The following is a 72,089-nucleotide window of genomic DNA, read 5'->3' as shown; positions in this document are numbered from 1 at the left end:
TTTATAATTTATTTTTTAAAACTCCAATCTAATGATTTTTTATATTGTTTGTTTTTAAAGGATCCCAAGAAATTTCGTCAACGTTCACACCCTATGGCTTATCCAGACCCATGGTGCATACCTTACATAGAGCGTGCGGGGTTCGGTCATGTTATGCATGTGGTAAATGCCACAATTGATGTGAAATTTATTCTTGCTTTATGTGAATGTTGGAGACCAGAGACACACACTTTTCACCTACCAACTGGTGAATGTATTGTCACACTAGAGGACGTGTACATGCTTTTGGGTCTTCGAATAGATGGTAAGCCTGTGACTGGAAATGTTCAATAGCCCAACGAACTATGTGTTCAAATGTTGGGCGTAGATCTAGTTGAGGGTGAGGGATCTGCGAAAGCAAGGGGTCAGGGTATTAAACTATCGAGCCTCCAATTCTATCACGACGCTATAATTTTGACTGAGGATTCGTCCGAACAAGAAAAAATAATAAAAACAAGGTTTTACATTATGTTATTATTTGGGAACTTGCTATTTCCCGAAGGCACAGGAAATAGCATAAACTTTATGTACTTGAGTTTGCTCGAGGACATAGATAGAATAAGCACGTATAGTTGGGGTTCTGCTGTATTAGCTTTCCTATATAGCTCTTTGTGTAAAAATGCATAAAATGACCACTGTACATTTTCTGGATGTGCTTTTTTGCTCCAAACATGGGGGTGGTGGAGATTGCCGAGGCTAGCCCCCGAAAATCCTAACGTCTACTCCTTCCCCTACGCAACTAAGTAAATTTATGATGTTATTTCATTTTATGTATTTATTCTATAAATATTTGTAAATAATATTATTTATCTTTTTTTGTTTAGGTTCATTGCAACTGGACTAGATTATAGTCTTCCCCCGAAAAATAAAATAATATTTTATCGTCAACTCTTGGATCGTCTCCGAGCACAAGATGTATTACCACTAAATCATTCATCTTCTAACTAATTTATTAATATCAAGCATTCTCAATAAATAACATATTTATTTTTTTCTTTGCAGTTTATTTGGAGACCATATTTGGGATTGGAACATCAACCCAACCCCGAAGATGCAGCTGTTTGGACAGCAAAAACGGCTATCATGCAGTTCACCACTGTGGAGATGCACCAAAGTGACCGTGTCAAACTACAATTCGGAATGCATCAAGAAATCCCAGGCCCCCCAATGTCTTTGGAACCTTGGCATCTTAAAAAAGTCAGCCACCAGTGGTATGCCCAAAATTGGAAGGCATTTACAAAGGAGTTCCGTAAAATGTGGAAAGAGCGTGCCCACTATGTTCTACAATTTCCGGTGGCGCCCAACGAAATGAAGCCGACAAGGGAATATGTGGATTGGTATAGAGCAAATACAAATCCAGAAATGATTGTGTCTGACCCGTTCTATTTGGACGATCCCCGAATGCAACAACAATATTTCCAACAACAACAACCACCACAATATTCCCAACAACAACAACCACCACTATATTACCAAAAACAACAACCACCACCATATTACCAACAACAACCACCACCACCGTATTACCAATAACAACCACCACCACCGTATTTCCAACAACAACAACCACCACAACACATGTCCACCCCCCAACCAAATCAACACTACATACCACAAACTCAACCTCAATATCATGAAGATTACCAACACCAACCTCAACATTCCCACCACCATCAACAGTCCTAACACCTACCACAAACTCAATCCCCCCACCAACACCAATCCCAACACTTCCATCACGACGATGTCCCGGGCTCTTCCAGTCCTCCACTTAGCCCCGACACAGGTATACAAGAGGATTACCAACAAGACTACTACACACCACAGCAGACATTGTTCTTTAGCCAACCCGATTCAACCCTCAACTACCAAAGGCCACATTTTGAGGGCGCACCCAACAGGAGTCAGTTTGTCCCACTGAGACAAAGCTTTGAGGGCGCAGAGAGCACCCGCCTTTCCTACAGCATTGAAGGGACTTCGACCCAACCACAACGGCAAAGGGCAAGGGGACGCGTTACGACTAGGGGTGGAAATAGGGAAGCACCACCACCACGTGAGCCGTCTAGACGAGTAGTCAGACCTCCCCCGTGCGGATCGTACCAGGGACCACATAATATGTAAAAAATCCCAAATTAATAATGCATTTTAATTAAACTTTATAATATTTGTCTTGTGTATTATTTTAATATAAATATATTGTGTTTATTAATATAAATTAATATATATATAAATTAATATATATTTATATATGTATATATCTTGTGTATTTTACAAATATATACATAATATTATTTATTTACATGTATATAAATTAATATATATATATATATATATATATATATATATATATATATATATATATATATATATATATATATATATGTATTAATATAAATTAATATAATTTATAATAAATATAAATTAATAAATTTAAAATAAGTTAAAAAAGATTTTAAAAAATTAAAAAAATAAATAAAATATATTAAAAAAAATTTTTAAAAAAAGCAAAAAAATAAAATTAAAAAAATTAAAGATTGGGAGTAGGTGTCACTCCTAATGGCGACTTGCCCTCCATTTAAGGGTAGGCGCCATCTAGGGTGGCGCACATGTGTAAATTAGGACAAAAATTGCCCATTTTTGTATTTTTTTTTAAATTAAGGATATTTTTGATTTTTTTTTTTAAAATATGATTATTTAAAAAAAAATCTTCCTCGTTTTGATTCCTCCTAAAAAATTCTAGAATCCAATTTAATTATCGAGAAATAAAAAGACTATATTTAATCTCTTATAAATTTTAACTGGGTCATATTAGTGCATGTGCTAATATATTTTTTAAATCAATTTTCTTTTTAATTTTTAAATAGTGATTGGACTATCATGTGTAAGCATTTTTTATTTTTCATTTAAAAAATAAAAAATTAATTTTTACTTTAAATTATTTAATTGATTATTATTTAGTTTGAATTAATTCAAATTAAGAAAATATTTATTTGTGTGTTATTTGTTATAATTAAATAAGTAAATAAGAAAATGCTTAATATTACTACAAATTATTGGAATTATTTGACACCAATGTAGGTTGGCCTAATGGTAAAGACATAGGATGTTGTTTAAAGGTATTTGAGTTTGATTCTTTCTAAGAAATATTTAGGTTTTTTTTTTAAAACTACCAAATCTAAATTATTTAAAAATAAAGTAGAAAATAAAAAAAAATTAATTTAATATTAAAAAATAAAAAATAAAAAATAAAATCTAATGTGGTTAGCCACATTATTATTAAAAAGGTATAATTAGTCCCAGGTCCCATAAGTTAATTTTAAGTTCCGTTTTAGTCCCTTAATAAAAAGTCGTTTTAGTTTGGTCCCGTAATAATAGTTTCGTTAGCAACGTTGATCCCTTCTGTTAGTTTAGCTGAGAAAGTGTTAGTATTTGTCAATGTGGCGTGCCAACTGTATAATGACTCATCAAAATGATAAAAAAAAAATTATTTAAGGGCATCCCATGTATCACTCATGGCTATTATTTCTTTCTAGATATTCAAATGTCATTCTAGAATGTGATTCCAAAAAGTGATTCAAGATGTATTGTTATGCTTACTTTCTTCCTCAATCCTATCGTGTATAATAGAAATTGTCTTTATTATTTGAAAATGCTATATTATGTTAACAGACATGGCCGTCAGGGACCTTTCGTCCACATATATTGAGTAATAATTTTATAGGAATATTAATGTCTATTCCCAAAATATCACCTTTAATTGATGTGCAAAGACACGCATGGGCTTCAACATCAATAAGACCAACGATGAGGGAGCAACATGATTTGCATTGTGGAACGCCAATTATAATGGACACTAAATCTTTTAACACATTGACACAAACACGCAAATCAGGACATTGCTTCAATTTTGAAGTAACTGTTACTGACACACAAGCATAGCTAAGACTAGTAGAGAAGATGGTGTTAACAAAAAAAGATGACGATGATAATGGATGCAACATCTTTGAACCCATGTTATAATTAGATGTTTTTATATGCTTTATGAATTCTTTTGAATTGTTGAATTTTATTTGTGATTTGAATCAAGATTCAAGGATATTATTTATAAGAAAATAAAAGGGATTTTATAATTCTTTTAAAATCAAGTTTTTCTATTAGTTATTTTATTACTTTTTCTTTAGCTTCTAAGCTTATTATACATTGTATATAAAATATTGTATTTTATAGCTATATATTATATAATTTTTTTAATAATATAATAAATCAATAAGAAATATTAAAATCTATACTTTAGTTAATATTAAAAGAGTATTATGATGCATGGCTTGTCTAGAAACGTTTCTCCTACTCTTTTTCTATATCTTTTAATTTAACTAGACAAATATCCGTGTTTTTTGCACGGGTTTGTTATAAGTGATAATATCAAAGAATTGCTACTAAAATATATAATAAAATTAAGAAAATAATTTTAAAAGTGATAGAATTATTATTAAATAATAAAAGGGGTAAATGATATACTTTTATTGAATAATCTAAACACTTTTACCATAGTTGAATAAAATTGTAACCGTTATTGTGATTTAATTTTTAATACATGTCCTAAATTATCATGATTATTTTTATACAATTAGTGTAAGATTCATTTTAGAGTTGAAATATTGTCTCATATTTTATTTATATTTATTAATGATGAATTTTTGTCATGTTTTATTACATAAATCAATAAAAACATATGTGTCTATAATTTTTTACATATTAATAAAAGATACGCGTCTCATATTTTTCTATATGTTTTCTTAGATTTTTTAAGTATATTTGATTTGTCCCATTTTTTTTTATAATGATAAATAAATAATTGACTCATAATTTTTTATTTACCAATGATAAACATGTGTCTTGTGGTAACTTGTTCATTGCATAAATTGTACACTACAACACATTTTTAACAGACTTATTTTTAATAATTTTAATAGATTTGAATAAAGTTGAAGTTTTAAAATAATTATATCTATTGTATTATAATTGTTCTTATTTTAAATTTTTTTAATAAATATTATTTATTCTAATAAACTCAATTGAATATTTTATAATTATTTTTAGATAAAAAATATAATTTTGTATAATTTTTTAGTCAAAATACTACTCTTTGTTGCATCTCATCGTTTGGAACATTAAGAATTTATTTTTTCGAAGTATAAAATAAACCTTTGTTATATTTAATTTTAACTTGAAGATTGAATTTATAACTTTTGATTTAAACATGATTAATACACTAAAATTATTGATCAAGTCACTTTTACATAAACATATTTTAATTTATTTTTTTACATTCAACTAACTTATAAGTAATATTAACTTTATAAATAAAATACATCCAGAAATAATTTTTATCACAATTGAATTTAACTTGATTAAAATTAAATAATTGATTAATTGATTAATAAATAATAATTGTTTTATGTATATGAACTATATGTATCAATGACTTTTTAAATGATTATTTTTTTATAATAACCAAAAATTATAATTTCTATAGTATAATTGTTCTAATTTTTATGCCGATGATATTAACAAAATAATTAAATTTAACGACTTATTGAATAAGAAATACTTCTTTTCTATATTAAATTTTTAATAAACTTAAATTAATAATTTTTAATAAACTCAAAGTATTAAGTTATAATTATTTTATTCTTGTAATTAAAAATATCAAAAAAATCTTATACAAATATTTGTCATATCTATAGATCGTAAGAAAATTATAATTAGTATATTAGAATTTTTTCTCAATTATATATAAACATTATTAGAAAACATTAGTTTTAGAGGAAAACCTCGTTTTGATTCCTCGTAAAAATTATAGAATCCAATTTAATTATCGAGAAATAAAAAGACTCTATTTAATATCTTACAAATTTTAATTGGGCCATATAAGTTCATGTGTTAATATTTTTTTCAATTTTTTTTTTTTAATTTTTAAATCGTGATTGGACTGTCATGTGTGGATTTTTTTACCAATATACCCCACTTTTTCAAATAAATTCCCTAAATAACCCAGGTTTCAAAAAATTTCCCAATATAACCCACTTTTAGGAGGAGTCGCCAATTGGATTGGCGACCCCTCTTAAAAACTACAAGGAGGCGCCAATCCAATTGACGACTCCCTTAAAAAAGCCTCAAATGAAAAAACCTTCAACATGAAAGTTGTAGATCTTTTCAAGACAATGAATTTGGATATAAATTTTGCATCATTTGGATTTTTTATGAGAAAGTTATGGGCAGTTGAAGTTGGACTTCTGAGTTTTTCAACTGTAATCTGACCTATAATGTCTTGCATTATTTCATGTGTTTCTTTTAGAGTTATGAAATTTTTTCCAACATAACATTTGAAGTAGACATCTTAAATTTTCCATTGCACTTGGTCCCACCTCAAAATAATAAAAAATGACTGAGTTAGGTCCCTGCGAACTTGACCTAAAATTAGGGTTTCAACTGTAATCTGACCTATAATGTCTTGCATTATTTGATGTGTTTCTTTTAGAGTTATGAAATTTTGTCCAACATAACATTTGAAGTAGACATCTTAAATTTTCTAATGCACTTGGTCCCACCTAAAAATAATTAAAAATGAGTGAGTTAGGTCCATGCGAAGTTGACCTAAAATTAGGGTTTCTGTCAAAATGATCTATAATGTTTTGAAATGAATGATGAGCTTCCAAGTTTCAAATGGATTTTTGATGAACATGAAAGTTGTTCATATGGCGACTGTTGTTAAAACTTGAATGGAGGCGCCAATTGGATTGGCTAGGGCAGGTGCCCTAGGCTAGGGCAGGTGCGCTAGGCTAGGGTAGGTGCCCTAGCCAATCCAATTGGCGCCTATGTGTATGTTTTAAAAGGAGGCGCCAACTCAATTGGCGAGTCCCTCATGAAATGCCTTTTTTGTCTTATAAATAGATGCGTTGTGTGACCTATTGTTCCACAACTCATATAATCATTTGGCTATTATGTTTGGTGTTCGTCGCCGATACGGTAAGGTGATTTATGCGAGAGACAAACCTCAATTGTTGATGCTGTTTTGGAACATCACCACGTTAGATCAACTGAAGAGGGAGCTGGTTCGATGGTTAGACGGGAAAATACCAGAAGGGGAAAAAATCAGAAGTATTGAGAGACTTGACAGTATCTTTGGTTGGGTGCGAATGAAGACTGATAAGGATGCTAGGGAAATGATGTTTGGTCGAGACGACATTAATTTGATTGTTGTAATCAGTTAGAATTATTTATGTTTTCAGATGTTTTGTACTGATGTTGGTTATGAAACTCGTTGTAACAAGAACTTAATGATATATATTGATTGATTGTTACAGAAATACAATGTTACAAAAAGCATAAGATCAAGATAAAATGTTACAAAAAGCTTAAGGTCTAGATAAAATGTTACAAAAATCTTAAGATCTAGATGATGCTCCTTGATTGGGACAGTTATTTTGTTGTGTCCTGGTTGACGACAGATACTACATAATCTTATCATTTTATCTGTGGAATCCATCTCTGTTCTGATACGTGTGCTGTTTGGCCTTCCTTTCTTCTTTCTACGCATCTCTTCATTGTGCCAAACAATATCTCCTTCATATGGAGGCCAGTAATCCTCCATTGGTAGTACTGAAAAGCTTTGACTATATACATTCATGATGGTGTTTGCCTTGTACACATCAGATAAATGGGTGTAAGCGTCTTGACGAGTATAAGCGCATGCTGCAATGACATGGGAGCAAGGTATGCGGAAGGCCTGAAATTTTCCACAATCGCACCAACTTCTGTGTAGTTTAACCGCGTAGGCTAAGTTTGGTCTCCCGTCGCTGTTGCCCATTGTTTCCTGGACGCTGAAATTTTGTCTTTGACGGTCAAACACTGTTACAGCGTGTGTCGTAGCTTTGATGCTCTCCTCTTTCATGACCTTCATGCAACACTCACTGAATACTTGTCCAGACATTAACACTGCACTCCATCTTTCACCTCTGGTTGCGAACATAGAAGCCAACCTATAATAGGTTGATCTTACCAAGGCGGTTATCGGCAGGTTTCGAATTCCTTTGAAAACCCCGTTCATGCATTCCACAATGTTTGTTGTCATGTGGCCCCATCGACGACCACCGTCAAATGCTCTTGTCCACTGCTCAACTGGGATGTTATTTATCCATCTCCCCGCGTCTTCATTAGACAGACGAATCTCATCACAATAATATTGAAAAGACGGTTGAGTTAAAGCATACCCAGCATTCACCACCTTCTTGCGAAGATTCTTATCTTTTATAGCACGCATGAAGTTTTGTGCAATGTGTCTGATACAGTAGACATGTGTAGAAGGAGGATCATGCCATCCGTTGTCATGGTTGTTGTAGGCACTTTCGATGGCAGCATGTCTATCAGAAATCAAACATAGATTGGCTTGTGGAGCGACATGCGTTCTGAGATGTCGAAGAAAGAAACCCCATCCACCAGCCGTTTCACCTTCAACAAGAGCAAAGGCAATGGGAAATACATTGTTGTTACCGTCTTGTGCAACTGCCATGAGCAACGTACCCTTGTATTTTCCGTATAACCAAGTGCCATCAATTTGTAGGAGAGGTTTGCAGAAAGCGAAACCTCTGATGCACGGGTCAAATGCCCAAAAGAGACGGTGAAATATTCTATTACCTGTAGCACAGGTTCCGTCTGGCATCATTGCTGGCACTGTCTCCAGAATTGCCACAGTTCCTGGGACATAAGTTTTTAGTGCCCATAAAAACCGTGGTAATTCCTTGAATGAGTCCTCCCAGTTTCCGAAAACCTGCTCAACAGCCTTTGTCCTCGCAATCCATGCTTTCTTGTAAGATGGAGTATAACTATATGTTGTTCGGATATGGGATATAATTATACTCACCTTCACTGATGGGTCTTTATTTACCAATGGCAGAATGTCTCGACATATCAAAGCTGTGCTCAGTTTACGGTGATCTTGTTCAACGGTTGTTGCGACGCAACTGTGTGGTGGGTCTATTGAAGCGATCTCCCAAGAGTCATTTTTCTTCTTGTAAGATGCAGCCAAACGAAATTTACAAAGCATGTTACGACATTCGATAACATACCTTCTAGAATCAGTGTGTTTCACCATAAAGTCAGCAAAGTTGTTCATGTGGTATTTTTTGATTGCCAAGACACATTCCTCTTTGGTACGAAACATGTCTCCCACCTTTAATTCGCCTACTGGTCTCGGATACGGATTATAGAAGACCCTGTCGGACATTTCATCGTCGTTAAGAGCCATATTTGTCATATGTTGAGGAGGAATATAGGCATGAGTAGGAGGTATTGGTGGTGGTTGAGCCTCATCTTCATCGTCGTTATTCAGGATGTGATCAACCTGTATCTCAGTCTCCTCTTCTTCTTCATCAATAACGTCGACCTCTACTTCTGCTTCTGGGTTGAGTTCATCTGACCATTGTGCATCATCTGCAGCATCTCCACCAGCTGGATCCTGATCTGTTACTTGAGACTGTTGAGACGGTATACATGGCTGTAGAGTAATGTACAACTCGATACAATCCATGCCTGAATGTTCATGACTAAGAAACATGCTTTCAACATCTTCATCGTCTCGTATCTTTAGGGGGAAAAACTTGCATTGACCATTCTCAAAAAATATAGGATTCTGATATGTCATCTTTGACACATTACCTGATGCTATGAAGGATTGTATTCTTTTTTTGAAATGCAAAAAGGTTGCATTTCTCTTCATCGTGACTCTAATGGTATCAGTGTTTTTAAAACAAAAACCATGAATCTCAGACTCAAAAGTTTCACCGTTGCAGTGAACGTTGATACTGTATAATGATGAAGATGACATTTTGGAGATGAAAACTATTTTGCAAGTGCAGATGAATGTGAGTGAAGATGCTAAGTATTTTGCAGATGATAAGTATTAATGTGAGTGAAGATGAATGTGAGTGAGGATGAAAAGGATTTTGCAAGTGCAGATGAATGTGATAGTAAGACACTTAAATAGATGGTATCAGTGTCTCACATTGAAGCTAGTCTGAGAGACCGTGTCAAGCATGCAAGTAATTTCAGAGATGAGGTGTCTGTCATGCAAGACAGTGTGACCTGATGTGTCAAGCATGCTAGCTAGTCAAGAGTTGATGTGTCTGTCATGCAAGACAGTGTGAGTTGATGTGTCAAGCATGCTAGCTAGTCAAGTCTTGATGTGTCTGTCATGCAAGACAGAAGTGAGTATTCAGCATGCAGGATACTAGAGAGCCACGTCTCTGAGATGATGTGTCAATCCTGCAAGACAGTGTGAGTTGATGTGTCAGCCAGGCAAGCTATCAAGAAGGTAGTCATCAGCATACAGGAGACAAGACAGACACGTGTCGGACACCTAAGCATGCTAGCTAGTCAAGTCTTGATGTGTCTGTCATGCAAGACAGAAGTGAGTATTCAGCATGCAGGATACTAGAGAGCCACGTCTCTGAGATGATGTGTCAATCCTGCAAGACAGTGTGAGTTGATGTGTCAGCCAGGCAAGCTATCAAGAAGGTAGTCATCAGCATACAGGAGACAAGACAGACACGTGTCGGACACCTAAGCATGCTAGCTAGTCAAGTCTTGATGTGTCTGTCATGCAAGACCCCAATTTTGAACCTAAGATCCCCCATGCTCTTATCATCATATGCATTAGCATTGGGATCACAACTTGACATCCTCCTTACCCCTCATTCATTGGGTTTGCATTGGGAGAGATCACCAAGCACCATTTAATTGTATCTTACTTCATTTTTCTTTATTTTACTAACCAAAATACCAAAAAAAAATATGTCATTGTATAATCGAACTCTTTTGTAGGTAGAGCACATGCTCACCTTTGATCTATCAAGCTCATACATAGGGTATAAGACCCTCATCGCAAGGAGCTCAATTAAGATTTGGTTTACTATGGCTTTAAGTATCATATATGAATCCCCATGATCTTCACATGATATTTTGATCAAGAAATCATCAAGAGTTTGGAGTTGGTTTGCCTTGGAAACCCTAATTCATCTGGGTATCTTATGTGATTTCTTCAACAAGCTTCTTCACCAATTGATCAAATATTTCAAGGGATACTTTAAATTTCATCATCTTATGCATATATGATCCTCCATGAGTCCCAAAAGTCAAAAGAATATCAAGCTAGCAAGTTGATTCATGGTGGTTGACCAGAGGAATTCAACTAGTCAACACTGGGGTTCCCTAGACCCTATCTCCTACCATTTTTATCATATGAAAATGATTCCATGAGCAACGTTACTTTAAATGACATTCCAAACAACTTTCATGTTGAGGTCTAGATCTATTTTTGCTTGTAAAGCCATTTTTTTATGATGAAAGATTATAGGTCATTTTGTCTAAACCCTAATTTGGAGGTCAACTTCCCAAGACCATAACTTGCTCAATTTTTATGAGATGAAAGCCATTCAAGTTGCATAATTAAATTCAATATATCTACTTCTACTTTGATGTTAGAAGGAAGTGCAAATTCAACTTTTAAATGCATGTGATGTGAGGAAACATTATAGGTCATTTTGGACCAATACCATTGAACAAGTGATTTTCCTCAACTTCTAAAATACATATCTGCTTCATGATAAATCCAAATGAGGTCAAATTTATGACCAATTTGAATTACTTTGAGAGAGATACAACTTTTATGAAGGAACGGTTCTCATTTGAAGTCCATAGAAAAAGTTACTCAAGATGGAAGAAGTGAACATATGGCTTGGTACTTAGAATTTTTTTTTGATATGTTTGATTTTCCAAACTTACACCTCAAAATTCATCATGATCCAAGCTTTAAATGAAAAAGTGTTCAACATGAAAGTTGTTCCTCTTGATCTAAACTTTCCAAAAAGTCCAAATTTACCCTATTTGGACAAAGTATGAGTGACTTGCGTATGGATTAAAGTTGAATGACCATTTGGCATATTTGAACTTCCACTTTCCATACACGAATGCATGGCTTGCTAACATGACTTCAACATTGCTTGCACATGATTTTGGACCTGAATGCATCATTACATGCGCCTATCAGACGCACATGCATCCATGCAAAGGCATTTTACTATTTTTGAACTTTGAAAAGAAGTGTGCAAATATCATTGCCTTGGCCTATAAATAAAAAAGTCCATGATCAGAATTGAGGACCCTTGCGTGCCAACTTTGAATCTCCAACCCTAAACCCTCATATTCAAAGGATAACCTTGAGGATTTTCATTGAAAATCGAGTTTGAATCTTCACTATTTTTAGATTCAAATCTCCAAGAGTCTTGCTTCTTTCTTGATCCATTTCCACTCCATCAAGCATCCAGAGCAAGGTCAAGCACAATTGAGAGCAAGATCGTGTCCATCTGAACTTGGAGTGAAGGTGAATTTCTGAATTTTTCATCTCTTCGATTCTCACTAAATTATCCATAATTCTTGTTGTTTTTTGGTTGTATGAAGTCCTACCAATGTAGGCAACAAGATTGAGTTACTTTAAGGTCAAATCGAAGCAACTCAGATCATGGTCCTCAAAATTCAACTTCCTGTATCTTTCTATATGCTTGGAGTTAGGTAAAATTGAGGCCAGATTCGAGCTCCTGAGCATTTTTACTTTAAAATCATGTCCTCCTTTTTCATTTTGGTGATGGTTGAGGGTGGACCAGTCCGGTGAGGTACACCGGAGAAGAAGACCGAAGCTCTGGCTCCAGCGATGCGTTGGCATGTCTCCAGACCACATGATCCTCTTATTTTGTTTTAATCTTAAGCGTCCAAATTGATTACCACGTGTGTGGCACATTGACTAAAGTCCATCATGGAGTGCACGCTCTGATCCACTTGATCTTCCACCTCAATTAATGAGGGAGATCAAGTGGTCCACGTTTTTTAGCATTTTCAAATTTTCATTTTATTTGAGTTATTTTCATTAATTCATATTAATTTTAATATTGATCCAAAAAATGTGGGACTTTCACCAAAAATTCTCAAATATTTTTCTATTTCATTTTATGAATTAAAATTATTTTTTGGATCAATATTAATATTTTTCATGATTTAATTGTTTTGTGCATATTTTTAATTGTTTAAAAATACTTTTAAGTTTCTAAAAATAATGAAATTTTTTCTCGAATGTCCTTTGAGCTTGTTTGACCTATGATAAATCTCATGGCCATTTATTTGGTGTTTTGATGAGGTTTTAGGATTTTGACCAACCATAATTTAATTTAATGCATTTTTTAATTGATTTTTAATTGTTTAATTGCAAATAATTTGTGTTGACTTGTTGAGTTAGAATATTGTTGTTGGGCCTTGGTCAAGGTTGATTTGACTTTATTGAGTTAAAATCATTGGATTTAGGGGATTGATGAAATGTACATTTCATCTCCCAAAATGAATGAATGATTTTAATTTGATAAAAGTCCTCCTTTGACCAATTTATGTTAATTTCATTTCCTCTCCCTCTTCATCTTAATCCCATTCTATTCTCATTCATTTCATTGATCTATGATATCTCTATATCCTAAGGCTAGTTGATTGCAAAATTAACATAAGTATGGATGAGATTAGGTCCACCCTTTTGCCAATTTCTTTTAAGTATGGTATGTTTTAGGAGTATGGTTCACAATACCATATCTCTAACATGCATTAACACTAAAATTTCTATTTCCTGGCCTCAAATAGTTGTGACTTCTACATAAGTCCAATTACGATTGCTTAACATAGCGCTAAATTTTGACACAAAAGGCATATCATTCTAGTAAGTGAGATTGTAAGTCTCTCCCCTTTCATGGTATTGTGTGGAAACTTGGCCTTTTTTCCTTCCTTTGGAAGATGTCTTGGTTCAAGGATCCATGCTTGTGAATAGTGGGTTGAGTGTTCTTCAAAGAATGACTTAAACAACAAAAAGCAAAAGCCATACTAACTTCTAATCAACTAACATTTAATTTCAAGCTTTTTACTCTTATGCACTTTAAATTCAAGTCTTTATTCATTTGACATTATTCATACCATTTAACTTGTTTATTTTAATGTTGTAGCACCTCAAATTTGCACCTATCATTATGCATACATTTTCATATTAGGTCATAGCATATCATGATCCATTGCATAGCATTGCATTGCCTCAGTTGCCTCAAGAGCAAACAAGCAAGGAATTAGGTCAAACTAATCAGGAGATCAATCCACCAATCAAGCAAAGTCAATTCTCAAGGAGCCAAGGCCCTAGGGTTTGTCCAACAAGTTCACATGACTTGGAGGTCTATTTGAAGTATTTTGGTCAAGGGTTGAGGGCTCAGAGGTCAGCAGTTCATACACAGACAGTCAAAAGTCAAAGAAAGTCAACTGTCAGTCAAAGCAGTGGATGGTGGTCATTCTTGTGGAATTTGGGCACCATGATCAATAATCAAGAGTTCATACAACTTGGGACATCATTTGAAGTCAAGTTCTCAAGGAATTAGGGTTTGGAAGTCATCAGTCAATGCACAATCAGTCAGAAACCCTAAAAGTCAACTGTTGGTCAACTGTCCATTTAATCAGTGATTTGATGGTTGAAATTGGTTTGTGAGAGCTCATTCATGGTCAAATAGTCATCATATATCATGCCAAACACCATCATGGGAGAATTTGAAGCCAGATCATGAATTTCCCAAAATGGAAACTGGGCCTGTAACTGAAACCTGCCATAAATGGAAAGTCTTGATCCTCAAACTTACATCATGATACAAGCTTCAAATGAATTTTTTCCCAACATGAAAGTTGAAGATCTTGTTCTCCCATTTCCAAAAAGTCCAAGAACTCTCAATTCCCATGTGTGGTTGGCAAGTTATGATCGAATCGATTTCAGAAAATCTCGAACTTCAAAGGGCCATATCTCTCAAACCATTTGGCCAATTTTGGTGGGGTTTTTTCCTACAAGTCACATTTGATCCCCTCTTTCCAAAAATATAAATTTCATGTGCCAAAACTTCACCAATCAAAATGGCATTTTTTGACTTGTCTCATTTAAATGCAAGTTTGACCAAGAGTTGACTTTTTGATTTAATCATCTTTAAACCATTTGGCCAATTAAAATAGTTCAGAAATATGGTTTTGGACATGTTACCAAGTCAAATTATGCAGTACTTACACCCATTCCCATGAAGTACATGTATCCATGCTAGCTTGCTTGGACATTGGAACAAAAGGACACTTTCACCATATCTATCCATACTTCCTTGCCATGCTTGGTACTTCCAACAGCAGGTCCTTTCCTCATTTTCTGTCAAAGGAGACCCCAAACTAGCAGCAAAAAGAAAACACATTGCAACACAAAAAATCACTCATGCTAAAAACTTCATTTTTTCACACTTTTCCAAAACCAGTCAGAAAACTCCAAAGAACCAAGCCTGGCCATTGTTGTTTCATCATCCAAGCATCATTTTAGACTCATGGCAAGCTTCATTTTACTGCTGTAACAGCATCTTCATGGTCTGTTTTACCAAGCACACATCAATGGTGGAATCCGATTTGAGCATTTCCAAGCACTCTTGAGCCAAAGTTCTTCAACTATTCTTCATTTATAAGCTTAAGGTACAACTGTTTTGAGTCAAAGCTACCAAATAACAACCGAATCAACACTGTTCTTCCAACTTGGTAAAATTTCGACTCTCACCTTTTCCAAAATCATGATACACACTTTGTAGATCACCTTTCCCTGATCATTATGAGCTTTGAATGGTTGAAAATGGTTTAGTATTTAGCAAGTTATGTTGAGTTGAAGTTTCACATCCAAACTTGTTTTTGCTTATTTCTTTTTGTTTAGTTTGATTTAGTGAATATGGAGTTTGGTTTAGGTTTGAGCATGTTTAGATGCACATATTGGTGTTTTTATTTTTAATTTCGAAGCAAAAAAAATTCGAACTGGGTTTGGTGATGAGCGCCTGTACTGGCATTTTTTCTTCCTGCAACGTTGCTGCTACTGTTTTTTATTTCACTGTTTCCATTTGTTTTGCCACATGAATGCTGGAAATTCCTTCTTGTACTGTAGCTAAGCCATTAAATAAATGCCAAAAGGCATGGGGCGAGGGGGATTCGAACCCCAGACCTTTGCTTCAAATACCAAGCGTTTTACCACTGGGGCGCAATGCCAATTCATTTATTTAACGCCTTCTATAAAATATATATTAAAAAGAGGCGCTGACTTTACAAATTAAATGAAACGCTGAGTTTCATACTCAGCGAGGGGCGTTTTCGTCCTTTGTCTTTTTGTATTCCAATAATCAATTAATTCATTTTCCATTTCAATATTTATTTCATTTAATTACTCAAACTATGAAAAATCATAAGTTCCTCATTTTAATTCCAAATTCATTGGGAATTTTTGCATCATGTCCATCTTGATCTCTAGTTTTTTGTCACATATTTTCCAGAATTTTTGCATGGTCGAATTTTAAATGGTGCTAGGGTTTATGACATGTGACCAATATTTGTACATCTTGCCAAAACATTTGTGAAATGATGATACTTTATCCAATGGCTCCCAAATTTTTTGTGCTTAAACTAGACACACTCATGGTGATTTTGGTGTAGAGTTTGTGAATTTATCATTGCTGGTTTGTGAGTTATGAATTTTTGAATTAGGGTGTGACAATTTGTGTCACACCGTTGATGCCCAACTTTATGAATTTCATTACCATGCTTCTTGACCTCCAATTGATCTGATTTTTTGCATGAACCTACTCTTGTATGTCTAGTTTACATGTGAATTTTATTGGAATTATTTGTGGCATTTCCTAATTGTTTGAGATTTTCTCCCCTGTCTAGTCAAATGTTGACTTTGTGTGACACATGTTCCCATTTCATTTGTGAAATTCTCATACTTTATTGGATGGACATGAAATTTTACATGAGATAACTAGACATCCTCATCTTTGCCATGGTTTTAGTCCCATTCATTTATCATACACCATCTCTGACTTATGATTTTTCTAAGTTGATGCATGTTTGGTTGACTTCTTTGAGCATGTTCAAAATTGCTTTGACTTTCTGATTTTCATTGACTGCCTTCCACTTGTCCAAATGAGATGAAATTTGACATGCTTGCCATGCTGCGGGTTGTGATTGATCATGATTTATTTGGTAATTTTTGGAAATGTTTAAGATTGCTTTTGAGTTAAGTCTTGCTGTTGACTTCTATGAGCTTCTGATTGCTATACCTTGACCTAATTTGCTCATGAAATGATGATGATGATTGATATGAATGTGAACCAATTGGCATTGATTCTTGATTGTTTGAACATGATTTTGGATACTTGCCCTTTGCTGTTTTGACTTTTTCATCCTCTTTTGACCCTAGGCTTGCCCTAGTGGTCCTGTTACTCACCTTTGAGCTTGTGTTTTCAGGTTGACCATCAAATGGCCATTGAGACCAATTCTTTTGATTGAGCTTGCTTAAATATCATTGTCTAACTTGTTTGTTTTGTAGGTGGCTTGGCTCACATGCCTTAAGCCTTGTGCCTTGCACATCCATGTGCCTCTAATTGACTGTTGGTGTCTGTTTCTGTTTGTTTTGTTTGAAGTTGCATACTAACATCTGCTTGACTGTTTCAGGTACTTTAGTTGCTTAGTTCCTTGTGAACTTGTTGCTTTGCTTTGCTTGTATAAGCAATTTGCATTGAGGTATGTCTCTTCTTCTTCATGTAGTCTGGAAGACCTGGCCTGTTACTTGGCCAGGCAACTGTCTGAAGTCCTCCTTAAGAGGCAATGTTTGTGATTGTTTACTTTTGTCCTTGCATAGAGTCAAAGTCCTCCTAAGTGAAGAGGCAATTGGTGGAAGGTAGGGATATGCAATCTATCCCCCACTATTCAGTGTGTCATCTGCTTTGCTCACACCACTGTGTTGATGCATTGCAGATACAAACCCAAGATCTTGTACAATTGTACAGTTGAGTCAGTTTTAAATGTGTAGAAGGGTTCCCACTTTCTGAACCCACACATTCTTGTCTTAAGCTCTCCCAGGCCAGGGATAAGAGCTGTGAAGTCTTACCTTCACCCACCTTTCATCTGCTTCACCTTAGCCCCTCAATGGCAAGGTTAAGAGCACATTCACCCAGTTCCAGAGGTTTGATTGTTGAGGTTGATATGACCCCTCGACTAAAACCTAACCCTTGTTTGAGCCACTTGCTTGTGTATAGTGTGTGTTATCTGTGCTTGTAGGATTGTTTGACTTGCTTCCTGTGCAAGTTAGGATTGTTTGACTTGCTCCCTGTGCAAGTTAGGATTGTTTGACTTGCTTCCTGTGCAAGTTAGGATTATTTGACTTGCTTCCTGTGCAAGTTAGGATTGTTTGACTTGCTTCCTGTGCAAGTTAGGATTGTTTGACTTGCTTCCTGTGCAAGTTAGGTGTGTGTGTGGCTTGCTTCCTGTGCAAGCCATGCTTAGGATAGGTTGGCCCTTGTGCCATTTAGCTAGAAACCTTAACTTAGGGATGATTTGCATGATAACATCTAGGCTCGAGTCGTAGTCTCCCTAGTTGTGTCTCCCTCTGTTATCTGGTTAGGCTAGTCCTTTATCCCTCTGTAGGGGAACTACATCGCCCTGATCTTCATACCAGATGAAGTATGTAGGCAGGAGATTGAGCTGATCTCTCCGGGCGCCCTTTTTCTTTTTTTGTGTGTGTGCTTGACAGTTATAGGCTGAGTCCCCGACTCCCTATTTACCTGTGTGTTGTTGTGTGCTTGGAAGCCGTTGTAAGTCCATCGAGTGGCATTTGGGTTCCAGTGTGTGTGTGTTTAGGTTCGGATGCTGACATAAGTCCAGTGATTGGCAGTCGGGCTCCACGTTTGCCTTTGCCTTTGTTTTGTTTGTGTGTGTGTCAGCCGAGCTACGAATGCTCTGATTCTTCTCTCGTCCGAGAAGATACGTATGCATAGGATGCGATATCCTAGCGAGCATGTGTCGTTTCCCCAGTCCGAACTACTTGGACTCTGATGTCTATGCCTGATAGACTAAGTAGGCCCAGGATGCGACATCCTGCCGAGTTCAGTTTCAGTCAGTTTCTTTTGACTCTTTCAGCCAGTGTGTGTGTATTTGAGCAGTGTTTAGCAACCAATTTTCCTTTCTAGTGTGCGTGGATCCCGTAGAGTACTACGGATGCGTAGGGGTGCTAATACCTTCCCTTCGCATAACCGACTCCCGGACCCATTCTCTTTGGTCGCGAGACCATGTTCTTTCCTAGGTTTACTTCGAGCGTTTCCTTTCCCTCTTTTGGGATAAATAACGCACGGTGGCGGCTCTGTTGTTCTTGTTTTCCCGCCGGTTTTTCGCGCGATGCGACAGCTGGCGACTCTGCTGGGGATAATAGAAGTTGACCTATGCTGGTCCATCTTCCCTGAGCGAGTCTCTCCTAGCGCTCTCTAGGTTAGGGTTTTGGTTGCTTTGTGCTTTTTTTTTATTGCATTCATTGTATATATGTGCATTTATTGCTTGCATTTATTATTTGCATTAATGTTTGCATTTCATTCATATTCATCTGCTGTGCTGTCTGTGTTTCTCTGTTTGGGGGTGGGAGTTACTTGAGGTAAAAGGCCCAATACCCAGGCTATGAGTGAAATCTAGGAAACCTAGGAATAGAGTGATTCATGGGAAGCGGGTGGTATGGCGCCACTTAGCGGAACATTGATATCACGAGCAGTTCAGACCCTGGTGGGATATTGTCGTTACATACTTCAGGTGTGTATATGATGGTATTCTGCGAAAGGTTATTTATGCTGCATTTCTTTTCGACCTTACCCTGGCCTAGATGACACCCGTGAGTGGGGAAGGGTTTGATCATTTTAACAGGTACAGTTGGTGACTCTTGGCACTGATGGTGACTATGGATTATGGGGCATTTATTTCTGGGACGCCAGAGTTCTGTCCATGGTTTATCAGCGGGTTCCGTTTATTTCGGATCCCCGGGCTGAGTTGAGAGTACTTGTTCAGAGGATCCGTTTGTCACCCGTTTAGTGGTTGTTCCTGTAAAGATAAGTGATATAATCTCCGGTTCCGTTTATTTCGGAACCCCCCAAGTTGGATTTATGGTGACTTGATCCCACAGATATGACTGGTTCAGAGAAGTGTTGGGCTTTCAGATGACTTGGTGGCACAAGGGCCTGCATTCATGCATTTGCATCATATCATCTCGCATTCATCTGCATACAACTCATGTCTGTCCGTACTCAGGGTCCACTATTTTTAAATTAAAACCTAGGTTGAGGGACATCCAGATGTCTAAATGTTGTTGATGAAATTTCATCAGTCTCAATAAAACCAAAAAAGAGAGAGAACTGAATATTCCTAGTACGGACAGACATTGCATGTGTGAGTCATACTAACCCATTTGCTGTTTTGTAGGTTCCAGTAATTCAACCGGTGCGCATAGCTTGTCTGTTCAGATAACCTGCTGGGGGTCAACAAATCCAAGCTGATGGATCTTTTCAACGCCGATATCCTTGAACTGAAAGGGATGATGAGGGAGTTGTTCAGTGTTATGCAAGGACTTGCCTTGGGACAGAAAGCCATGTCTGAAAGATTGGAAAGGATCGAGAAATGGCTGATAGTGGAGAAAGTTCAGGAGAAGGCTCCGTCCTCCGAAGTGAACAAACCTTCCGGTACTGTAGCAAGGAAACCCTCCGACAGTGGTCCATTCAAGAAGAAGGTTGAGCCAGTTGGTGTGCCTGCAAAGAAAGAACGTAGTAAAGATCGTTATCATCCTTATGCTACCACTGTATCCACTCCTGTCAGCAAATCACCTGTTCAACAGCAACAACTGCCACCTCAACAGAAGACACCGAGAGCTGAAAGCCAGGTGAAGAAGAAGAAAGAGGATCGTCAGTTTGAGAAACCACCCGTGACTTACGCCCTTCTGTTCCAAAGGTTGATGGATCTTGCTTTAGTACGGCCAAGGATATTGATTCCCATAGAACGGCAGAAGAGGCCACCAAACTATGATGAGAATGCCAAGTGCGAGTTTCACTCTGGGGCACCCGGACACAACATTGAGGGCTGTAGAGCTTTTAAGCATGTCGTCCAGGACATGGTGGACTCCGAGACCATTAACTTGGCCCAGATTATGAAGGGGGATGTCAGCCCTGTGCCCAGAAGGGGTCCTGTAAAAGTCAAGATGGTTAAGAAGGTCAAGAAAGGATTGGAGATGACTGAGGAGGATCAGCTAAAGGTTCCAATGGCTGTGGTCCCAAAACCTCTGGAACAGGATGGAGTTTTCCCTGTTAGTGATAATTCTTGTGCGATCGTCACCATAGAGGGAAGTGTATTGATGGAGGACCCGACCCAGAAGATGAAGAAGGTAGAAATGGATAATATAAAATGCAAAGCACCCCGTCTGGCAGTTAAAACCGTCCAGGTAGAGAATGCCCTTGCTGCTGAGAAAGAGAAGAAGTTGTCCATCTCTTCTTATAAACAGGCTCTGGAAGTGGTGAAGAACAAAGAGGCGCAAGGCTGGGGAAGGATCGTTGACATCGTGATAAAAGCAGACATGTTTGGAGTCGGTTATCATCCGGATTTAGAGTCGTCTAGACCAGACAGAGGATGTCGTCCACTGTACGCCTTCGTCAGTGCAGGGATGTTGGATCCTGGTCATGCCCGTTCAGTGGGTGAGGATGTTGACAGCAACCGCGAGCTTGAGGCGTGGATAAAGTCGTGCGTACCAGGCAACTGGAAGGCCTCCAAAAGCATCACTGTCACTCATTCCGAAGAGTAGTATTTCTGTTTTTCAATTTTTGTTTGCATGAAAGCCATACGTTTTGCCCGAAACGTAATGGTCCATTGTAAGGGCCATCTCGTGTGTTTCATTATGCAACATTTTGCATCAGTAATGAATGGATGTTTTGTAGTTAAAAGCGGTGTTCCCTGTTTTTCATTTAATTTTGCAATTTAAAAAATAAAAAAAACAAATAAAAATGGCAACGTTTTTTCATTCTCTTTCCTTTTGATTTTGTCTCGTTCCAAAGTGATTACCCTCCTGATCTCACCGATAACGATTTGGTTACACCTCTGTATGACTTCGACAATTCGATCTATCATGCCAGAGAAAAAGGCGAAGAAGATTGTGATTTGTTGGAATTAGCCAGGTCATTGAAACAAGAGGAGAAGGTGGTTCAACCGCACGAGGAGCGATTCAAGATTGTTACTCCAAGCTCCGCCGAGGTTAGAAAGCAAAAGCTGAGGCCGACAAAGGATGAGAAAGAGAGAAGGTGTGAATAGACTATCAAGATGCGAGCAGAGCTAATCTGAAAGATGGATTCCCGGTACGTCACAATGAGGTATTGGTTGATTATGTGGCTCAGGTCTCAGTGTTTATCTTCATGGATGGCTTCTTGGCCAAGACCAGATTGAATTGTTGCCAGATCATATAAAGTAAACCAGGTCCATCACACAAGGGGCACCTTCTTGTTCTAAGTTGATGTCATTCCGTCACATGAGGCCGGTGCCACGTATCAGAGGTCTACGGTGACTTTGTTTCGTGATATGATTCATCGTGAAAGCAAATGCCATGTTGATGACATGATGGCAAAGTCCCAAGCAGAACAGGGGCATCCGGTAGACTTGGGGCAAGTTGTTTGACCGGTTGAGATAACTCATACTTTTGAGTCTGAATCAGTGCACTTATGGAGTGTTGTCCATCAAGCTACCGAGGCTTGTTGTGAGCGAATCAGAGGAATCGAGGTCAATCCTGCAAAAAAAAAAAAAAAAAAAAAAGGGTAAGTTGTAGGAACCTCTGATTCCGATACCTCAGTGAAAAGAAATAACTGTTAATCCAGTACTTGATAACCCTCGAGGGGTCTACGAGGTGCGTATTGAGTCAGCATGACTAGTCTTGTCGAAAAGAGTATGCAATTTACCTAAGCAAAAAGTTTATCGACTGTGAAACAATACACTCACTGTTCGAAAGAACTTGATGTACTTCGGCATAGGCTGCTCGCCGACTGAGACAGTGTATGTTGATTCATACCACTTTGTGGATGTCCAAAATGGATCTGATCAGATATGTGTTTGAGAAGCTAGTAGCAACCCATGGAAAGGTTATCAACCAAGGAAGTTTGAGGTCCCTGATGAGGACATCTCGAGGTACTCAAATCGAAAGATTGAGAGTGACTGATCCCGGAGGAGGGGTCTGACCCCGAATCCGAACGGATTCCGATGTCTGAGGGGGAATAAGATGAGGTAAATAAGGTAGTGCTTCCCGGATCACAGTCGGTTGCACCAACAATGGTGGCTGAACATAAAGTCTGTATCCTGGATATTGAACCTTGGGATGTGCATCTACTTGGGGCAGTGTCTTCCTCACAGAAATATGAGAAATCAGAGAAGACTGAATGGATAAGGACTCAGAATGACACGTTGAATCCAACTGAGGAAAGAGGGTTGACAGTTACTTGTCATGGGGGCAGTTGTGCTCAGTGAGCGAAGCTTATTGTTGACCGAGAAGTGTGACCTTGGGTGTATCACCTGGAAAAGTTGGTTGAAAAGGATCTTTCCTCCTCAAGACAATTATGGGGCAAAAGGATAAACAATTATGAGTGTCTCATCCGTGGTCAAGAAGGTTTTCTCAGACCAGAACCTTGTTGTCTACGACCACGGATGACGACGATTTTCCATCCACTATGAGTGCGGACGCAGTTAGAAAATACTTCGTAAAAGAGACCCGCTGGACAAAAAGAATAAAGAGTCCAGGCAAAAATGGGCATCCCGGCGAACCAAAAAAAAAAAGAGAAAGGTTCGGGCAAAAGTTAGGGATAATAAAAGAAAAGAGCTGTACACCCGGCAAGTTGAAAACCCGCAAGGGCGACTTGGGCAAAAAAGGGTATCCCGGTGGACTGAAACCCGAAAGGGCGGTCCAGGCAAAAGAGGGATTGAAACGAACAACTGCGTCCAGCATGATCATTTGTGCTCATGATGACTTGGATAATCTCCGACAGAGACCGATCAGAATCGTCTTGTTCAGAAGACAGAAGGTGCGGAAAGTCCTGAGGACATATGAGGTGTAACTGAGTTGGAACCCGATGAGATCGCAGTTTCACGTTGCCATTAGGATAGATTTTTTTCTTTTATGTACAATCACCTCTTTCCAGGGTTTGCTTCCTGTGTGTTGCTCAATTGTGAGCCATCTTTTATTCCAGTCAAATAAAGCGTGTGTTCGGTCAAATAAATTTTGTTTTTTGTGTCATTACTGTTTTGATTACGAAAACATCTGTTCATTTTGATAAGGATATTTGCATTTTTGAAACATAGAGGTCCCTTCTGATGCATGCTGGTGAGATTGAAATCTGGAAATCTTACTTGGAAGTCTGAGTGACCTAAGTGTTGACATATCAAAACACCTGGGGCATACCTGGGGCACGTTTTATCTGACGATCTCTTGTGCGGGTGCTGTTAGATATCTTCACTCACTTGCCAGTAGTAATACGAACCCTTTTGACGAGAGATCCCCTCAGAGTCCAACCAGGGGCAAGGGATAGATGAACGGTGAAAAGACAGTGAAGGATTACAACGACGATCCTGGAAAGTTAATCAAGAAGACTCTTCAAAGTCTGATGATTGGAAAGTATGTATGAATCCCAAGAGTTCAACCTCCGTGAAGTACGAACGAGTTGGGAATACAAGATGATGGAGCAGAAAAGTCCAGAAGAGTCTGGGAGTTCTTAAAAGTGGAAAGTCAACACTAGGGGCGGATGATGGATACTAGTGTTCGACGAGTCGACCGACGTCCCTGTCAAACAAGCTGTATCTCCCCAGAGGATTAAGAGGGTGATCTCCCTGGTAGATTCGAGATCGTTGTCTCCTCAGCAAGCCTGAAGGTCATCACGTCCCCAGCCCAAGCCAGTATTGAAGCTATCAGAGTTATTTCCCCTGCAGAGATACCTGTGGACAATACCTTCTTTCCCCAACAGATCTAAGGATTGCTTCTCCCCAGCAGGCATATGCTTGCAGATTTCCCCAGTTGAGAATCCCCGCTGAGCGCCTGACAGTTATTTTCCTCGGGAGCACCCCGGTGGAGTTTATCTGTAGACCGTTGGTGTGTCCCCCAACAATTGGTTTTGTGATGCTATCATCTCCAGTATGGCCGTGAGCGCTTATCCCAAGCAGGTTTGTGGGAATTCATCTCCAGTATGACATGACGTGCTATCATCCTCGACAGAGTTGTTACTCTCGCCACTATGGTTGTTCTCTCCACAAGGATTGTTCTCCTCAGCAGAATGGTGTGGTTTTCCTCAGCAAGTTCCCCGAGTGGAGCGGGTCTCATGAAATACATCTCCAGCAGTAATTCTCCTACATATGGATTGGTTGGGTCGTCCCTAGTGAAGTAGCATTTATTTCTCCAGCAGAGTTCACCCTACCAGTGGATTGGACGGGTTTCTGTAATAGACTGATATCTGTATCCCCAGCGGAGTTGTGACTGTTTTCCAAGTCTGAAGTTGTCTTCACAGCAGAGGTTGTGTTGATGGTTTTTCCCCAGCAAAGTTTGTCTTTCCCCAGCAGGATGGAAGTTGACATGGTTATAGGATCCCCAGCACAGTTCCTGGAGTTCCCCGGTGTTGTCTCTGAAGGAGACGTGTGCTTATGCACTCAGCATTTAGATAAGCATAGCATATCGCATCATTAGTGCATAGCATTTCCATGATCCTGGGGCATTGTGTAAAGCAAGAAAAAACTCATGCATCAACATTGCAAGCATATCCATTAGCCCTAGGCCGTGGCGACCAGCCGAGGTTGGGTTGTCGGAAAGAGTTTAGCATCGCGCCATTGGATCGGCTTCAGGATTGGTTTCATCAGCATGGTTGAGAGGTTGGTGTTTCCCCAACAAGTGATTCCTCAGTCGAGTGGGTATCCCCAACAGTGTTACTCCCCAATTGTTAGCGTCTTGCCAGCTTGGGTCTTTTTTTTCTTAAGCAGATGTGGGTGTGTCTGATCTCTCCATGTAGAGTCTACCCCTTAAGCAGAAAGTGTCAATCTTTTCCTGCCATTTCCCCACTGAGATACATCCTCGTGGATGACGGTTGCTTCCGTTCCCTCCCTAATGGGATGGGTTTTCCCTATTGAGTTCTTTCCTCATTAGGATAAGTCTTGATTCAGTCTGCCTTTTTGGATCGATCCTAAATTGGCTTCTTGTTAACTATCTCTTGTGCTGCCCTGGGGCATAAATGAATAGTCGCTCACTAACCGGCACTCATTCATTTCATCCTCAGCGGAGTTTGTTGTTGGCTTCTACCCACGAACCGGTAGTTGTAAGTCCTATCTTTGTGGTTTTCTACCTACAAGCTGGTAGTTGTAAAATCCCACTTTCATCCCCTTGTTGGAGTTAACCCTTTGTGTTCATCCTATGTGTGACTGGTTACTCTTCCGTGGTTTTCTGCCTACTAACCGGTAGATGTAATCCCCTCTTTGCAGTTATCAGTATCCGGTTTGTGATATTGATATTCTTTCCCCTCTGAATACTTGCCTTGATTTAGCAGTATTGTCCCCATTGGGTCTTCCCCTTCCTTTTGGATACTTGCTCCGAGTTAGCAGCTTTATCCCCTGTTGATTGGTCATCTTTTGCATACCTAGTCTGGTACCCAGATGCCTTTCTTTTCGGTCGACTATTCATTTAACAACCTACAACCCGGTTGTGGATAATCTTCCATGCGAGTGTATTATCTACGTTTTGACGGCTATAGATAATATGTACTTATGATTTCCCGGTATTCAGACCGAAGGAGTTTCCGACGATCAGGTCGATGTACTCATGGCACAAGGCCAATTTTCCGGTATTCAGACCGAAGGAGTTTCCGACGATCAGGTCGATGTACTCATGGCACAAGGCCAATTTTCCGGTATTTAGACCGAAGGAGTTTCCGACGATCAGGTCGATGTACTCATGGCACAAGGCCAATTTTCCGGTATTCAGACCAAAGGAGTTTCCGACGATCAGGTCGATGTACTCATGGCACAAAGCCAATTTTCCGGTATTCAGACCGAAGAAGTTTCCTCCTCTCCGTTGGTGTCGATACACGTCGAGTTTTTCCCGGTTATCCGTTGATGATTTGGTTGTGTCCTTCTTCCCTAGTGAAGTTTTCCTCCTCTCCGTTGGTGTCGATAAACGTCGAGTTTTTCCTATTCGTCCTATGACGTCTAGTTGTACCTGTCCCCACGTGGATTTACCTCTCCGTTGGTCTTGGTAAACGTTGAGTTTTTCCCATTTCGTCCGTTGACGTATGGTTGTATCCCTTCCATTCATTCATTAATGTTTGGTTACCTCTCCGTTGGTCTTGGTAAACGTTGAGTTTTTCCCATTTCGTCTGTTGACGTATGGTTGTACCCCTTCCATTCATTCATTAATGTTTGGTTACCTCTCCGTTGGTCTTGGTAAACGTTGAGTTTTTCCCATTTCGTCCGTTGACGTATGGTTGTATCCCTCCCAGTCATTCATTAATGTCTGGTTACCTCTCCGTTGGTCTTGATGTACGTCGAGTTTTTCCTAGTTGTCCGTTGGCATCTAGTTGTGATTTCTTTCCCCCATTCATCGTCATTGCGATGTCTGGATGTGGCTGTACCCTTTGAAAACAAAAAACCGAAAAAATATATACCCAGCAATAAATATCAAATCCCAGTGGACGTTTCCATTGGTGGATCCCTGTATTGTGCAAATTCTACGGTTCTTGGTATTCAATCCCTGTTTACCCTGAAAGTCTGACAGCCGTTGCTCTCATCCATTCGGGTTCCCAGCTGATTGAATAGGGGCAGCTGTAGCACCTCAAATTTGCACCTATCATTATGCATACATTTTCATATTAGGTCATAGCATATCATGATCCATTGCATAGCATTGCATTGCCTCAGTTGCCTCAAGAGCAAACAAGCAAGGAATTAGGTCAAACTAATCAGGAGATCAATCCACCAATCAAGCAAAGTCAATTCTCAAGGAGCCAAGGCCCTAGGGTTTGTCCAACAAGTTCACATGACTTGGAGGTCTATTTGAAGTATTTTGGTCAAGGGTTGAGGGCTCAGAGGTCAGCAGTTCATACACAGACAGTCAAAAGTCAAAGAAAGTCAACTGTCAGTCAAAGCAGTGGATGGTGGTCATTCTTGTGGAATTTGGGCACCATGATCAATAATCAAGAGTTCATACAACTTGGGACATCATTTGAAGTCAAGTTCTCAAGGAATTAGGGTTTGGAAGTCATCAGTCAATGCACAATCAGTCAGAAACCCTAAAAGTCAACTGTTGGTCAACTGTCCATTTAATAAGTGATTTGATGGTTGAAATTGGTTTGTGAGAGCTCATTCATGGTCAAATAGTCATCATATATCATGCCAAACACCATCATGGGAGAATTTGAAGCCAGATCATGAATTTCCCAAAATGGAAACTGGGCCTGTAACTGAAACCTACCATAAATGGAAAGTCTTGATCCTCAAACTTACATCATGATACAAGCTTCAAATGAATTTTTTCCCAACATGAAAGTTGAAGATCTTGTTCTCCCATTTCCAAAAAGTCCAAGAACTCTCAATTCCCATGTGTGGTTGGCAAGTTATGATCGAATCGATTTCAGAAAATCTCGAACTTCAAAGGGCCATATCTCTCAAACCATTTGGCCAATTTTGGTGGGGTTTTTTCCTACAAGTCACATTTGATCCCCTCTTTCCAAAAATATAAATTTCATGTGCCAAAACTTCACCAATCAAAATGGCATTTTTTGACTTGTCTCATTTAAATGCAAGTTTGACCAAGAGTTGACTTTTTGATTTAATCATCTTTAAACCATTTGGCCAATTAAAATAGTTCAGAAATATGGTTTTGGACATGTTACCAAGTCAAATTATGCAGTACTTACACCCATTCCCATGAAGTACATGTATCCATGCTAGCTTGCTTGGACATTGGAACAAAAGGACACTTTCACCATATCTATCCATACTTCCTTGCCATGCTTGGTACTTCCAACAGCAGGTCCTTTCCTCATTTTCTGTCAAAGGAGACCCCAAACTAGCAGCAAAAAGAAAACACATTGCAACACAAAAAATCACTCATGCTAAAAACTTCATTTTTTCACACTTTTCCAAAACCAGTCAGAAAACTCCAAAGAACCAAGCCTGGCCATTGTTGTTTCATCATCCAAGCATCATTTTAGACTCATGGCAAGCTTCATTTTACTGCTGTAACAACATCTTCATGGTCTGTTTTACCAAGCACACATCAATGGTGGAATCCGATTTGAGCATTTCCAAGCACTCTTGAGCCAAAGTTCTTCAACTATTCTTCATTTATAAGCTTAAGGTACAACTGTTTTGAGTCAAAGCTACCAAATAACAACCGAATCAACACTGTTCTTCCAACTTGGTAAAATTTCGACTCTCACCTTTTCCAAAATCATGATACACACTTTGTAGATCACCTTTCCCTGATCATTATGAGCTTTGAATGGTTGAAAATGGTTTAGTATTTAGCAAGTTATGTTGAGTTGAAGTTTCACATCCAAACTTGTTTTTGCTTATTTCTTTTTGTTTAGTTTGATTTAGTGAATATGGAGTTTGGTTTAGGTTTGAGCATGTTTAGATGCACATATTGGTGTTTTTATTTTTTAATTTCGAAGCAAAAAAAATTCGAACTGGGTTTGGTGATGAGCGCCTGTACTGGCATTTTTTCTTCCTGCAACGTTGCTGCTACTGTTTTTTATTTCACTGTTTCCATTTGTTTTGCCACATGAATGCTGGAAATTCCTTCTTGTACTGTAGCTAAGCCATTAAATAAATGCCAAAAGGCATGGGGCGAGGGGGATTCGAACCCCAGACCTTTGCTTCAAATACCAAGCATTTTACCACTGGGGCGCAATGCCAATTCATTTATTTAACGCCTTCTATAAAATATATATTAAAAAGAGGCGCTGACTTTACAAATTAAATGAAACGCTGAGTTTCATACTCAGCGAGGGGCGTTTTCGTCCTTTGTCTTTTTGTATTCCAATAATCAATTAATTCATTTTCCATTTCAATATTTATTTCATTTAATTACTCAAACTATGAAAAATCATAAGTTCCTCATTTTAATTCCAAATTCATTGGGAATTTTTGCATCATGTCCATCTTGATCTCTAGTTTTTTGTCACATATTTTCCAGAATTTTTGCATGGTCGAATTTTAAATGGTGCTAGGGTTTATGACATGTGACCAATTTTTGTACATCTTGCCAAAACATTTGTGAAATGATGATACTTTATCCAATGGCTCCCAAATTTTTTGTGCTTAAACTAGACACACTCATGGTGATTTTGGTGTAGAGTTTGTGAATTTATCATTGCTGGTTTGTGAGTTATGAATTTTTGAATTAGGGTGTGACAATTTGTGTCACACCGTTGATGCCCAACTTCATGAATTTCATTACCATGCTTCTTGACCTCCAATTGATCTGATTTTTTGCATGAACCTACTATTGTATGTCTAGTTTACATGTGAATTTTATTGGAATTATTTGTGGCATTTCCTAATTGTTTGAGATTTTCTCCCCTGTCTAGTCAAATGTTGACTTTGTGTGACACATGTTCCCATTTCATTTGTGAAATTCTCATACTTTATTGGATGGACATGAAATTTTACATGAGATAACTAGACATCCTCATCTTTGCCATGGTTTTAGTCCCATTCATTTATCATACACCATCTCTGACTTATGATTTTTCTAAGTTGATGCATGTTTGGTTGACTTCTTTGAGCATGTTCAAAATTGTTTTGACTTTCTGATTTTCATTGACTGCCTTCCACTTGTCCAAATGAGATGAAATTTGACATGCTTGCCATGCTGCGGGTTGTGATTGATCATGATTTATTTGGTAATTTTTGGAAATGTTTAAGATTGCTTTTGAGTTAAGTCTTGCTGTTGACTTCTATGAGCTTCTGATTGCTATACCTTGACCTAATTTGCTCATGAAATGATGATGATGATTGATATGAATGTGAACCAATTGGCATTGATTCTTGATTGTTTGAACATGATTTTGGATACTTGCCCTTTGCTGTTTTGACTTTTTCATCCTCTTTTGACCCTAGGCTTGCCCTAGTGGTCCTGTTACTCACCTTTGAGCTTGTGTTTTCAGGTTGACCATCAAATGGCCATTGAGACCAATTCTTTTGATTGAGCTTGCTTAAATATCATTGTCTAACTTGTTTGTTTTGTAGGTGGCTTGGCTCACATGCCTTAAGCCTTGTGCCTTGCACATCCATGTGCCTCTAATTGACTGTTGGTGTCTGTTTCTGTTTGTTTTGTTTGAAGTTGCATACTAACATCTGCTTGACTGTTTCAGGTACTTTAGTTGCTTAGTTCCTTGTGAACTTGTTGCTTTGCTTTGCTTGTATAAGCAATTTGCATTGAGGTATGTCTCTTCTTCTTCATGTAGTCTGGAAGACCTGGCCTGTTACTTGGCCAGGCAACTGTCTGAAGTCCTCCTTAAGAGGCAATGTTTGTGATTGTTTACTTTTGTCCTTGCATAGAGTCAAAGTCCTCCTAAGTGAAGAGGCAATTGGTGGAAGGTAGGGATATGCAATCTATCCCCCACTATTCAGTGTGTCATCTGCTTTGCTCACACCACTGTGTTGATGCATTGCAGATACAAACCCAAGATCTTGTACAATTGTACAGTTGAGTCAGTTTTAAATGTGTAGAAGGGTTCCCACTTTCTGAACCCACACATTCTTGTCTTAAGCTCTCCCAGGCCAGGGATAAGAGCTGTGAAGTCTTACCTTCACCCACCTTTCATCTGCTTCACCTTAGCCCCTCAATGGCAAGGTTAAGAGCACATTCACCCAGTTCCAGAGGTTTGATTGTTGAGGTTAATATGACCCCTCGACTAAAACCTAACCCTTGTTTGAGCCACTTGCTTGTGTATAGTGTGTGTTATCTGTGCTTGTAGGATTGTTTGACTTGCTTCCTGTGCAAGTTAGGATTGTTTGACTTGCTCCCTGTGCAAGTTAGGATTGTTTGACTTGCTTCCTGTGCAAGTTAGGATTATTTGACTTGCTTCCTGTGCAAGTTAGGATTGTTTGACTTGCTTCCTGTGCAAGTTAGGATTGTTTGACTTGCTTCCTGTGCAAGTTAGGTGTGTGTGTGGCTTGCTTCCTGTGCAAGCCATGCTTAGGATAGGTTGGCCCTTGTGCCATTTAGCTAGAAACCTTAACTTAGGGATGATTTGCATGATAACATCTAGGCTCGAGTCGTAGTCTCCCTAGTTGTGTCTCCCTCTGTTATCTGGTTAGGCTAGTCCTTTATCCCTCTGTAGGGGAACTACATCGCCCTGATCTTCATACCAGATGAAGTATGTAGGCAGGAGATTGAGCTGATCTCTCCGGGCGCCCTTTTTCTTTTTTTGTGTGTGTGCTTGACAGTTATAGGCTGAGTCCCCGACTCCCTATTTACCTGTGTGTTGTTGTGTGCTTGGAAGCCGATGTAAGTCCATCGAGTGGCATTTGGGTTCCAGTGTGTGTGTGTTTAGGTTCGGATGCTGACATAAGTCCAGTGATTGGCAGTCGGGCTCCACGTTTGCCTTTGCCTTTGTTTTGTTTGTGTGTGTGTCAGCCGAGCTACGAATGCTCTGATTCTTCTCTCGTCCGAGAAGATACGTATGCATAGGATGCGATATCCTAGCGAGCATGTGTCGTTTCCCCAGTCCGAACTACTTGGACTCTGATGTCTATGCCTGATAGACTAAGTAGGCCCAGGATGCGACATCCTGCCGAGTTCAGTTTCAGTCAGTTTCTTTTGACTCTTTCAGCCAGTGTGTGTGTATTTGAGCAGTGTTTAGCAACCAATTTTCCTTTCTAGTGTGCGTGGATCCCGTAGAGTACTACGGATGCGTAGGGGTGCTAATACCTTCCCTTCGCATAACCGACTCCCGGACCCATTCTCTTTGGTCGCGAGACCATGTTCTTTCCTAGGTTTACTTCGAGCGTTTCCTTTCCCTCTTTTGGGATAAATAACGCACGGTGGCGGCTCTGTTGTTCTTGTTTTCCCGCCGGTTTTTCGCGCGATGCGACAAATGTCATTTTCACTATCCTCACTTGAGCCTTACTTTGTGATTATATTGTAATTGTATATACTTGTTTGTGTATCTTGTTTGGTTTTGTGGTCTTTTGACCTTAATGCACATAATAACAATAAAAACCCTAAAAAGGATTTGTGTGGACTGTTGGTTTTGATCTGAGACATTAGAATTAGAATTAGGCAACACTCCCTATGCAAAAGAACTTGGCCAATGCCAACTTTTCTGAAACCAAGTGCTTGTGAAGTGAAGTTTCATCTGATGCAAGTATTGAGATCCCATTTGAGTTCATCTGCTACATGGTCTTATTGAAGCGTTACTTTGAACCTGTGTCTAATGCCTATCTCTGAGCCATTCAAGGATTATGTTATCTGATATATGGGAAATTATGAAGAAGATCATGAAGTTGCTAAGCTTGGATGTGGCTATCTTTATTTGATGCCTTGCTCGTCTTGCTCTTTGTGTAGTAATATTGTTTGATTCAAAAGACAAAAAGAACTAACACCCATTCAAACTCTTCTAGGCCTTTCGTACATTTGTTAAACTTAAAAATTTGTTAAAAAAGAAACTCACTCACTTTGAAATTGTTACCACGAACTACGAGGTTTTGATCCCTCATTTTATGTTGGTACGTAGGCACAAGTCCGAAGGTCTTGTCAAACACAAAAATATAATTAATGAATTCTTTTCTCATCCCCACACTCTATTTATTGCAAACATCTTTTATACCAAAACAAATGTACATACAAAAAGGGATCCCTAGGAGTACATATGACACTTTAGGTGCTAACACCTTCCCTCTATGTAACCAACCCCCTTACCTGTAATCTCTGGCATTTTATTAGTTTTGATTTGAAAACTTCTTACCTTTGGGTTTTGTTCGTACTTTTCCCTTTTCCCTTGGAAACAATAAAAGCGCGGTGGCGACTCTGGGTTAATTGACGTTAAGTTTATCCATCGCTTAATGGTTATGAATTTACCGCTACAGAAATTAAGTGGCGACTCTGCTGGGGAGTAGTCTCTAGTGGGTTTAGCCTACTTTTTTGTGTGTATATAATTGTGTATTTGATGTTTGTATATTTGTTTGTATGATATAATCTGCTTGTTGTGCTTGGTGATCTCTGAGTGGTGAGATAAGTTCTAACCCGAACTTGAGTGCAATTAAGATAGGAGGATGGTATAGTCATGTTCGAATTGTGTGGAGTAGTCCTTAACAAGTTGGCTTGAGACCCATCTACTCAGTGGATACCCTTTTGGAGCTATTAATGTCACATAAGTTATCTGTCGTTAGGCATTACTTTCTCTGATTTGGGGTCCGAGAAGATGAGGACCGTAGAACATTTAACCCATCTTGGCCTATTTAGGACATAATGCGGAGACTGTTCAAGTGTAGACTTGATAACAGTTGTTATACGATACTACATTCAGACGAGTTTCTCTTGAGAATATTATGGGTTGATGAGTCAGTCATCCTAACCTGTAATATCCGATAGATGGAATTAAGACTCTGGGAACTTTTTAGAACATGATCTACAGGTTTTTATCCTTAGTACACTCCTTTGGGATGGTCCTTAACCAGACTCCATGCTCGTGACTGACAACAAACCCTTGATTCTTGGTTGATAATCAAGTCTTGTCAATATCAATGGAACTTGGGTGTTGATAAGGTGAAAACCATAATCCACCAAAATGGATGATTAATCTTGACAATGACTTGATTCATCCCTTGACCTTTGTTTGTTTGCATTGTGTGTGATCCCTTATTTGTGATTGTTGCATTCATGCGTTCTTGCGTGTCATAACATTCATCACACTAAAAATGACTTCAAGGAATTGAGGTTTTATTTGCAAATATTTTCAGACCATGGATTATGGACGAAGGAACACTAAGAAGTACAGTTTCAGATGTCCAGACATGAAAGAATTAAGGAAGCTATCATCTTTTGTATTAGATCCCTTGGATTTAAAGCAACATCATGGGAAGCTTCTATCTGTATTGTCTACTGATGTGGTTGAAGGACTCTTGAGTGTGTTGGTTCAGTTTTATGACCCTCTCTACCGTTGCTTCACTTTTCTTGATTATCAGCTTGTGCCTACGTTAGAGTGTAAGCCCATCTCTTGGGAATACCTATTTCTAACAAAGTGCCTTTTAGTGGATTGGAGGAGATTCCCAGATCTCATCTTATAAATGAAGCTCTTTATCTGAAGAAGTCTGAGATTGAGGCTCATTGGGTGAAGAAAGGAGGAATATTTGGGTTGACTTATGAGTTCCTCATCAAGGAAGCTACTACCTTTGCTCAAGCCGGTAGTGTGGATGCTTTTGAAGCTATCTTCGTGTTGCTCATCTGTGGTTTAACTTTGTTCCCTAACATTGACGGTTTTGTTGATGTCAACGCCATTAGAATTTTCTTGATTGACAATCTTGTGCCTACTCTGTTAGGAGATACGTACTTCTATTTGCATCTAAGGAATTCTAAAGGTGGTGGAACTATTGTGTGTTGTGTTCCTCTTTTGTACATGTGGTTTTTTCACTTGCCTCAGACGTCTACTTTTGTGGAGAATAGACAATGTCTAAGGTGGTCTCAGAGACTTATGTCTCTCACTAATGATGATATAGTTTGGAATGATTCTTCATTGAGTATCTTGGATATTATTGATTTTTGTGGTGAACTCTCTAATGTGTCTCTCATTTGTACACAAGAAGGAATCAACTACAACCCTGCTTTGGCCCTGTCGTCAACTTGGGTTCCCCTTGAAAGACAAACCTAATAACATTGAGTTAGAAGGTCTTTTCTATCAAGAGGGTAAAGATCCCCAACATTTGAAGCATAAGATAGTACATGCTTGGCATAACGTGCATAGGAAAGGAAGTTCCGAGCTTGGTCTGTGCAACTGTGTAGCTTTGGAAGCTTACACTCTTTGGGTGAAGAAGAGAGCTTTGGAGTTGAAGATGCCATATGTTTGTGAAAGACCTATGTCTTTGGTTGCGGTTGAGTCATTAACTCTCCCTAACCAAGATGTAGAGGAGTTGGAAGACGCGTTCACCAAGATGAAGCAAGAGAGAGATATGTGGGAAGAGCGGTTCCATGCTTTGAGCAGAAAGCATGAGGAGTTGTAGCTTGAGTCTAAGGACAAAGATGTACTTATTGAGCTTCTTGAAGACCAAGTAGTGAAGAGACAGAGAGAGCCAAAGGTTTCATCTTTCTCTAGTACACCTCAGCCTTCTGTTGCTTGGAAGAAAATTGTTGATCAACTTGTTCTTAAGAAGGCTCAGATGAAGACTTCTTTTGAGTCCGAGATCCGACGCATCCGAAGGAAGTACGCGCCTGCAGCCAGATCATCTGACACCACTGTTGTTAGGGGATCCTTAGGATGACTAATTTCCCTTTTTCTTGTATTTGTATTTTGGTTTCTGAAATTGTACTTAGTGTAATCCTTCCAATTATATAAATAAAAGAGATTTTTATGGTCAATCAAGATTGTGCAATTGTTATTATTATATATTTGCAAATAAAATAGTATGTTCCTTGAAAATAAAAACAATCAAAGCATTACATTTCATGCATCATTTGCATAGCAGGTTTTTTTTCCGGCAGATGTCTCATTGGTTATTCTTCTGTGCTTCAGCCAAGCTGACTCATCGATACAATACCCGCGCCAATCATCCGAGAATCATGGAACACTTGGAACAAGAGAAAAGAGACTTGAAGGACGAGATTGCCCACCTTACTGCCATGATGGATTCATTTCTAGCTACTCAAAGTCAATCTTCTCCAACGCCTGCAACTCCCCCTCCTCAGAGGACTATCATTTCAGAGGTTGTTTCTTCAACTGTGCCTGCCACTAAGTTCGCTCTCGCTATGCCTACCGGATTCCCATAGGGAATGCCGCCCAACTTTGTGCCCGAGGGTTTTGCGCCTTCCTTTGCTTCCATGCCGGCATCTAGCCCGGTTGTTCATATCCTGCCTCGTGTTGAGGATACCATCTACCACTCTGAGCCGTCTGAGAGTCTGGATGTCTATGAGAAGATGGATGAAATGAAAGACCAATTCCTTGAGCTGTGAAAGGAGTTGAAGACCTTGAGGGGAAAGGATTTGTTTGGTAAGAGTGTTGCGTAACTTTGCTTGGTTCCCAATGTTAAAATCCCGATGAAGTTCAAAGTCCCTGAATTTGAAAAGTATAAAGGGAATACATGTCCACTCAGTCATCTCGTCATGTATGCTAGAAAGATGTCGACATAAACTAATAATGATCAGTTACTGATTCATTATTTCCAAGACAATCTGACTGGTTCCGCTTTGAGGTGGTACATGGGTTTGGATAGTGCGAGGGTCCGCACGTTTAATGATTTGGGTGAGGCTTTCGTGAAGCAGTACAAGTATAATGTGGATATGGCTCCGGATAGGGACCAGTTGAGGTCGATGTCTCAGAAGGACAAAGAGACGTTTAAAGAGTACGCTCAAAGATGGAGAGAGATGGCTGCTCAGATCACCCCTCCTTTGGAAGAAAAGGAGATGACCAAGATTTTTTTCAAGACCCTGAGCTCATTTTACTATGAGCGAATGATTGCTAGTGCCCCTAGTGACTTTACCAAAATGGTAAATATGGGGATGAGATTAGAAGAAGGTGTCTGAGAGGGGTGGTTGTCTAAAAAGGAGGTTTCGTCAAGCAAGAAGTACGACAACGGGTTTGCCACAAAGAAAGAAGGCAAGACCAATGCAGTATCTGTTGGGAGGCAGAGGAGGCCTCATGTCAGAAGAAGTCCACAACCCCGCCAACATCATTATCAAGTATCCTCTGTTATTCTAGTATTTTCCAATAATCAATCAATTCCAGTTTAACAACAACGTCAACAAAGAACAAACAACTACAACAACACCAACACCAACAATAATCATCAACAATAACAGAGTTTCGAGAGGAAGAATGTCTCTTTTGACCCTATTCCTATGTCTTATGTTGAATTGTATCCATCTCTAGTTCTCAAGAACCTTCTACAACCAATAAATCCTCCACAGATTCCAGAACCACTTCCATGGTGGTATAAGCCAGAGCTTCACTGTGCCTTTCACCAAGGGGCTCTTGGCCATGATATCGAGAATTGCTACCCGCTGAAGCATGAAGTCCAGAAGTTGGTCAAGAGTGGGATGGTGTCCTTTGAGGACCGTACGCCAAATGTCAAAGCTAACCCATTACCCGCTCATGGTAATCCTTCTGTCAATATGGTGGACGGCTATCCCGGGGAGTTCAAGGTATATGATATCTGTTTCATTAGAAGGTCCTTGGTGACGATGCACAAAGATATCTGTATGGTGAGTGATTGTGAGCATGACCATGATGGTTGTGCAATTTGTAGTGTGAACCCCCGAGGTTGTGTGGTTGTGAAGAGAGACATCCAGAGGTTGATGGATGAAGGTATGATCCAGATTTTTCAGTCTCGTCATTTGGGTGATGATGTGAATGTTATAGTTCCTGTGTTCAAGACTCCAGAGAGAGTGGTAATTCAATTTGACAGCAGCAACAGTAACAGTATCAACAAATCGGTATCGCCGTTGGTAATATGGTTAGCGGGCCCAGTCCCGTATGCATCCGATAGAGATGTTACGTATCAGTACAATGCTACTATCTTAGAGAATAGTCAAGAGGTTCCTTTGCCTATGACCAGTTCTGTCGTGAGTATTGCTGATGTGACGAAAGTGACCCGTAGCGGACGTGTTTTTGGGCCTGTGTTTCCAAAGAGTGTAGAGGATGTCAGTAAGAAGGTTGATGTGCCTGCAGTAGATCCGGTTAGCGCTCCAAGATGTCAGTCTGGTGAATCCAGCGATTTGAAGCCTAACGATGATGATGAGGTACTCCGTTTAATCAAGAAAAGTGAATTTAATATGGTGGAGCAGTTTCTCCAAACTCCTTCCAAGATTTCAGTGTTGTCTCTGCTTATGAACTCTGAAGCAGACAGAGAAGCATTGAAAAAAGTATTGGAGAAAGCTTATGTGGAACATGATGTAACAGTGGATCAGTTCGACCATATTGTGGCTAACATCACTTCCTGCAACAATCTGAGCTTTTGTGATGAAGAACTCCCCAAGGAGGGTAGGAATCACAATATAGCACTACATATATCGATGAACTGCAATGAGGATGCATTGTAAAATGTGTTGGTTGATACCGGTTCTTCACTGAATGTACTCCCCAAATCTACTTTTTCCAGATTGTCATATCAAGGAGCTCCGATGAGGTACAGTGGCGTGATCGTCAAAGCTTTTGATGGTTCTCGCAAGACTGTAATTGATGAGGTGGACCTTCCTGTGAAGATAGGTCCGAGTGATTTCCAAATTACTTTCCAAGTAATGGATATCCACTCGGCCTATAGTTGCTTGTTAGGAAGGCCATGGATACACGAGGCGGGAGCTGTTACTTCAACTCTGCATCAGAAGTTGAAATTCGTGAAGAATGGTAAGCTTGTTATCGTTGGGGGAGAGAAGGCTCTTTTCTGTCGTCTTTCTCTTATGTAGAAGCTGAGGATGAGATTGGAAATCCTTTCCAAGCTCTATCTATTGCAGAAGAAAAGAGAGTCGGGGCACCTATGTCCTCCTTCAAAGATGCGCAGAAGATTGTTGAAGACAGTAATTCTGATCAGTGGGTCCGGATGGTAGAGGTCGTCGAGAACAAGAGCAGAGCTGGTTTGAGATTCCAACAAAGGACGTCTGTGATTAAGGCTGAAGATGTGCAATCTAGTTTTCGTAGAGGAGGGTTCATTCATGGTAATGAACAACACTTAGCTGCAGTGATCGAGGGGGATGAAGATGAAGACTGCACCAATTTTGTGACGCGTGGAAAAGCTTGCAACAATTGGACTGTTGTCGATGTTTCTGTTATTGTGCATCGTTCTAAGTAATTGCTTTTATTATTTTTGAAAATCTTTCTCCTATGCCTAAGGGAGAAGTGAACATTGTTTGACATCTTCAGATTTGATCATTAATAAAATGAAATTCTATTCATCCACATCTATGATGTTTTATTTTTACTTTTTGCTTTTTCTGGAAAAAATGGTAATCACAAAAAACACAAATAAATAAATATAATTGTCCATCTGCATGATATTTGGTCACAACTCACTTCTCTAAAATCAAAACATCAAATTATTATGCAGGTTGATTCCTAAACCCATTGAATACAATGATCCTACTCCTTCTCCAAACTTTGAATTCCTTGTGTTTGAGGCCGAGGAAGAAAGTGATGAAGAAGTATCTGATGAATTATCTTGTCTACTTGAGCACGAGGAAAAAGCCATTCAGACATTTGAAAAACAGATTGAGTTAGTCAACTTGGGTTCCGAGGATGATGTGAAGGAAGTCAATATTGGATCACGATTGTGCCCAGAAGTTAAGAAGGGATTGATTGATCTTCTTCGAGAGTATTTAGATGTGTTTGCTTGGTCCTATCAAGACATGCCTGGTCTGGATTATGAGATTGTGGAGCATAGATTGCCATTGAAGCCAGAATGACCGTCAGTCAAGCAGAAATTGAGAAGAACTCATCCTGACATGGCAGTGAAGATTAAAGAAGAAGTGCAAAAGCATATTGATGTCGGTTTCCTTGTTACTATTGAATACCCGCAGTGGGTGGCTAATATCGTGCATGTTCCAAAGAAGGATGGAAAAGTCCGTATGTGTGTTGATTATAGAGATTTGAATAAAGCCATTCCAAAAGATGATTTCCCTCTGTCACACATTGATATGTTGGTAGATAATACAACTAAATTCAAAGTCTTTTCATTTATGGATGGATTTTCTGGATATAATCATATCAAGATGGAACCCGAAGATATGGAGAAGACCATATTCATTACACCTTGGGGAACATTCTGTTATAGAGTGATGCCTTTCGGTTTAAAGAATGCTGGTGCAACTTACCAAAGAGAAATGACTACTCTTTTTCATGATATGATGCATAAAGAGATCGAAGTCTATGTTGATGATATGATTGCTAAATCCATTGATGAAGCAGAACATGTTGAGCATTTGTTGAAGTTATTCCAGCGATTGAGGAAGTACAAACTCCGCTTGAATCCTAATAAATGTAAATTTGGTGTTCGTTCTAGTAAGTTGTATGGCTTTATTATCAGCGAGAAGGGTATTAAAGTTGATCCTGCCAAAGTCAAAGCAATACGAGAGATGCCTGCGCCCAAAACTGAGAAGCAAGTCAGAGGTTTTCTCGGCCGTTTAAATTATATCTCAAGATTCATTTTGCACATGACTGCCACATGTGCGCCTATATTCAAGCTTCTATGGAAAGATCAGTCTTGTGATTGGACCGAAGATTTCCAGAAGGCTTTTGACAGTATCAAAGAGTATCTGCTTGAACCTCCAATTTTGTCTCCACCTGTTGAAGGAAGACCGTTGATCATGTATTTGATTGTGCTTGAAGATAGTATGGGTTGTGTTCTTGGTCAGCAAGATGAGACTGGAAAGAAAGAGTATGCTATTTACTACCTCAGTAAGAAGTTCACCGACTGTGAGACTCGGTATTCTATGCTAGAGAAGACTTGTTGCGCATTGGCTTGGGCTGCTAAGCGTTTACGTCAGTATATGTTAAATCATACCACTTGGTTGATATCCAAAATGGATCCAAACAATTATATTTTTGAGAAACCTTCTTTAATTGGGAGGATTTCCCGTTGGCAGATGTTGTTATCAGAGTATGATATCGAATACCGATCTCAGAAAGCAATCAAAGGTAGTGTTTTGGCTGACCATTTGGCTCACCAACCAATTGAAGATTACCAGTCAGTGCAATATGATTTTCCCGACGAAAAGATTTTGTACTTGAAGATGAAAGATTGTGATGAACCATTGCTTGAAGAAGGGTCAGAGCTTGGTTCCCGTTGGGGCATGGTATTTAATGGAGCTGTTAATCAGTATGGTAATGGCATTGGGGCAGTAATAATTATTCCTCAAGGCACTCATTTTCCGTTTACAGCTAGATTGACTCTCAAGTGTACAAACAATATGGCTGAGTATGAAGCTTGCATTATATGGCTTGAAGAGGCCATTGATCTCATAATCAAGTATTTAGACGTCTATGGAGATTCAGCTTTGGTTGTGAACCAGATCAAAGGTGAATGGGAGACGAATCAACCCGGTTTGATACCATATAGAGATTATGCGAGAAGGATTTCAACTTTCTTTACAAAGGTTGAATTTCACCATATCCCACGAGATGAAAACCGGATGGCAGATGCTCTTGCAACGTTGGCTTTAATGATTATGATGAAGTGTTGGAATGAGATTCCCATCTTGACTGTAATGCGTCTTGATAAGCCAACTCACGTGTTTGCCATTGAAGAAGTCAAAGATGAGAAGTCGTGGTATTATGATATCAAATGTTTTCTCCAAAGTCAAATCTACCCGCATGGGACATCTTTGAAAGATAAGAAGACTTTGAGAAGATTGGCCGGAAACTTCTACCTGAATGGTGATGTATTGTAGAAGAGGAACTTCTATATGGTTCTACTCAGATGTGTGGATAGATACGAAGCAGACATGTTGATGACTGAAGTCCATGAAGGTTCCTTTGGTACTCATTCCAATGGACATGCTATGACAAAGAAGATGTTGCGAGCAGGTTACTATTGGCCGATAATGGAATCTGACTGTTGCAAGTTTGTGAAGAAATGTCACAAGTGTCAAATTTATGCAGATAAGATTCATGTTCCTCCGACATTGTTGAACGTCATTTCCTCCCCATGGCCTTTATCCATGTGGGGAATTAATATGATTGGCATGATTGAGCCCAAAGCTTCGAACGGACATCGTTTCATTCTAGTGGCTATTGACTACTTCACGAAGTGGGTTGAAGCGACATCGTATGCGAATATAACCAAGCAAGTTATTGTGAGGTTTATCAAGAATCAGATTATATGTCGGTATGGTGTGCCAAGTAAGATCATTACTGATATTGGATCTAACTTGAATAACAATATGGTGGAAGTTCTTTACAAAGACTTCAAGATTGCACATCATAATTCTTCTCCCTACAAACCTAAGATGAAAGGGGCTGTTGAAGCTGCAAACAAGAACATCAAGAAGATCATTCATAAGATGGTGGTAATGTACAAGGATTGGCATGAGATGCTCTCGTTTGCTTTACATGAGTATTGTACATCCGTCTGCACTTCAACAGGGGCAACCCCTTTCTCACTTGTTTATGGCATGGAAGTTGTGATCCCGATAGAAGTTTAGATCCCATCATTGCCTGTCTTGATGGAAGCCAAGTTGACTGAAGCTGAATGGTGTCAGGCCAGGTATGACCAGCTGAATTTGATTGAAGAGAAGAGGTTAACTGCCATATGTCATGGTCAGTTATATCAGCAGAGAATGAGGAAAGCTTTTGATAATAAGGTTAGACCTCGTGTATTCAGAGAAGGTGACCTTGTGCTCAAGAAGATTCTATCTTTCAAACCAGATTCTAGGGGCAAATGGACTCCTAATTATGAAGGCCCATATGTTGTTAAGAGAGCCTTTTCAGGCGGTGCTTTGATTCTTACAACTATGGATGGTGAAGAGTTCACTCGTCCTATGAATGCAGGTGCAGTCAAGAAATACTTCACCTAAAAAAATAAAAGAACAACTCGCTAAGTTGAAAACCCGAAAGGGCGACTTAGGCAAAAAGGAGAGTCTCGGTGGATTGAAAACCCGAAAGGGCGATCCAATCAAAAGTTAGAGACATTAAAATAGAAATAATTATCCCGATAAATTGAGTACCCCATCTTGGGGCAATTTATGCAAAAAAAATAGGGATTATGGCAAGTAACTGCATCCCGCTGACCTTCAGTTTTGAAGACTTTCTTGAGCACAACATTTGGTTCTGATTCATCATTCCCAGTCGACGCCAAGGGCACAATGGACATCAAAGTTGGTAGAAGGATTAGTGATCATTGTATTCAATGTAGCCCTTTTCCATGTAAATTACCATTTTTCAACTTTTGTAAAGATCTAATGGAGTCTTATCATTTATAGACTACCATTCCATTAAATAAAGTTGAGCTTTTATCTAATTGTTTCTGCTCTTGTTTATTTCAGCTAAATAGGATAGAATTTTATTATGATCATTTTTTGAAATTAAATTTTAAATCAAAATCATGTTTTCTTAAAAATATAAAAGCAGTTACTTTAAAAAGCAATCGATATCATTTAAGGGAATATCAACAGCGGTTTGAAAAGCAGTAAGCTGTAAATGTGGAGCATTATTGGTTCTCCCCAAGAATTTGGTGTGATCCCTTTTTCATCCCCAGCAGCATGTTAACATCCGAATTTTTCTGAATTCCCCAGATGAGTTTGTGATTGGCCTCCCTTGAGTTGTAGGTGCGTCATTCCAGTAGTTTGCATAAGATTCGGCAGAATTTTGCTTCACCGCAAGTCGTCAGAACTATCCCTGATTCGGAGTAGCTTTGTGGTTATCCTCTGCAAGGTTGTACCCCCATTTGATATGGTGTTGACCTAAAATTCCCTGCAAAGTTGACGTAGAAGTTTCCTCAGCAGATCCTCTCCTTATCCCCAGCCTGGGTTGAGCCTTCGAGATGGCTGTTTCGCTCCAGTTGTTTCCTTCCTGTGTGGAATGGCTAGGAATTGTATCGATGATTCAGACCAGTGACATTTGTATCCTTTGTGATCGTTTTGTCAACATAATCATCATATATACATATACATTCATAAATTTTATTATTGCATTATTACACTTTGCGATTCATTGTTTTTCTGATCCTCTGTTATGATGGTATACTTTTCCCCCATGTAGATTTGGTTTGTCTGTCCTCTTTCAATTGTAGAGTGTCAGCCCATTAAGCAAAAAGAATTTAACCTTTCTCATTCCCCACTAAATTGTTTCCTCGTGGATGATTATTATTTCAGTTTCCTCCCCAGTTGATAGTATGGATAGAATCACTCCCCTTGAGTTATATCCTAATTAGGTTGAGTCTTTGATTGACCGTTTCTTTCTAGATCTTACCTAAATAGATGCTTTTGGTCCCCCTGGGGGTTTATTACCTAGTAGTAGGTAATATTCTTCTCATTTTGCAAGTATTTCACTTTTGTCCAATACCCGACAAGAGTAACCTTTTCTCCCCAGCGGATTCATTTTCACGTCTCCGGGAAAATTATCCTTGATATGTTCATCCTAACCGATGACAGATATTTTCTTCCCTTGCTTTGAGTTTATCCTTGATATGTTCATCTTAATCGATGACGGATATTCTCTTTTTGGTATTCTACCCAGTAAAGGTAGTTGTAATCCCTATTTATCCCCTAGAGAGTTAATCCTTGATATGTTCATCTTAATCGGTGACATGTTTCCTTCTCTTTGCGGTTTTCTGCCCAGTAACCGGTAGTCGTAAATCCTACTTCCCCCTGCGGAGTCTATCCTTGATATGTTCATCCTAACCGATGACAGGTATTCTCTTTTTGGTTTTCTATCCAGTAACTGATAGATATAATTCCTATTTTCTCCCCTCGGAGTCTATCCTTGATATGTTCATCTTAATCGATGACGGATATTCTCTTTTTGGTATTCTATCTTATATTCGATAGATGTAATTCCTACTTTTTTAGGCAGTTTATCCTTGATATGTTCATCTTAACCGGTGACAGATATCCTTCCTAATGTCCCCAGGCAAGTCTATCCTTGATATGTTCATTCTAACCGATGATGGATTTTCTTTCCTTTGAGTCTATCCTTGATATGTTCACTTTAATCAGTGAAAAATATTCTCTTCTTTCTTTGGTCTTCTGCCCAATAACCGGTAGTTGTAAATCCTATTTGGCTTTTCTCCAGCAGTTCATTCTTACCCAGTAACTAGTAACGAATGCACCTCCTAGTTGCCCTCAGCGAGTCATCCTTGATGTATTTACCCTAACCGGTAACGGATGTCCTCCCGGTCATATTTTCTTATCTCTTTACCCAGTAGCTGGTAATGGATAATATATTTTTGTTCCTCTTGTATTGACGATCATTCCTTCCCTAGTTGAGTTTGAGTGCGTATTTCCTTAGTGAGATCTCCATTTTCCTGTTCGGATCGAGTATTTCAGTTTTGTGTTGATCTATTCGTTTCCCCCGCAGATGTCCTTTTATTCCCGGGCTAAGTCTTTCCATTGATTTATTTTCATGGAACCCCTCGTTTCCCCCCAGCAGTTTTTAAAATCGTAGTCTGGCCTACGCACAATATTTTTCCCCAGAGTCTCTATCTCCCTAGTGAGTTTTCCTTATAGAATGCACTGTGCTCCTGCGGAATTTCAGTCTTTCCGGATTCTTTTCCCTTGTGGAAACATTTTTCCCCACAGAGATTATTTTAACATTCATATCATATGCATCATGAGGTCTCTTAGGGAACAAAATTGGTTTCTATATGTTGTTATTTAAGCCCATTCTACTGAGTCGATGCGAAGATTTTAACCTTCATCTCCTCAGCTAGAACGTCCTTAAATAGGGGCAGCTGTAAGACCCTAATTTTGACCTTAAGATCCCTCATGCTCTTATCATCATATGCATTAGTATTGGAATCACAACTTGACATCCTCCTTACCCCTCATTCATTGGGTTTGCATTGGGAGAGATTACCAAGCACCATTTGATTGTATCTTACTTCATTTTTATTTATTTTACTAACCAAAATACCAAAAAAAAATATGTCATTGTATAATCTAACTCTTTTGTAGGTAGGGCACATGCTCACCTTTGATATATCAAGCTCATATCTAGGGTATAAGACCCCCATTGCAAGGAGCTCAATCAATATTTGGTTTACTATGGCTCTAAGTATCATATATCAATCCCCATGATCTTCACATGATATTTTGATCAAGAAATCACCAAGAGTTTGGAGTTGGTTTGCCTTGGAAACCCTAATTCATCTAAGTATCTTATGTGATTTCTTCAACAAGCTTCTTCACCAATTGATCAAATATTTCAAGGGATACTTTACATTTCATCATATTATTCATATATGATCCTCCATGAGTCCCAATAGTCAAAAGAATATCAAGCTAGCAAGTTGGTTCATGGTGGTTGACCAGAGGAATTCAATTAGTCAAAACTGGGGTTCCCTAGACCCTATATCCTACAATTTTTATCATATGAAAATGTTTCCAAGATAAATGTTACTCTAAATTACATTCCAAACAACTTTCATGTTGAGGTCTAGAGTTAGTTTTTCTGGGAAAGTCATTTTATATGATGAAAGATTATAGGTCATTTTGTCTAAACCCTAATTTGGAGGTCAACTCCCCAAGACCATAACTTGCTCAATTTTTATGAGATGAAATCCATTCAAGTTGCATGATCAAGTTAAATATGTCTACTTCTACTTTGATGTTAGAAGGAAGTGCAAATTCAACTTTTAAGTGCATGTGATATGAGGAAATATTATAGGTCATTTTGGACCAATACCATTGAACAAATGATTTTCCTCAACTTCTAAAATGCATAACTCCTTCATGCTAAATCCAAATGAGGTCCAATTTGTGACCAATTTTAAGGACTTTTAGATAACTACAACTTTTATAAAGGAACGGTTCTCATTTGAAGTCCATAGAAAAAGTTACTCAAGATGGAAGAAGTGAACATATGGCTTGGTACTTAGATTTTTTTTGATATGTTTGATTTTCCTAACTTCCACATCAAAATTAATCATGATCCAATCTTCAAATGAAAAAGTGTTCAAAGAGAAAGTTGTTCCTCTTGACCTTAGCTTCCCAAAAAGTCTAAATTCATCCCATTTGGACAAATTATGAGTGACTTGCGCATGGCTTAAAGGTGAATGACTATTTGGCATATTTGAACTTCCACTTTCCATACACGAATGCATGGCTTGTTGTAGCGGGGTATTCGTTACCTTATGATTTATTGACTAAATCAAAAGTAAGCATACAATTCGAGTCGCCACCGCACTTCTATTTATCCAAAGGAAAGGTTAGAAAGCAAACAAAAACCAAGTAGTTTTATCAAATCAAAAACTAATAAAAATGTCAGAGATCTGGGTAAGGGGGTTGGTTATGCAATGGGAAGTTTTTAAGCACCCAAAACATCCTTAGTACTCTAAGGGAGCCCTTTTTTCAAAGATGTATTATAGGTTGGTATTTGTGAAAAGATTTGTGCAAACATGATTGGAGAGATGAGAAGAGAATATACATATTATTTACAATTTTGTTGTTTGAATGGATGAACCCATTGCCTATGTACCATCACAAAGGTAGGATCAAAACCTCGTAGTTTGGGGTAAAAATCTCAAAAGAATTGGTGAATTGATTTCATCAAAAGCCTTAAGGTCTTTTGTTATCAAAGGGAGAAAACTCAACCTAAACCAACAATCCACCATGTGAGGAGAGCTTCAACATACTAGTGAGGGATCCACCCTATAATAAGTATGGAAGACTTATAGTCCAATCACTAAGGATAAGGTGAGATTTACATCAACCACTATGATAACTCAAACCTATGACTAATGCTTATGAAAAGTTTTAACAAAGATGGCCATTGGAACCACAAAAACAATTTGAAGTGAGTTGTATTTACAAGTTAGAAGTATTCACAAAAATGAAGTCAAAGTATGATTAAGGTTTATTCACAATGAGTATTAGTGAAAAGAGTTTGAAAGATCAAAGGCATAAGGCCTAGGTTTCTAATTTGAAAACAATGTCAATGTTTGCACAAAATGAGTTTGGCTTGGGTTAGAGTGGAAAGAAGAAGATAAGGGTTGGTCCTAAACATGCAAAGATAAGAGAAGATATAAAACCCTTGGAGTTCCTTTCTTGAGATCATAAAGATGATTCAAGATGCTCCTTTCCTTTGGACTTAGAAAATAACTCAAGCAATCAAACAAATATTCAATTCAAGCTCATAGGATCTCCAATTGGCTTGTCTCTCTTAGTTTGGCTATTCATGACAATGGTCCTTCTTATTATGTCAAGTTTGGAATCCCTATCACACAAGAACAAACAATCAAAAGGTTCACAACAAGAAGGTTCAATCAAATGGACTTCAGTCTTCAGACCCCAACTTCACTCCAGATTCTCAAGATACGGCTGAATGATCTTCTCTTCGTGCTCAAGCAGACGTGTAATCTCATCAGGAATCTCTTCAACATCATCTTCTTCGGCCTCAAATACAGGGAACTCAAAGTTGGGAGATGGTGTTGGATCATTATGTTCAATGGGTTTGATCAACCTGCATAATGATTTTGAGTTATAAAAGAGATTTCAAAATTCAAACAAGGCAAATCATTATGCAGATGAAAAGATTGATTTTATTCTCTCTTTTTTAGGGTTTTATGGTGATCACCAATTTCATGCAAAAAGCAAAAAGGGAAAATAATTTGAAAAAAACAAACATTTAACATGTAATTTTTGAATGAATATCATTGTATTAATGTGCCAACAATGTCATCACTTCTCCTTTTGGCATGGGAGAAGGGTTTTAAAATAAAATGAACATATTACGTGGACTTGTGGACAACTGTTGGAACATCAACAATGACCCAGTTATTGCAGACTCCTCCAGGAATGACAAAGTTTCCAGAATCTTCCTCTTCATCATCTTCCACAATGGCAGCAGCCTCTTGATCTTCAACAGTATGGATGAAACCTCCACTCTGGAACAACCCACGCTCATTGGAAATGCCTGAAGAATACCCTATGCCAGCCGGGGATTTATTATCTTCCAGCTTAATCATTTGTCCTAAACCAGTAGTTGCACCATGCTCAATGGCCAACTTCGCATCATTGTAGGAAACAAATGAAGAAGGTCCTTTTCTTGAAGGCTCAGCAATAGACAAGGCTTGGAACAGAGTCCCAATCTCATCCTCAGCATCTATGTAGGAAAAGGAAGATAAATGGCTAACCAAGAGAACCTTCTCTCCCCCTATCACCACCAACTTTTTGTTCTTAACAAACTTTAACGTCTGGTGTAGGGTGGATGTCATGGCACCTGCCTCGTGAACTCATGGTCTTCCAAGAAAACATGTTTATGATGGGTGTATATCCATGACCTGGAAAGTGATCTGGAAATCACTAGGTCCAATCTTGATCGGGAGTTCAACTTCGCCGATCACAATTTTCCTCGATCCATCAAAAGCTTTGACTACCACTCCACTCTGCCTCATGGGAGGCCCCTGATAAGATAGTTTGGCCAGAGTAGATTTTGGCAACACATTGAGCGATGATCCGGTGTCTACCAATACATTATACAAGGCATCATCCTTGCAATTCATAGAAATGTGTAGAGCCAAATTATGGTCTTTTCCCTCTTCGGGAAGATCAACATCGCAAAAGCTCAAATTGTTACAAGCAGTTATATTTGAAACAATGCTATCAAACTGTTAAATGGTGACATCGTGATCCACATATGCCACGTCCAACACTCTCTGCAAAGCTTCACGGTGTGGCTCATAATTCATCAACAAAGACAATACAGATATCTTTGATGGTGTTTGAAGCTGCTGATCAATAATATTATACTCGCTCCTCTTGATGAGCCTCAGCATCTCATCACAGTCTTCTCTCAAAATACCATGCTGGCCAACCAGGACAGGAGCTTTAGTAGATTTATCAACCACGGCAGGTTCAACACCCTTCACAACAAGTGCCGGATTCGAAGAAGAAGAAGTCCCCACAGGACCGGTAGGATTAACCACAACAGTTCTTCTCACAACATCTTCGTGGGGTTTCGACGGCGCCGAGAAAACACGACCATTGCGGGTCACACCACTAACATCAGAAATGCTTACAACAGAGGTGGAGGGCAACGACACCTCCTTCCCATCTTCTAGCATAACTGCATTGTATCTGTATGGGACTACTTTGTCTAAAGAGTACGGGATAGGGCCCGCTGGCTTAATCACAAGAGTGGGAGAAACCTTCTTCTTGCTGCCATCATATTTGACGACAACAGGCTCTGGTATTCTGAAAATAGGGGAAATAACATCAACTTCATCTTTATTTCGATTCTGAAGTATCTCGATCACACCCTGATCCAGCATCTCTTGGATGTCCTTCCTGACTTGGCGGCATCCTTTCTCGTTGATAGTGCACACCTGGCACCTGTCATGGTCATGCTCATAATGATTGTATCCACATAACAGTCTGTGCATCTCGACCAAAGATTGCCTGATATCATTGACATACAGGACTTTGTATTTTCCAGGGCAACCCTGGACCATATTCACAACAGCTTTCCCATGCTCGACAATGGGTTCTTCTTGACATTAGGACCTACGTCCTCGAAAAAAAAATCCCACTTCTAACAAGGTCTTGCACCTTGGTCTTCAGGGGATAGAAATTCTCCACATCATGTCCGGGAGCACCGGAATGATATACACAATGTAGCTCAGGCTTGTACCACCACTGAGGGTTGGTCGGTATAACAGGTGGGTCACGTGGAGTAATCAGCTTTCTGTCTATCAACAAAGGATAGAGCTCAGCATAGGTCATTGCAATTGGATCAAAAGTGACCCTCTTTCTATCGTAGCTGGTACTGGTATTGTTGTTGTTTCGAGGCTGGTAAGCCTGCTGTTGCGATGATGTTGTTGTTAATAATGTTGTTGTTGTTGTTGTTGAACCTCTCGAAATGCAGGTGCTATATGAGCCACCTGGTGTTGGCTGACGGAAGGGCGAGCAATCTTCCTCTTCACAGAGGGTCTTCATTTGATATGGGAAGACACGACATGTGTCTTTCCCTCCTTCTTCTTTGCAAATCCCCCATATCGCTTTGCAGAAGAGCCTTCATCTCTAGATAGACGTCCTTCATGGACTCCCTCCTCTAGCCTCATCCCCATATTCACCATTTCGGTGAAGTCTGAGGGAGCACTAGCAATCATCCGCTCGTAGTAGAAAGAGCTTAAAGTCTTTAAAAGATCTTCGTTATTTCTTTCTCCTCGAGGGGTGGCACAATCTGAGCGGCCAACTCACGCAACCTCTGGGCGTACTCCTTAAAAGTCTCATTCTCTTTCTGGGACATCGCCCTCAACTGGTCCCTATCGGGAGCCATATCCACATTGTACTTATATTGCTTGACGAAAGCTTCGCCAAGATCATTGAAGGAGCGAATGTTCGTGTCGTCCTGACCCATGTACCATCTGAGTGCAACACCGGACAGGCTGTCCTGGAAGTAGTGGATTAGAAGTTGATCATTCTCTGTCTGTGTTGACATCTTGCGAGCGTACATCACAAGATGGCTGAGAGGGCAAGTGTTTCCCTTATACTTTTCAAAGTCAGGCACTTTGAACTTGACATGGATCTTGAGGTTGGGCACAAGGCACAACTCAGCAGCAGATTTACCAAAGAGGTATTTCCCCCTTAGAGTCTTCAGTTCCTTGCGCAGCTCAAGGAATTGGTCGTTCATGGCGTCCATCTTCTCATAAACATCTGGGCCCTCAGATGGCTCAGAATGATAAATGGTGTCTTCTATTCTAGGTAAAGTGTGCACAACGGCAAGTGGCACATCAAGGACCGTGCTAAATACCGACAGAGAAGCAAAGGTTGGAGCAAGACCCTCAGGCACAAAATTAGCAGGCATTCCCCAGGGGAATCCGGCTGGCATAGTTGGCGCAAAGTGGGTTGTTATGGCATGCACAGTAGAGGAAGCTACCTCAAAAATAACCGTCCTCGCGGGAGGAGTTGCAGGAGTTGGAGATGATTGGCTTTGGGCGGCCAGCACTAACTCCATCATGGCAGTCAGCCTAGCTACCTCCTCTTTCAGCTCTCTGTTCTCTTGCTCTAGATAATCCATCAGCTTGGGAATATTTGCCCTGGTGTTATACCGGTGCGTCAGCTTGTCTTCAAAATAAATGAAGAACACAGAGTTAGACCACTGAACAAGAAGCCCTAGAACAAAACCTGCTTATGCACATGATGCATGCAATGTCTGTGCATATGATTTGTTTTTAATCAGAGGAACTTTATAGAGATCTATTTGCAAATATTTGGAAATATTGATCTTTTTAGACATATATGGAATATTCATAACAATAATATTTGGAAAAAAATTTTACACCAATGAAGAAGTACAGTCTTGGTAACCAAATACAATACAAGAGAGAAGGAAAATGAACATCCTATGAAACCCTAAAAGCAATCGTCCAAAGCTCTCGAGACCGGAAGATAAGTTGCACGAAGCCTCTTCACCTCTCTCTCATAGGCTGCCTCCATATCAGCCTTCTCCTTGGCGAGTTGATCATACTTCCTCTTCCAATACCTGGATGACTGAGGAAGAAGAGAAGTAACCACATCATCAGGCTCATCAATAACCTGATGCTCCATAAATTCTATCACTGCATCTTTATCTCTGAGCTGCTGAAGTAGTTCTTCTCACTCACAAACCCAAGCACGCGACCAGTCTTCATCTCTCAACTCCTCTACACCTTGGTTAGGGAGGGTTGAAGGCCCAACCATAACCATAGGGGTAGGTCTTGGATAATCATAGGGCATGCGGTACTCAGAAGCTCTCTTCCTCACCCAAGAGGTGTAGGGTTCCAAAGCAATACAATTCTTCGGACCAAGCTCTTTCCTTCCCTTCCTATGAATCTTACGCCAAACACGGACCATTCTGCCCTTCAAGTTCTGGGGATCTTTACCCTCTTGAAAGAGCACACCTTCTAACAAAATGTTATTAGGTTTATCCTTTAAGGGGAACCCAAGCTGACGGCGAGCCAAAATAGGGTTGTAGTTAATTCCACCACATGTACCAAGAAGAGGCACATTGGAGAATTCACCACAAGAGTCAATAATCTGGACACCATCATACACATGGTTATACCAAAAGATGTCATCATTAGTGAGAGACATAAGTCTCGTAGACCACCGTAGACATCCTTTGTTCTTCTTGAAGGCAAGCGTCTGTGGCAAGTACGAAATAAACCACTTGTACAACAGAGGCAAATAACACACAATGGTACCACCACCCTTTGCATTCCTCATATGTAAAGAGAAATATGTGTCACCCAACAGAGTAGGAACGGGATTAAGAGAAGAGAAAATCCTAATAGCGTTTATATCCACAAAATTGTCGATGTTGGGGAATAACACTAGCCCAAATGTCAGAAGTACAAATATGGCTTCAAAGGCGTCCTCACTCATGGCCTTCCCAAACAAAGTAGCCTGGGCGATGAGAAAATCAGATGGGAGACCTTGAATTCTACCTTTGGTAGTCATATGAGCACCAATATCAGATACATCTATGTGAAGCAGATCAACAATCTCTTGGGAAGAAGGAATCCTCTCCAAGCCACTGAACGACAGCTGATCCAAGATAGGTATACCCACAAGATAGGCATACTCCTCAAGCGTAGGAAAAAGATGGAAATCCGGAAAAGTGAAGCAACGGTACAGAGGATCATAGAACTGCACCAATACACTCATCAGACCTTCATCCACCCGAGTAGAGAGAATAGACAGAAGCTTCCCATGACGAGCTTTGAACTCCAAGGGATCTAATACATAGGATGTCAAACTCCTTAACTCTTTCAAGTCGGGTTGTCTGAAACTGTACTTCTTCGTATTCCTTCTTTGCTTATCCATGTCTGAAAATTTGCAAATAGACCTCTTAAGTTCCTTGAAAATTTTCTCATTGTTGATGATATGGATACAAATGAATGCATGGATGCAACAATCACACTCAAGGATCAAGCAAGTCACACCACACAAAGGTCACGGGATGGATCAAGTCATCCTCAATGTCAATCATCCATTTTGGTGAATTATGGTTTACACCTTATCAACACCCAAGATCCATTGATATTAAGGATATACGAGAACAAATCAACCGTGAATCAAGGGTTTGTTGCAAGTCACGAGCATGGAGTCTCGGTTAAGAACCACCCAAAGGGAGTGTACTATGGTTAAACCTGACAATCGTGTTCTAAAATAGGTCCCCATAATCATCATCTCATCTTTCGGATATTATCGGATAAAACGACTACTCGTATTCCAAAAATATTCTCAAGAGAGACTCTTATGAGTGTAGTATCGTGTAACAATCGTATCAAATCTTATACTTGAACGACCTTCGCACTACGTCCTAAAATAGGCCAAGATGGGATAGGTAATCTAAGGTCCTTGGTTTCTAAGGTTCTTATTGGAAAGGGTAATGCCTAACCACGACTACTCGTGTGACATTATTGATCCCAACAAGACCTCCACCAAGTGAATGGGCTTGCAAGTCAACTTGCTAAGGAATAACTCCACACAAGTCAACAAGACTATGCCATTCTACTATCATAAGTGCACTCGAGTTCGGGTATAGAACTCATCTCACAAGAGACCACCAAGCACACAAGCAATTGATATATATCAAGCAATTCATACATTACAAACAATACAGTCATCCCAAATTTGCACAAAAATATGTTACAAAATAAATATAAACATACAATACAACAAGCAAAAAGTAGGCTAAACCCACTAGGAAGTGTTCTTCCCCAGCAAAGTCGCCACTTTTCTGTAGCGGGGTATTCGTTACCTTATGATTTATTGACTAAATCAAAAGTAAGCATACAATTCGAGTCGCCACCGCACTTCTATTTATCCAAAGGAAAGGTTAGAAAGCGAACAAAAACCAAGTAGTTTTATCAAATCAAAAACTAATAAAAATGTCAGAGATCTGGGTAAGGGGGTTGGTTATGCAATGGGAAGGTTTTAAGCCCCCAAAACATCCTTAGTACTCTAAGGGAGGCCTTTTTGCAAAGATGTATTTTAGGTTGGTATTTGTGAAAAGATTTGTGCAAACATGATTGGAGAGATGAGAAGAGAATATACATATTATTTATAATTTTGTTGTTTGAATGGATGAACCCATTGCCTACGTACCATTACAAAGGTAGGATCAAAATCTCATAGTTCGGGTTAAAAATCTCAAAAGAATTGGTGAATTGATTTCATCAAAAGCCTTAAGGTCTTTTGTTATCAAAGGGAGAAAACTCAACCTAAACCAACAATCCACCATGTTAGGAGAGCTTCAACATACTAGTGAGGGATCCACCCTATAATATGGAAAACTTATAGTCCAATCACTAAGGATAAGGTGAGGTTTACATCAACCACTATGATAACTCAAACCTATGACTAATGCTTATGAAAAGTTTTAACAAAGATGGCCATTGGAACCACAAAAACAATTTGAAGTGAGTTGTATTTACAAGTTAGAAGTATTCACAAAAATGAAGTCAAAGTATGATTAAGGTTTATTCACAATGAGTATTAGTGAAAAGAGTTTGAAAGATCAAAGGCATAAGGCCTAGGTTTCTAATTTGAAAACAATGTCAATGTTTGCACAAAATGAGTTTGGTTTAGGTTAGAGTGGAAAGAAGAAGATAAGGGCTAGTCCTAAACATGCAAAGATAAGAGAAGAGATAAAACTCGTGGAGTTCCTTTCTTGAGATCATAAAGATGATTCAAGATGCTCCTTTCCTTTGGACTTAGAAAATAACTCAAGCAATCAAACAAATATTCAATTCAAGCTCCTAGGATGTCCAATTGGCTTGTCTCTCTTAGTTTGGCTATTCATGACAATGGTCCTTCTTATTATCTCAAGTTTGGAATCCCTATCACACAAGAACAAACAATCAAAAGGTTCACAACACAATAAGAGAAATAGACAAAGAAAGAGTTTTGGATTAGGGTCCCTTTGAAGTCAACTTTTAAGATTTAGCATTCTAATGGCATGAGGCCTAGTTGCTCTTCAACAAATTTAGCATTCTAAAGGCATGAGGCCTAGTTGCTCTTGAACTCCATTAAGCATAGGTAAGGTCCTAATTCTAAGTCCTTTCTCCTTTTTGCATTGGGTTCACACAAACAAAGACAAACAAGCACAAACCCACAATATATTTATTCATAATAATGAGCTCAAAATGAGCAAAAGGAAAATGGCATAAACATAAAATATGAGCTCAAGTGAGCAAAGGGAAAAGGCAATATGAATCAATGAGCAAGAAAATAAATTGCATTAAAGTAAATTGCAAGAATTAAATGTTTGAATTAAAGTTAGTAATTAGTAGTCAATGTTAGTGTGCCATAAGGCAATTTAGCGCTATGTTAAGCAATCGTAAGTGGACTAATGTAGTAGTCACACCTATCTGAGGCCGGTCAATAAAACTATAGGCAAATAAACACAAGTTAGAGATCACGACTAGTAAGCCAAGCTCCTACAACTTGCCATGCCAAAAGAAAAGAGGGAAAGCCTTGAATGGATTTTAGGATTTTGGCTTGACCAAGAAGCAACCTATCTTGGACACAAAGCAACTCACTTGATCTTTGATCAAGTTGAGTTTGATTTGGATCAAAGAATGTTAAACCTCTCATGTGTCAAGGCTAACCACAAATCATTAACTCATTGGCCAAAATAAAAAGAAGGAGAAGATGAAGATGAAATGAAATGGATAAAGGAGAATTCAAATGACATAATCAAAACACAATGATCAAATGTGAATGAAATCAACATCAACCAATGGTAAACATAAGAGAAATGAATATTAGAAGTCAATAAAGGTCAAACATATTTTTTGGTATTTTTGAAATTAGAATAAATGCATAAAATAAAATGAACAAACTAAGGTCAAACTTCAAATTCAATTCAAATCAACTTGGATAAGTCCAATTGAATTATCATAAGTCTAACATGGTCAAACAAGGTTTGACAAATTTTCTCAACATTTTTTGAAAACAGAAACTATTTTAAAACAATTAAAAATCAAGAAAAATAACACAAATAAACTAAAATCTCAAATAAATCTCAAATCAATTAAGAAATTGATAAGAATATTTTTCATAGACTTATCATGATCCATATGTGTTAAGAAAATATTTTTGGAATTTTTGAATATCAAAAAGTATTTAAAATGAATTAAAAACTATTAAAAACAAAATAATTCACAAAAAATATTAAATGGAATCATAAAGATAATTAAAAATCTGATTATGAAACTAGATTTTTCAAAAAAATTTTTAGTGTTGGTCTCATATTTTTGTGATTCCAAATAAAATAGTTATGAATTTTTGAAATAAAATGGAATAAAAGAAAATAAAACAGAAATTAGAAAAAAAGAAAAAATCAGGAGCGCTGGATGGAACTCATTAATTGACGTGGACACATCTAATGGTCCAGAAGCGCGCGCGTACCATGGACATGAGTCAAGCGCGAAGTAAAACGAATTAAAGTAAGTCAATATAAACAAAGGCCAGGATTAGATCATTTAATCACCATCCAATGGCCCAGGCGCATCCACGTGGGGACGGTGGTGGAAACCACCGTCTTCTCCAGTGGACTGACTGATTCCGGCCACCAGTTGCAGGTTTTCAAACCTCAACCAAAACGCACGAGCCTTGTACCAAAATGAAGCTGGGGTGATGTACATCACTCCTGTAACCTTGGATTATCCTCAAGATCTCTATAGAATGATAAATCTGAGCTTGAAAATCCAGGTGTGAAAACTGAAATGCTTCAATTCACAAAATCAAAGCCACAATTGGCTTGCCTCTCACACGAGGACTTCAGAAAACCATTTGAACACATGCAATTCACATCATATGAGGAGATTTAGATCAAAACAGTTTGAGCATCTACCTTTGAAGAGCAGCTTTATGCAGCACGATCCACTCAATCTCTTGCTTCCTAATTGATCTTGAGATGTGATATGAGTCTTGAAGATCAACTGATTTTGTTGAAATTCAAGCTTGAAATGAGAAAAGAAAAATCAGAATTCTCTAGTAATGGCTGGGTTTTCACTTGTGTAGAGTTTCAAGTAGCCTTAAGGTTGCATTTAAATGAAGCATGGCAATGTATTCATAGTTGAACTGCAAGCAAGCAAGTGTAGAATCCGTGTGCATGAAGCTTTGGATCCTCCATGCATGGGCCTGTACAGGCGCATGTGAGGCCCAAACTTGATTGGAAATAATTTCTGAGCTCATACCAAGTTGAATTGGACGTGCAATTTGAACTGTAATAGCTTGTGCATGAAGATTCGAAGTGAAATGCATAATTGGTCACAAATGTTCCCCTCTTTGAAAGTCACACATAAAAAATCCAAACATAGGCATGTGGGTAATGGTTAGAAAGGTCTTGACATAAGGAACAAAAGCTATGTTGGACAAAAAATCATTTGGAGTTTGGAAATTTATGAAAACTGGCCTTGAAGTTTGAGGTACAAAACATGTATAAGTTCCCTTTGAAATTTTTTCTCAAAAGTGACCAACTTCAAGCCCTTCTGTTTCAATGATACATGCCTCAAATGGAAACACCTACAAAATAAAAGTTGTATATATTTTCACGATAATAAATTTGGAATTAAATTTTGCATCATTTGGATTTTTTATGAGAAAGTTATGGGCACTTGAAGTTGGACATTTTCAACATTCAATGGTTTTGGTCCAAAGTGACCTATAATGTTTTGTATTATCACATGTGTTTATTTTAGGATTATGAAATTTTATCCAACATAACATTTGAATTAGACATCTTAAAATTTCCAATGCAATTGGTCTCACCTCAAAATCATAAAAAATAAGTAAGTTAGGTCCTTGGGAAGTTGACCCAAAATTAGGGTTTCAGTCAAAATGACCTATAATGTTTTGAGATGAATGATGACTTTCCAACTTTCAAATGAATTTTTGATGAACATGAAAGTTTTTCATATGGTTCTTAATAACATGTTTGATCTTGGGGTCATCTTTATTTGACAAACACATCAAAAGGTAGGTCTCAGTGGATTTCAAATTAGTCAGATGACTTGACTAGTCAACTTCTCAAAGCCAAACTTCAAATCTTGATGAATGAATGATTGAGGATACTCACATAAGCTCGTATATGCATAAAAAAATGAATGAAAGAACTTAACTTGATTAAATTTGATCATAGGTTGAGGTTGCTTCATGGGCAAGGCACCGTCAATGCACAGTTGAATTAGGGTTTCCTTGGGAAACAATCCTCAAACCCTTTGGTTTATCTTGATAAAATTGGCAAATTGAGATACTTGGGAAACATATATGATTATTGATAGCTTTGTGAACCATTTTCATGCTTGCTTTCATCTTCATTTGGCCACTTCATTGAGCATAGGAGCCTCCTAGGAGCAAGGGATCTCATGATTACTTGAGCTTCAAAACAAAACAAGTTAGTGACATATTTTTTTTCTTTTGGTTAGTAAACAAAATAAGAAAAGCAATAATATACAATTCAAGCATGCTTGGTGGTCTCAAACCAACACACACAAGTCCCAACCCAAGGGTTAAAGAGCTACACATGCTATGATCCTTTAGGCAATGCAATGAGTAATGATATGATGCCATGAGGGATCTTAGGGTCAAAATTAGGGTCTTACACTTGTTAACATGACTTCAGAATTGCTTGCACATGATTTTGGATCTGAATGCATCATTACATGGGCCTATCACACGCCCATGCATCCATACAAAGGAATTTTACTATTTTTGAACTTTGAAAAGAAGAGTGCAAATATCATTGCCTTGGCCTATAAATAGAAGTGTCTATGATCATAATTGAGGACCCTTACGCGCCAGCTTTGAATCTCCAACCCTCACATTCAAAGGATAACCTTGAGGATTTTCATTAAAAATCGAGTTTGAATCTCCACTATTTTGAGATTCAAATCTCCAAGAGTCCTGCTTCTTTCTTGATCCATTTCTACTCCATCAAGCATCCAAAGCAAGGCCAAGCACAATTGAGAGCAAGATCGTGTCCATCTGAACCTACAGTGAAGGTGAATTTTTGAATTTTTCATCTCTTCGATTCTCACTCAATTCTCCATAATTCTTGTTGTTTTTTGGTTGTCTGAAGTCCTACCAATGTAGGTAACAAGATTGAGTTTCTTTGAGGTCAAATCGAAGCAACTCAGATCATGGTCCTCAAAATTCAACTCCTTGTATCTTTCTATATACTTGGAGTTAGGTAAAATTGAGGTCAGATTCGAGCTCCTGAGCATTTGTACTTTAAATTCATGTCCTCCTTTTTCATTTTGGTGATGGTTGAGGATGGACCAGACCGGTGAGGTCCACCGGAGAAGAACACGGGAGCTCTGGCTCCGGTGATGCATTGGCATGTCTCCAGACCATATGATCCTCTTATCTTGTTTTAATCTTGAGCATCCAAATTGATTACCACGCGTGTGGCACATTAACTAAAGTCCATCATGGAACGCGAACTCTGATCCACTTGATCTGCCACCTCAATTAATAGGGGCGATCAAGTGGTTCACGTTTTTTAGCATTTTCTGATTTTTATTTTATTTGAGTTATTTTCATTAATTCATATTAATTTTAATATTGATCCAAAAAATATGGAACTTTCACCAAAAATTCTCAAATATTTTGCTCTTTCATTTTCTGAATTAAAATTATTTTTGGGATCAATATTAATATTTTTGATGATTTAATTGTTTTTATGCATATTTTTAATTGTTTAAAAATACTTTTAAGTTTCCAAAAATAATGAATTTGTTTCTCCAAGGTCCTTTGACCTTGTTTGACCTATGATAAATCTCATGGCCATTTATTTGGTGTTTTGATGAGGTTTTAGGATTTTGACAAACCATAATTTAATTTAATGCATTTGTGTTGACTTGTTGAGTTAGACTATTGTTGTTGGGCCTTGGTCAAGGTTGATTTGACTTTGTTGAATTAAAATCATTGGATTTAGGGGATTGATGAAATGTACATTTCATCTCCCAAAATGAATGAATGAGTTTAATTTGATAAAAGTCCTCCTTTGACTAATTTGTGTTGATTTCACCCCCCCCCCCCCCCCTCTTCATCTCAATCCCATTCTATCCCCATCCATTTCATTAACCTATGATATCTCTATATCATAAGGCTAGTTGATTGCAAAATTAACATAAGTATGGATGAGATTAAGTCCACCTTTTTGCCATTTTCTTTTAAGTGTGATATGTTTTAGGAGTATGGTTCACAATACCATATCTCGAACATGCATTAACACTAAAATTTCTATTGTCCAACGTCAAATAGTTGTGACTTCTACATAAGTCCAATTACGATTGCTTAACATAGCATTAAATTTTTACACAAAAGGCATAGCATTCTAGTAAGTGAAATTGTAAGTCTCCCCCCTTTCATGGTATTGTGTGGAAACTCGACCTTTTTTCCTTCCTTTGGAAGATGTCTGGGTTCAAGGATTCATGCTTGTGAATAGTGGGTTGAGTGTTCTCCAAAGAATGACTTAAACAACAAAAAGCAAACGTCATACTAACTTCTAATCAACTAACATTTAACTAACATTTAATTTGAAGCTCTTTACTTTTATGCACTTTAAATTAAAGTCTTTATTCATTTTCCATTATTAATACTATTTAACTTGTTTATTTTAATGCCATTTTCACTTTGCTCACTTGAGCCTTACTTTGTGATTATATTGTAATTGTATATACTTGTTTGTGTATCTGGTTTGGTTTTGTGGTCTTTTGACCTTAATGCACATAATAACAATAAAAACCCCAAAAAAGATTTGTGTGGACTGTTAGTTTTTATCCGAGACATTGGACTTAGAATTAGGCAACACTCCCTATGCAAAAGGACTTGGCCAATGCCAACTTTTTCTGAAACCAAGTGCTTGTGAAGTGAACTTTCATCTGATGCAAGTATTGAGATCCCATTTGAGTTCATCTGCTACATGGTCTTATTGAAGCTGTTACTTTAAACTTGTGTCTAATGCCTATCTCTGAGCCATTCAAGGATTATGTTATCTGATACATGGGAAATTATGAAGAAGATCATGAAGTTGCTAAGCTTGGATGTGGATACCTTTATTTGATGCCTTACTCTTCTTTCTCTTTGTGTAGTGATATTGTTTGATTCTAAAAGTCAAAGGGAAATTGGGTTTCTATATGATATTCTTGTCTATTGGATTGCATCCCATTGGTTAGATCTTTTCAACTCTTAACTTTTAAATTTTTGCTTAGGATTAATCTCTTCATCTCTTTCCACTTCTTAAATTTCAAATATCTCGCCCCCTTTCAAAATCTTCTTTGCTTGTGATTTCTAAACTATGACTTGGTTGCAAATTAGAAACCTTGGCCTTATGCCATTACATTTTCAAACTCTTTTTCTTGATCAAGCTTGTGAATGAACTTAACTATACTTGACTTAAAGTTTCAAAAGACAAAAAAAACCTAACACCCATTTAAACTCTTTTAGGCCTTTCTTGCCTTTGTTAAACTTAAAATTTTGTTAAAAAAGCAACTCACTCACTTTGAAATTGTTACCATGAACTACGAGGTTTTGATCCCTCATTTTATGTTGGTACGTAGGCACAAGTCCGAAGGTCTTGTCAAACACAAAAATATAGTTAATGAATTATTTTCTCATCCGCACACTCTATTTATTGCAAACATCTTTTATACCAAAACACATGTACACACAAAAAGGGCTCCCTAGGAGTACCTAGGACACTTTGGGTGCTAACACCTTCCCTCTGTGTAACCAACCCCCTTACTTGTAATCTCTGGCATTTTATTAGTTTTGATTTGAAAACTTCTTACCTTTGGGTTTTGTTCGTACTTTTCCCTTTTCCCTTGGAAATAATAAAAGCGCGATGGCGACTCTGGTTTAATTGACGTTAAGTTTATCCATAGCTTAATGGTCATGAATTTACCACTACACAATTGTGTAATGACTCATCAAAATGATAAAAAAAATTACTTAAGGGCATCCCATGTATCAAACATGACTATTATTTCTTTATTGATATTCAAACGTCAGTCTACAATGTGATTCCAGAAAGTGATTCAAGATGCGTGGCTGTGTTTACTTTCTTCCTCGATCCCATTGTGTATCTATTTTGTGTTAAATTCAAGGTTGAGTTGAACTTTCATCTTGTATCTGTTTCTAGGGTTTTAAACTTCATCTTCTCCAATGTTAAAGTTATCAAGCAGTACTTCTATTGGAACAGCTGGGTCGGTTATTCATAGAAACAAGATGAGGGGGTGTTATTGCAAAGAAGAAAATGTCCTTTTTATTGTGGATAACATGAACAATGTTAATTTTGGGAAGTTTTTTTGGGTTCTAGAAATTACATGAATCATATGCGTAAGGGATGCAATTATTTCAAATGGTTAGATGATGATATTGTTGATGAAAGGGATCTGAAGATTCAAAGGCAAAAGAAGAAACTGTACAAATTGAAGAATGAAATCAGTCATACTAGAAGATTATTGAAAGTGTCCATTATGATTGGAATATTGAGCTTAGTGTTGAATGTTGTATTTGTAACAATATATTTGTAGTTTTGGATTTTGTCAGTCTAGAAATTTATCTGTCTTTTATGTGAATCAGTTATGAAATGTATCTGTCAACATTGTTATGCATGTTAGTTAGATTTGGTGAACAAACGCACATTTGTGTAATGAGTTTATGAATGAAATGAATTTTTCATGATGTTATTAGTGAAATATTAGTTTTTTTTCTAATGAACATATCAGAGCAAATGTAATTTTATGTAACGAGTTTATGAGTGAAATGTAACATAACCATAAGTCATAACAAAGTGTTGCTTTATAAGGACTTTTGCAAGGGTTTTGAGACAAATTGGTGTTTGATCATGTGGAAGAAGAGAATAAGGGTTACCTTTCATTAAAAATCATGTTTGACAGTTTCAGAAATGTACTTCCGAAATTGATTGACAAGCAGAGGTGGTAGGTTTTCAAATTCCCACTTCACAAATCCAGAAATGCTTTTCCGGAGTTGTCGTTGAGTTGTTAAATTAGAAATTGTAGGTGTTTAATTGGCTGCATTATATGGTAAAACACTAGCTGGTTACTAATGTCTTGACTGATGTCATGACATGTATGTGTGACTACATTGTAGTTACTGCAGGACTAGCTAACACAGGATTTATTGAATCTCAAACTGGATGCTGTGACATTCATACCTGTCAACAGATACTAAGGAATATAACAGCTGGTGTTCTGTTAGAACTTAGTATTTATTTCCAGTCAGGTTATCAAGGAAAGACCAGACCTGGCATAAGGCCTACTGACTAAATGTCAAACTGGATGTTATGACATTCATCATTGACAGTAGCTACTGAACATTAGACAGAGTGGTGTTCTGCTATACTTCAGCATGTAACTTAGTTTGTTCTTCAAGAGAATAACAGAACTAACTTAAGGCCAAATGTGTAAATGTTAAGTTGGACACTTTGACATTTATTAATGTAAGTTGTTACTGTAGTATGGTCATTTTGATCATATACAGGTCAGCAAAATTGTACAGTCTGTTTTCTGGAAAAACAGACTCAGCATATGGACCTTGATGTCAAGCTGAATGTCGTGACATTCATTCCTGACAGCATATGCTATATTGTAGGTTGTTCAGTTTTCTGTTTCAGCTTTTCTTGGGCTATTCTTCAGGAAGTCAACAGCTTAGAGAAAAACCAGGAAATCAACAACCAAGTTACATTCAATGAACCTAACAAATAGCCTATTTGTTAGTAACCTAAATGTTGAATTTATGGGAACTCGTGTGACCTTAAATTCAGGAGAATACAGGTGCAAAAGCCCAGGTACTGCAATATAAAAAGGAAGGCGTTCCTTCATTCAGTTTCAGGGATTTTGAGGCGTGAAGATTTTGTGTGTCCATCATACTTCACTGCTGTATTGTTGTGAGTCTTGTATTAGACGTATCTTGTAAGCCAAGCCATTATCAAGTAGATGATTGTTGTGGCATAGGGTGTTCATTGAGTTGTAAGTGTTGTGTCGCTCAAAGCTTTTAAGCGTGAGTGCTGTGTATCTTGATTAAAGCTGTGAAGCGCAATCAAGAGTTGTTTGAAGTGTGACTTCAACTTGTCTTTAATATTGATTAAAGATAGTAATCACTGAGGTGATTGAGGGGGAGTGAGTAGGAACTCTGATCTTAGTGTAAGATTGGAATTGCATTGGGTAGGGATTAAGTGATAAGTTGTAAACGGGTGAGTTTAGCTTTGAATTGATACTACTAATAGTGGATTTCCTCCCTGGCTTAGTAGCCCCCAGATGTAGGTCATGTTGGACTGAACTGGGTAAACAATTACTTGTGTTATTTACTGCACTTACGTTTAAGTTCTGCATAATTCCTGTCTGTGCAGAATTGGATGTCATAACAACACGTGTGACATCTAAAGTCTGATAACTAGAATTTCAATTGGCATCAGAGCAGGCACCCTGCCTGTGAATTTCTGGGGGAGATCTAGGGAAGTTACTTTCTAGTACCATGGACAAGGATATAGGACACTCAAACAGACCACCCATGTTGGATGGTTCTAATTATGATGACTGGAAGCCTCGTATGATAGCCTTCTTAAGGTCTCTAGACAACAAAGTCTGGAGAGCTGTCAACAAAGGATGGGAACATCCAATAAGGACAGGTGAAGATGGAGTCAGTGTGCAGATTCCTGAAGAAGAGTGGGACAAGGAGCAAGAGGCATTAGCTCTTGGAAATTCCAAGGCCTTGAATGCATTGTTCAATGGAATCAGTAAGAACATCTTCAGGCTGGTACACCACTGTGAACTAGCTAAGGAAGTTTGGGATACCCTCAAGGTAACTCATGAAGGTACTTCCAAGGTGAAAATGTCCAAACTTCAGATGCTGACCACCAAGTTTGAAAATCTGAGGATGAAAGAGGATGAGACTATTCATGACTTTCACATGAATATTCTTGAAATTGCAAACACCTCTGGTGGACTAGGTGAGAAAATGGCTGAAGAGAAACTTGTAAGAAAGATTCTCAGGTCCTTGCCTAAGAGATTTGCTATGAAGGTCACAGCCATAGAGGAGGCGCAGGACATCTGCAATATGAAGGTGGATGAGCTCATTGGTTCTCTCCAAACCTTTGAAATGGGCTTGTGTGAGAATGCTGAAAAGAAGAACAAAAGCATAGCTTTTGTATCTAATGCTGAAGAGGAGTCAGAAGCAGGATATACTGAAGGTGATGAAAGTATATCAGAAGCCTTAGCCATGCTTGGGAGACAGTTCAACAAGTTCGTGAAGAAGATTGATCAAAGAGGGAGACCTAATGTCAAGAACATCCCGTCTGACATCAGGAAAAGATCAACTTCTGAAGAAAAGTTCAACCAAGGCAAGGGAATCCAGTGTCATGGTTGTGAAGGGTATGGACACGTCAGAGCTGAATGTCCTACTTATCTCAAGATGAAACAGAAGGGGCTAACTATCACATGGTCTGAAGGAGATTCTGAAAGTGAATCTGAAGGAGAATCTGCCAAACATGTCACTGCACTAACCAGTGTTTGTGCCTCTGATGATGACTCAAGTGCAGATGAACTGACCTTTGATGAACTTGCTGCAGCCTATAAGAAGCTGTGTACCACCAGTGCAGAAGTGCGTGCACAAGGAGAAAAGAAGAAGAACCTCATCAAGGAACTGGAAGATGAGAGACAGAAGCAACTGTCTGTCATAGAGGGTCTAAATGGTGAGATAGCCCTGCTGACCTCCAAGCTGAATCAGATGACCAAATCCATCAGAATGATGAATAAGGGAACTGACATCTTGGAAGAGATACTAAAGGTGGGACAGTAGTCTGGAACCAAATCTGGCCTAGGATTTGGGAAAAGATCCTCAGCTGAACACAAACGCCCAAAGGCTAAAGTTCAGAAGTTCAAGCGGAAGTCAAAGCCAATGTCTCAACATCGAGGAACTAGGATGAATGATCATCAGAAGAGGAAATACCAGGAGTGGAGGTGTCACCACTGTGGTAGGCTTGGTCATATAAAAGCCTTCTGCTACTGGATTCATGGTTTCCCTAACCAAGCCACGCATGTCAGGCCTAAGCATAAACCATATAAGCGCTATGTTCCCATCCAGAAGCAACAATGGTATGCTAGGATAGCACACACTGCTCTAAGGGCTTCTACCAGAGAAGACTGGTACTTTGACAGTGGATGCTCAAGACATATGACTGGTATGGAAAATCTACTGGTGGATATTCAACCTCACACTACCAGCTATGTGACCTTTGGTGATGGTGCCAAAGGTAAAATAAAAGGTGTGGGTAAGCTGAACTGCTCTGGAGTTCCAAAACTGAATAATGTGCTGTTAGTAAGAGGACTAACTGCAAACCTCATCAGCATAAGTCAGCTGTGTGATCAAGGGTTTCATGTTCAGTTTACTAAGGAGCTATGCATTGTGACTAATGGTGACAATCAGGAAGTTATGAGAGGAACCAGGTCCAAAGATAACTGTTATCTGTGGGAACCTAAGGCCTCTAACTTTTCAACAATATGCTCCTCAACCAAGGAAGAACAGGAGGTGAAGATGTGGCATAGACGTCTTGGACATCTTCACTTACGGGGAATGAAGAAGATTATATCCAAGGAAGCAGTCAGAGGGATCCCAAAGCTGCTTATTGATGAAGGAAGAGTCTGTGGTGAATGCCAGGTGGGCAAGCAAACCAAGATGTCACATCCGAAGCTGGGACATCCTACAACTTCCAGAGTTCTGGAACTGCTGCATATGGACTTAATGGGACCTATGCAGGTCGAAAGTCTTGGTGGGAAGAGATATGCCTACGTGGTGGTTGATGACCATTCCAGATACACGTGGATAAGCTTCATCAGAGAGAAGTCAGATACATTTGATGTCTTCAAAGACCTGTGCATCAGACTTCAAAGGGAAAAGGACAGTTGTGTGGTCCGGATTAGGAGTGATCATGGTACGGAGTTCAAGAATTCCAAGTTTGATGAGTTTTGCTCGTCTGAAGGAATAAGTCATGAGTTCTCCTCCCCTATAACTCCCAGCAGAATGGGATAGTTGAAAGAAAAAATAGAACTATTCAAGAATCTGCCAGAGCAATGATTCATGCAAAGAAGCTCCCCATGCACTTTTGGGCTGAAGCAATGAATACCGCGTGCTATGTTCACAACAGAGTCACCTTGAGAAAAGGAACCTCCTCCACTCTGTATGAAATATGGAAAGGCAGAAAACCCACTGTGAAGTACTTTCATATCTTTGGAAGTAAATGCTACATTCTCACAGATCGTGAACAGAGAAGGAAGCTGGATCCGAAAAGTGATGAGGGTATATTTCTGGGATACTCCACTAACAGCAGAGCCTACAGAGTGTTCAACTACAGGACCAATGTCCTGATGGAATCCATAAATGTTATTGTGGACGATAAAGAGGAAGGAACCGATGTCATGGAGGATGTTGAAACATTCCTTGACAGTTCAACTGACATTCCAGTCAAGTCTGAAGAAGTAGAGGAACCTCCTCCTGAATGTGAAGTAGATGCAACCACCAAAGTGCCATCTATCAGAATTCAGAAAGACCACCCTAAGGATCTTATCATAGGGGATCCCAATAGTGGTGTGACTACTAGGTCACGGGGAATAAGCTCAAATTCCTGCTTTGTATCCAAGGTTGAACCAAAGAATGTGAAAGAAGCCCTGACTGACGAATACTGGATCATTGCCATGCAAGAGGAACTTGAGCAGTTCAAAAGGAATGAAGTATGGGAGCTAGTTCCAAGACCTGAAGGGACCAACATCATTGGTACCAAGTGGATCTACAAAAACAAATCTGATGAAAAAGGAGTAATTACTAGGAATAAAGCAAGACTAGTAGCTCAAGGATACACTCAAGTTGAAGGGGTAGATTTTGATGAGACATTTGCTCCTGTGGCTAGGCTTGAGTCCATCAGATTGCTGTTAGGGGTAGCATGCATCCTGAAGTTTAAACTATTCCAAATGGATGTGAAGAGTGCATTCTTGAATGGCTACTTGAATGAAGAAGTCTTTGTGGAACAACCTAAAGGGTTCTGTGATCCTAACCAACCTAAGCATGTATACAAGTTGAGGAAAGCCTTGTATGGGTTGAAACAAGCACCTAGAGCATGGTATGAAAGGTTGACCGAATTTCTGACCTCAAATGGGTACAGAAAAGGTGGAATAGATAAAACCTTGTTTGTGAAGGATGAAGACGGCAAAATCATGATTGCTCAAATCTATGTGGATGATATAGTCTTTGGTGGAATGTCAGAACAAATGGTTCAACAATTTGTTCACCAGATGCAATCTGAGTTTGAAATGAGTCTAGTTGGAGAACTGACCTATTTCCTTGGAATGCAAGTAAACCAAATGGAGGAATCTATGTTTCTCTCCCAAAGCAAGTATGCCAAGAACATAGTTAAGAAGTTTGGTATGGATAATGCTAGGCACAAGAGGACTCATGCACCTACACATCTGAAGTTAACCAAAGATGATGGAGGGCCTGGTGTTGATCAATGCTTGTATAGAAGCATGATAGGAAGCCTACTTTACCTAACTGCAAGTAGACCTGACATTTCTTATGCAGTTGGAGTATGTGCTAGATACCAAGCAGAGCCTAAGGTGAGCCACTTGAATCAAGTCAAAAGGATTCTCAAGTACATCAATGGGACGTGTGACTATGGGATGCTGTACTCACATGGGTCTGAACCTGTCCTATTTGGGTACTGTGATGCTGACTGGGCTGGGAGTGCTGATGACAGAAAAAGCACATCAGGTGGATGTTTCTTCTTAGGAGACAATCTCATATCTTGGTTCAGCAAGAAGCAGAATTGTGTTTCTCTATCCACTGCAGAGGCTGAATACATAGCTGCTGGAAGCAGTTGTTCCCAACTGGTTTGGATGAAACAGATGCTCACTGAGTACAATGTCACTCAAAATGTCATGACATTGTTCTGTGATAATCTCAGTGCCATAAATATCTCCAAGAATCCCATCCAACACAGCAGGACCAAACATATTGACATTAGGCACCACTTCATCAGAGATCTGGTGGAAGACAAGGTGATCACTTTGGAACATGTAGCCACAGACCTTCAACTGGCTGACATATTTACAAAGGCTCTGGATGCTACTCAGTTTGAAAACTTAAGGAGCAAACTGGGAATATGTCTCTCTGAGACCTTATAGCAACCACTGAGTTTGGGATGTATTGTTTAATATCTCTGCCTATTAAACAATTGGTACTATGCTTTGACTGTTCAACAGATCACAGCTATGCTACTTGCAACAAGTGTGGCTACAAGAGGATAAGGAGACACCCTACCGTGAGAAGGCCAATGTACCTGTAGGAGTTCAAGGATGCTGTTCATGCAGGAGTGGTTCTGGATGTCAGAAACAAAATCATGGCATCTGATATGGTGGTACCTACTGTAAAGCAAAAGTGGGTGATTACTTGATCAAAGATGTGAAGCAAGATCAAGCGGATGCTAACTTGGTTGAAACTGTGAAGTAAAACCAAGTCTGTAACTCTGTCATTATTCTCTGGTTATGTTGTTGGCTTTGGCAACATTTTTGACAAAAAGGGGGAGTAATTAACCCCTGACAAACAGAGTGGGTCACTACAACAGACTCTCATGACAGATTCCTCCCCTGCAGTTGCTGTGTGTTGAAGTTTAGATTTAACTTCTGTATGTGTGTGCTGCTGTGTGAAGTTTTTATTTAACTTCCATATGTGTGAGTGTGCTGCCACTCTGAGTGTATTAGCTAGTATTATTTCCTGCTAGGTGTGTGATTCCGCTACTATAAACTCTGTTATGGGGATCAAAGTGTTTTAGCCAAAAATTTGCCAAAGGGGGAGTTTGTAGGTGTTTAATTGGCTGCATTATATGGTAAAACACTAGCTGGTTACTAATGTCTTGACTGATGTCATGACATGTATGTGTGACTACATTGTAGTTACTGCAGGACTAGCTAACACAGGATTTATTGAATGTCAAACTGGATGCTGTGACATTCATACCTGTCAACAGATACTAAGGAATAGAACAGCTGGTGTTCTGTTAGAACTTAGTATTTATTTCCAGTCTGGTTATCAAGGAAAGACCAGACCTGGCATAAGGCCTACTGACTAAATGTCAAACTGGATGTTATGACATTCATCATTGACAGTAGCTACTGAACATTAGACA

Source organism: Lathyrus oleraceus, chromosome 3 (genome assembly GCF_024323335.1).
Source record: "Lathyrus oleraceus cultivar Zhongwan6 chromosome 3, CAAS_Psat_ZW6_1.0, whole genome shotgun sequence".
NCBI classification, from domain to species: domain Eukaryota; kingdom Viridiplantae; phylum Streptophyta; class Magnoliopsida; order Fabales; family Fabaceae; genus Lathyrus; species Lathyrus oleraceus.
Note: the sequence above shows the minus strand (reverse complement) of the source record.